The 72,089-nt window shown below is 35.4% G+C and overlaps 1 long non-coding RNA gene across 1 annotated transcript; it reads left to right on the top strand.

The window, feature by feature from the left end:
- Positions 1 to 33,384: 33,384 nt before the first annotated feature.
- Positions 33,385 to 55,158, top strand: LOC131166400 (uncharacterized). Its single transcript, XR_009139829.1, has 2 exons — positions 33,385 to 33,818; positions 54,732 to 55,158. It is a non-coding gene; the product is annotated as an uncharacterized LOC131166400 (long non-coding RNA).
- The last annotated feature ends 16,931 nt before the right edge of the window (positions 55,159 to 72,089 follow it).

Genomic DNA, 72,089 nt, shown 5'->3' on the forward strand with positions numbered 1-72,089 from the left:
TTGCAATATAACTGGTATACATGCATATATATAAATGTATAAAATTTCTGATAACATAAATGAATCTCCTAGCATAGCATATTTCCCTTACCTAGTTTCTGAAAAGCCCTCACTAAACTTTAACCCTACACCCGCAGGGTTCTCCACTCAACACCCTGGAAGCGACATCCCCCAGAACAAAACATTAGTATTTTCTTACATACAACATTTCCTATAACTGTAGAAAAAGCAGATTTTGAATAAAACACCTTACCCTAAGTTCGGGATGAATTCCAAACCAATTCCACCAACGATCAGCTCCAGTAGTCTTGTAGAGAACTTCACCAGGAGGGTCGTGGTGGCCTCAGATCTTTGATCCAGCAAGAAACGGAGCCGAAATCAAAGAGAGAAGGAGGGTGAGGCGTTTTTAGAAAGAGAAAGAGTCTTTTACACCAAAATTCTACTGAAAAATCCAGGTTTTGGCAATTTATAGCCCCAAATTCGTCGACGAGACACGTCATCTCGTCAACGAGTCTTTAAGGAATTTTGTCAACGAACTTTCTCCCTCGTCGATGAATTTCAGACTGCCCCAAAAACCTCTCTCAGTATTTTCTCATCGACGAGGCATGGCTTCGTTGACGAGGCCTACTTATGCACTCATCGACGAACTCCCTGTCTTCATCAATGAGGCTCTGTGCAAAAATCTTCCGAGTTATTATATTCAAAGTGCAATGTCGTCGATGAACGCTTCGCGTTCGTCAATGAAGCTTGCTGCCTCCTTCTGATTTTGTTTCCATTTCCCTCCCTCTTAATTATTTAAATACCATTATTCTTCGGGTTGTTATAATACAGATGTTCAATGTGCTCAAGACAACCTTAGGAATCAAAAATAAAGACAATGATATGCATGAAAGTTAATAGGATTACGTTTTCCAAAATTATAGAAGTTTAGAAAAAATTTTGCAGCATTTCCTCTGTAAATAGGACACTTTCCATAGAGATACGCTTCAGACTTGGTTGTCTACACTAAATAGTTCACAATAATCCAACCAATGATGAATTTTATGAGTGCACAAGACTTTCATATAATCAACATGAAATAATGTAATGTGTTCATACATCCCACAAACAATCTATATGGGAATATAGTAGTATGAAAAAATAGAATACGATGTTCATGGTTTACATGACTTCCTTAGGACTAAAAAATAACTATAATAATCAAATAATGCAAATGAGTCCATGATTGATAGAATTTTCACTTAGCATAATGAAAAGTAAATTTAGAGATGAAGTTTAAAATTTATTTGAACTTCACTCATCCTTTCAAAAATATTTTAACATTCAGCACACTATAATCATTCTCACAAATATGGTATATGACTTTGATTATTTTTAGGAAAAATTTAACAAATTTTCGGCAACATGTCGTCTGTAAATAGACAATTTCCCAAACCTGCAACTCACTAATACTTTCAAATCACAAGACTATTGCATCATACAGATGCTCAATGTGCTCAAGACAACCTTAGGACTCAAAAATAAAGACAATGATATGCATGAAAGTTCATAGGATTACGTTTTCCAAAATTATAGAAGTTTAGAAAAATTTTGGCAACATTTTCTCTGTAAATAGGACACTTTCCATAGAGATATGCTCCAAACTTGGTTGTTTACAATAAATAATTCACAATAATCCAACCAGTAATGAATTTTATAAGTGCACAAGATCTTTATATTAGCAAACAATGAAAAACACACACAATATACAACTAAGGATGCTGCATAGCCTAATTGAGAGGAAGAGTGTCCCTAAACAAATCTCCAACCAAACAGAAAACCAAATTTGAGAAACAACGAAGGAAAGATAAGGGAAAAAAAACATAAAATAGAGTGTCCAATAATCAGCTCAGATGAATCAGATTTAGAGGAGATCAATACTATGATACCATGTTGTAAAATTAGAGATGTAGAAGAGGAAAGAGAAGAAGATAAGAGAAAAAATAGGCAGTAGTTTCTTGGAGCATGCATACAACTCCAAGTTCACTCCTTTATATATTAATAATAATAATAAGACATGAAAAACTTGTCCATCTATTCCTAATGTATAAAGTTGTCAATTAATGCACAAAAGAAGTGTAAACTTGTCACCATAATCCTTGAAAATCAAAATAAAACCTCACTCTGTGTTGCATTTCCACTTTCAGTTTATTAGCATAACATGAATTAAAAGTTCCATCCATTGGACTTTTCTAACTTCGCAAGAAAACAAACAACATAAAACAATGGTTTTCTTCATTATAAGTCCATTTCAATGCATCATATCAAATAAAATAGGGCAAAACATCAGACAGTTCCTATATGTTGGCCTAACATGGCTTTTAAATCTTGTTTTGATGATAACAAATGAAGTGTAATTTAACATGTGTTTGTTAGAGTGATGATGTTTTAGGAATCCTTAAAGTCAAAGTTCAAAAGAAAGAAAAGCAATGGAAGTGCAAGATCACTAAGGACTTCAAAAGCCACATTCATATTTAAAGTGATCCAAAGATAGCTCAAGCAACACCAACATGAGAAAAGTGTGTGGAAATCTAAAGTTGACTCAAGCTCAAGTCAAAAGGGACACAATGCAAAAATATCATGAAACACTTCAAGCTTAGAGTTTTAGGTTTTAAGACCAATGATGTAAGTACTTCATATTGATATATCTCATGAAAATATTTTGAAGCTCTTTAGGGGTTATTGTGACTTAGAGACCTTATTTTAAAAATCCAAGAAAAAGTTTTATAAGTAATGAAAGCAAGAGAGCAAGACGAGTTTTTGAAAACTAAACTGAAAAACCAGAATTTAGTTTACCCATACGACTGAAGTTTAACTTCAGTCTACTGAAGAATTTCCTCAAAAGACTAAAGATTAAGTTCAGTCTATTGAAGAATTTCATGTTGAAATCCTGAAGAGGCAGTACACCCTCAGAAGACTAAACCATGATAGCCCAGTCGACTGACCCTGTTTCTAGTTAAATTTTTCAGTGTTTTAAAGAATTTCAGAAGACTGACCCAATACTTCAGTCTACTAAACACTGTTAACAGCTAAATTTTTTAAGTATTTTAAAATTCAAACTAAGGTTTCTTGTGCCCCAAATTTTATGAAAACTTGGGAAATACTCCAAGTAATCTTAGGCAACACGAAAATACTTTTATTGGCCTATAAATACATGGTTTTAGCAAATCAAACATACCAAGTAATTGAAAATCTGTTTAAAAGTTGAAAGTACTCTTGCTCTCTCAAAGATCTCTCTTGCTCTCACTTTTGCAAAACTAATTTGTCGAGAATTCTGAAGTGCTGAATCTTCCTTGTCTTAGTTCTAATATACTGAATTGCTAATCCTCATCTAAGAGAAGAAACTTGGTGAAATCACTCTTCAGCTTCAATCTATTTCAATTTGATATTTGATATTGAAGTATATAGTGCTTTAAATTGTACTAATCTACTCTTTTGAGAGTGTTATTGTACACAGGAATTATTTCTTGTTTCTTGTAGTTGATTGACGATTCAAGGGTTGTTTGGATTGTTGGACCAAACTTGGTGTATTGCTTGGAGAGGGGGCTCTACCCTTAAGGAGGGATTTGTAAAGGTTTCCTCCACCTGAAAAGGAGTGTTCTAGTGGAATCCTTAGGTGGTATTGGCCTAAGGCGAGGACGTAGGCTAGGGATAAACCGAACATTGTAAAAATCTCAGTGTCATTCTCTACCCTTTCTCTTTATTTTCAGCAAACATATATATTGTGTGGTGTATGCAGAGTGCAGGTTGCTGAAATTACCAACCGGGATTAAGAAGAACTCTTAACTTAAGAAAGTATGTTTTGATTAAACTTTTTTGGAAACCCAAAAGGGAGTACGTTGTTTAATTGTTTGCCGAAATCTTAGTTGAGAGAGTGCAAACAAGTTTCATTCTTCACAGGGCTACAAACGAACTCTACCTTGAGTTCTTGCAAAAAGTTAAGATTTTCCAAAGAATTGAATATTATATTTTGATTGAGTGGTTGATTGCTTTAGTTGCTTGATTGGTTGTTTGATTGCTTGAGTATTACTTGTGTTGTGTTTAAGTATTAGTTTGTGGATTGATTGTTAAATTAAGGTTTGGTTGTGTGATTGTTAAATTAAACAAGAGGTTAAGAATTCATAAAAAGAATTAAAAGAAAATTTTAATAACCCAATTCAACCCCCCCTCTTGGAACTACACCTTAACTTTCACTGTACATCCTCAAAATGACTTAAAGGAAACATGAATATGAAAAATCATCCACATACAATGACAAATATGAATATCATACGAGCATCCAAGTTTTCTAGAACCAAAGACCCCCTGAACTAGTTTCCAACCAACATTTCCATTACTATCGAATAATATAAACCAAGTGTTGGACATGAGTGCATATATCTAGCATGCTAAAGAGTAAAGTCTATCCAAAACAGCCCAACTTGTTAAAACCAGAACATGCAAATGTGCAGCTCAGTCCAAATGAACTTAATGACAGCACAAATTTTCAAGACAATTTCTAGAAGGAAAGAAGTCAACAAAAGAAATGCAATGACATTCTTTTGCTCATGAAAATTGAGGTCCATTTCTACTAGCAAAAAATTCAAAAATTTGTCCCCTAGTAAGATTATAGTCTGTCCTAAGTACAACCAAAATCAATAATCTATCCACATAGGACACATGTATAAGCATATATAATCAACATATTACACCAGTCCATGTTTCATGACATTTTAAACAACTCATGTTTTAACTGTTTATACAGCAAATACAACTTGACTGCGAGAAACATGAATAAACCTGACCAACTTTTTGTAAAACAAAGAAAAATATCAAACCAAACATTTCCATTTGCATCAAGAACCAATCTACTCCAATCCATTTGCGATATGCAATAACTAGCTCACGCATTCAAACACACATGCACATGAAAATTGATAGGAAAAAAAAAAGTCTTGCTATTTTTATTTGTATAATCAGAAGATATTTCAATTAGTTTAAACAAAAACCAACATGGTCATCATTCCCACATCAAATATATAAATTGTACAATTCCAACCCACATCAAGAAGGAGATAAGTGAAACAAATAAATTGTACAATTCTAACACATGCACAAAACCCTAGCCTCTAATTCCACAAACCGCTTATTCTAAGCCTCAACCTCAGCCTCGTCTCTCGCCTCCGCGCACTCCAAATCCTTAATCTTATTTTTCAAATAAGCAACAACCTCCTTCTCACCTTCACAAGAACTCCTTGAAGGCCCCAACAACAGTCCTAATCCCTCCTTCCTCCTCTTTTCCCTATCGCTCGTTACACTGTTATCCTCTCACAAATGAATGATCGTCTCTTTAGTGTCTTTGTACTTTTTCTTCAAGTCTTCCAATTGATCTTCAAGCAAGCATTTACTGAGCCCTAGTGCTTGATCAATGCTCCTATATAAGTGTGATCTTGCCCAGAAGATCACTCACGAATGGAGAGCAAAATGGAGAGCTAACGCTCAGTAAAAGCTTGCTTGAAGATCAATTGGAAGACTTGAAGAAAAAGTACAAAGATGCTAAAGAGACGATCATTCGTTTGTGAGAGGATAACAAAGTAATGAGGGATAGGGAAAAGAGGAGGAAGGAGGTATTAGTGAAGGTTGTTGGGGCCTTCGAGGAGTTCTCGTGAAGGTGAGAAGGAAGTTGTTGCTTATCTGAAGAATAAGATAAAGGATTTGGAGTGCGCGAAGGCGAGAGCCAAGGTTGAAGTTGAGGCATGGAATAAGCGGTTTATGGAATTAGAGGCTAGGGTTTTGTGCATGTAGCGACTGACGAGTTGGTAAGATACACCTTGGAATTGATCTTGAGCAGAACATTTGTAAGATATTGGTCCTTAACTCTAGTAGGAGTAATGCATTGAGTGACAATTACAAAATCAACAAGATTCTTTCGCTTCCAAGGACCTTAAACATTAGATAAATTCATTACAACTAACCAAAAATTAGCTTAATAAATGCAGAACAAACTAGCCACAACCATAAATAACTACATAATGTCATAAAAAAATCCGAGGGTGAAGGCTAGCCCCTCCAATACAGAGTACAAAAGAACTAGCTTGAGATAAATAACCAATTATTATTTCCTGTACAATTCAACTTAATGCTCTTTCATACTTACATAAATTCTTCATTCATATGTAGGACTCAATAGAACATGACATCAAATTTAGCATGCAATGTTTGTAAACTTTTGTATAAGTGGTACAAAAAAAAAGAAAAGAAAAAAGAAGAAGAAAATATAAGTAAGCTTTGAAACACTATGATCTATTTATATATATACACGCACACATACATACATCCATTCATGCATACATACATACATATATACATACATACATACATATATACAAACATACATAAATACATACATATGTACATATATATATATATATATATATATATATATACACACACACACACACATAAACTACCTTTTACATACCTTCTAATGAGAGGAGAAGCCACTTGCATCGTTTGATCGAGATTGGCGCATCATTTGTTCAAGCTGAGCTTGCCTGTTTATCATGGCTTCCAGCCGGGCTTCCATGTTAGACACCTTCTCTTTCAATTGTTGGTTCTCCATTTCCACCGTATGCACCCAGTGAACCATCTCCTCCGCTTGAGACTCATCGTCTCGAAGCGCTCGTTCAATCTCAGCACGAGATGCCGAACCCATAGAAGATGATGTTGTTGGGGCAATGTATCCACTCCTAAGACCTTTCACCCATCCCCTGTTCGTTGCCCAGCACCTGAGTGGAGATCTCGTAATTCGTCATTGTCTGACTCCCCTCTGAAATGGCTACATCCCTCAGCTTGAGCATCTTCACCTATTTTCAGTCATGAAAATGATAAAAATGAATAAATAAGAATACAACTTCGATGTTTTGAATAAAATAATGAACTAAGCAATATATTTGACTCTCATGTTGCCCCTACGCACCTTGGTACCACTCCCTCGATCGCCTTTGGTGTGTTCTCTGATAAAGATAAGGGATCGGCTCCTTTGCGCCAGTCTCAGGATCACGCTACCTTATCATATAAAACAACATTAATATTAATTCTGCGGTGTAAACATAAATAACACTTGTTAAGTAATGGTCAGATAGTTTTATAGCAATTACCATTCGATGATTGATGAATAACCACGACCCATCGCAATGTGTCGTAGGGAGTTTGCTGCGGTTCGCTGCATTTTTTTCACATATAGTCTACAAAAAAAGATGTAATAACTGTTTATTAGCCACATTGCAAAACAAAGGTGTAGTCCCAAGAGAGGGGTGAATTGGGTTATTAAACTTTTCTTTTAATTGTTTTTAAGATTCTTAACCTCTTGTTGATTTAACAATTACATAACCAGTCCTTAGTTATTTATTCAATCCATAACTACAACACAACTCAAGTAAATCAAAAACTTAAACATCAGCCAAACAATCAACCAAAATGTTCAACCCACAAAATTCAATATTCAACATTTTACCGATTCTCAACTTTTGCAGCCATGTGTATATGAAATTGATTTAAGCCCTGTGGTTAATGCAAGCCCTGTGGATAATTGATTTCTTAATATGAAGCACAATACTCTTTGTAAGAATTTAGACTTTAAACAAACTCTCAATTAATAAGTCTTGGGTGTTGAATCAATTAACGTATTCCCTTACGATTTTCGCAACTTATCAATCAACCAACGTACTCCCTTTCAATTTTTGCAATCCCAAAAACAAATTAAGTTTAAGTTTATTTAATATCTAATCCACGTAGTGTATATGATCAGAAATTAAAAAACAACCACATAGTTTATCTATGCTAAAAATAAAGAGAGTAAGGGAGAGAGAGTGACACCGAGTTTTGACAAGGTTCGACTTATCCCCAGCCTACGTCCTCGCCTTCGGAAAACCACCAAAGGATTCACTAAATCAGTTCCTTTTTGAACGAAAAAAAATCATTACACACTCCTTCAGTAGGCTAGAGCCCACCTCTCCAAGTGATACCCCTCACTCGGTCACTCCTTCAATTAGGCTAGAGTTGCACCTTTCCAAGCAATACCCCACGCTTGGTCAACGATCCAAACACCTTGAATCGTCCAAGAACTACAATAATACAAAGTAAACGTTGCATACAAGAACACTCTCGAACAAAGTAGATTAGTACAATATTCAGCACTATGTACTTCAAGAATTTAAAAATCAATATGAAATACAATTGAAGCTCAAGTAAAGAGATCACCAAGGGTTCTTTTAGTGATTGAGAAAACTCAGTATTAGAACTGTAAGCTCGTGATTCAGCAGCAATTCATAAGATGTCTCCCAGATGGAGTGTGAGCAATAGAAAACTTTGAGAGAGATTGAGAGTTTGATTTCAAAAATGCTGTGTGATTACCTTGGTTATTAATTTCTTGAGGTTAAGGGAGTATTTATAAACTTTTTAGAATTAGTTTCCTTGTTTCCCAAGTTACTTGGAGTGTCCACCAAGTTTTTATAGCGTTTATATTTGAAAAACTAATTTTTAGAATTTTCCTGTTGAAGTTTAAAAATTCAAATCCCGTGGAGTCAGTCAGTTGGACAGGCGACTCGGTAGTTCATTTCTCAGAGTCAGTTTGCTGGACAGGCGACTGAGACCTTTCTGTTTGCCAAAAATTAAATTCTATAAAATGTTAGTCGGCTGACTTAGCCACGTTCAAAATAGTCAGTTGGATGAATAAACCAGGTTTGTCAATCGGCTAACTCATTCTAGTTCAAACTGTCAGTTGGTTAAGCAGGTTTATTCATTCTTGATGTTTTGTCAATTGGCTGGCCAATCTCAGTGTGTTCTGGTCAGTTGGCTGACCAGTCCATTCTTTTTTCCAAATATTTTTATTTTTGATTTTTAAACTCTAGTTATTTGAAAGACTCAAATATAACTTTTCAAAATCATTTTCAAGGATTTTTTCAAGAATTAGTCCCTAAGTCTTTTTATCCTAAAGAGCTTCAAAAATATTTCAAAAGATATTTAAAATATGAAGCACTTACATAAAGACTTCTAGGACTTTGAACATTCTTGGCGCTTGAGTCTTCATGCTTTGCTTTCTTTTGGCTCTCTTACTTTTCTTCAAGTTTTGATATACTTTTAAGCTTTCTCTCATATTCTTGAAGCTTTAAAATATCATCTTGAAATCCATGTTTTAAGTTTCATATGATCATCCTTCTTTGAAGTATAAGCTTGTAATGGATCCTTGACCTTACATTTACATGTTTGATCCTTGTGAGTCCTGAAATATCATTACTCAACCAAATATGTTAAGTTTCTCTTGTTTGTTAGAATCAAAACAAGATGTTAAGCCTTGTAAGGCCAACACACATCAATATGAAAGAGTAGTTATTATAATGCAAACGCATCACTTGATAGTGTGGGTCGCGGAAATGATGACACAAGACCTCCCAATTTTTCTTGGGATATCCTATCGTATGGGTTTCTTCTGCCTGATATCCCATCGCCCTAAAATGTTTGTGCATTTTGGTGCGATAGGTCTTAAATTTATTACACAGCTGCACGTCCACCGCCCTTTTTACATGGCCTACATGGAGAATGTCCATATCGAACTCCTCCTGCATATGAAATACAGTTAGAATGTTAGACAATTGTTCAGCTAGTATATTAAAAGTAAAAAAAAAAAGGTTTGGGATTACTTACCAAGATCCGTTTGTACAAAACCATGCGCTAAGCCTCAGTCACCTACAGCCAGCTGAAGGCAGTGCCTGGAGCATATTGTCGGCATATAATGCCAAGCTCCCATGTCCAAGCTGGGCACCAATCGTCATGCGGGGTCATGAAGCCTGGAGGAATGTCTATCCAAATCCACTGCCCCGTCCTCTTTAGGTGCTTCTTTAGGGCCATGTTCTTTGCAACACCACAACCTGACCTCGTCGTCTATGACATAGAGGTCGATGCTGAAAGAAGAGTTAAATAACAACATTTTAATCATACATGTGTACAACCATCAATAGTTTTATTTTAAATCAATTAATCGTTACCTTACTAATGCTGCTCATCATGGTGGACAACTCACCTTGGGTTTGATCCCCATTTCAAGTATCCATGTCTAGCCGAGGTCCCGAGGGCTTAGATGGTAATGGTGCCGCATAAGGACCGACGTGCTTCGCCGGTCTCGAAAACATCATATCAGCCTCATATGACGATGTCATCGAGAGCCTGGACTGAAGTCGGCCACAATGAGCTCCTGGTGCCATGTCTGCAAAATATTACACAAGCAAATATAGGAAGATTGGATATTATATGGATGCATAATAAATATATTTTCAGTTATTTACACATGTCAGGTACATGGTGACAACATAACATGCTTTATATGAGGTAAGAATTGATGACTTCTTAATTAAAAAAAGTGTCAAGTAAAAGAACTGAAATAGCAGCTTTTATTTTCTTTTTTCTGACTGGAAAATAATTGTTTAAATCCAATATACAAAGGGCCCAATTGGAGCTCAGATGTCTCGAGAAACTGAAATCATTTGTTTTTTATAAAGTATGAAATGATTCTAGTTTAGTCTTTGTAACAACTATTTGATATTTGTAAGTCAATGAACGGGGCATATAAATTGTTGGAATTGGTATAATCCCAAGAGGGGGGGTGAATTGGGTATAAAAAAAAATTTCTTCCTAGGGTTAACTAGATGACAACAGTATTACACAACCTAGGGTCTATCTAAGCATTCTTGATTCCCCCAATCAATCAAGTAAGCAAATATGTTGGCTTTGGTGTGATTCAAAGAGGGGGGTGAATTGGAGTTTTAAAAAACCTTTCGCCTAATTTAAATATTTCTCTGATTCACCACATATCATATCCTATTCAATATTAAACGCGTGTATGTAAAAAGATTAAGTTATTTGGTTCATGCATACATGCGTATCTCATTCAAAGTAAATGTGTGCATGCAACTAAATATAATAGTAAATAAATAGGCATACACATACTGAATTTAGAATGCAGTAATTTAAATGAGATAAGGAGAGAGCGACACAAAATATCTGTTATTAAAGTTCAGCCAAACCAGCCTACGTCCCCGTCTTGGGCATACCCCCCAAGGATTACACTGTACCTGCTTACTTAAATGGGCAGAGCAAAAGTTGTTTACATCCTCTCCTTACGGGGCGAGGAAAACCCCAGCTTAATTATCAGGTTGAGCCGAACTAGTCTCACTTACAGGGCTGAGACTCCCTAGTTCAATTTTCGAGTTGAACCGAACCGATCTCATTTACGGGGCTGAGACTTTGCAGTTCAGTTAACGGGCTGAACCCAATCAGTACATTAAAACCATTTTTGTACATGAAAATGCTTCTGAAAAATACAAGCAGAAATGTACACAATAAAGCTCAAATATACACACTCCAATGATATGAAATATGCTTAGGGAGTAAGGGTGTTTTACTAAAAAATAATATTTTCAATCTATGAACAAGATGTATATGATAAGCACATAAAGATTTAAATTCTATAAAACATTTTCTCCAAAAGTATTTATCAACCAAATAAATGGGAGAAACTCAAAGATTTACCCTCAAAATGAATTTTCTAAAAATATGAGTTTAGGTGAGGGCAAATGCACTTTGATAAAATAAAATCTCAATCAAGATGAATACTCTTTCAAATGATTTTCAAAAGGTAACAAAGAGTGTTGGGAGAGTATAAAATTTACCCCATAAAAGATTTTGCAATAAAAACATGTTTTGGGGGAACTTTGATTAGGATAAAAGTTAGAGAAAAAATGGGCTAATCAAAGTTACTAATTTGAATTATGAAAGGGGTATATATAGACTTAGAGAAATTTCTGACTAGGGACACGCTGGGAATTATTAAAAAAGTTTAATTAATTTTTAACCTTAATTACCCTAATTAAAAATGAGCAACCCGAGAGTTTCGGGCGCTTGACCTGAAGTTTGGTCGCCCGAATAGACACAAAAGAAAAGGCTAGTTTTTGAGGTTCGGGTGCCTGAAAATATATTCGAGTAGCTAAACCGAAGGCGATTTCAAAAGACTGTGGTTCGGTTGCCCGGTCTAAAGTTTGGTTTACCGAACTTACATGTTCGGTTGTCCGAGGTGGATTTGAACATGAAGTTTGGATGCTTGGGGAAGGTGAAAAGTGACCGCATAAAGGTTCCTTCATACGGGGATGCTCAGTTCAATTTGGTTCGGTCGCCTGAACCAAGTCAAACTTGTTGACTAATCAACCATTCGGTCGATTGATGCGTTTTCAATGCACACAGTTTGGTTGCCCGAAGCCCTTTCACACTTAAGTTTTTGTCTAGATTTTTAGCAAAATTATGTGCAGGGACCTAGGGTCAATCTAAGGTCTAGACATTTTAATTTACCCTAAAAAACCTGGCGTCGGTCGAGTGAAGGTAGACCAAAGTTAGCCCTAAGGTCTGTCTACGATTTTATCTGATCTTACATTCATATCATGCAGGATGAATGCAGTTATTACAAACCAAATTAAAAAATAAATGCATTACAAATGAAATAAACAAATGTCTTCGTCTTCCTTTTGCTCTTCAAGACTCCCTTGAACGTGCCAGAATGATGATAAACTTGAAGTTCCTCATGTATTCCACTTCCCCTTATGTATGTGTTGAATTATAACCTGTTTAGTCTCTAGATTACACACATAAGTAACACGTGTGTTTGTCAATATCAAAATAGAGATCGAACTCAAAAAGCCAACAAAATATTTAAAGCAAATATGACATTCATTGTAAATTAAATATTTGCATACACGCATCACATCATATTCCATTTTAATTTAAAGCATGTACGAAAAATGATTTTCCAATTAACGCAAACATACATGAGTGCTACATATCTCATTTAATTTAAATGTGAGCATGCAAATAGTTATAACTGTAAATGAACAAGTATACACATATGAAAATTAAAGTGCATAAAATAAATGAGATAAGAGAGAGAGAGAGAGACACGATATCTGTTATCGAGGTTCGGCCAAACCAGCCTACGTCCCCGCCTTGGGCATACCCCCAAGAATTACACTAACCCTGCTCACTTCAACGGGCGGAGCAGAAGCCATTATAACCTCTTCTTAAGGGGTGAAGTAAACCCCAACTCAATTACTAGGCTGAGCCCAACTGGTTCCTTTACGAAGCGGAGACACCCTAGTTCAATTTTTCGGTCTTAACCGAATCGAACTCACTTACGGGATTGAGACTTCCCAGCTCAATTGACGAGCTGAACCCACCTGATACAATAAAAACCATTTTTGTACATAAAAAATTCTTTTGAAATACAAGCAAATATGTACACATTAAAACTCAAATACATACACTCTAATATAATAAGAATTATGCTCAGTAGAGAAAGGGTGTAAAACAAATATTACAATCTTTGATGAAAGATATATATGATAAAATGCATCATAGATTTTGAACCCTAATAAAATAAGCTCCCAAAAATATTTTTCAAAGACGAACCGAAGAACCTAGGGATTTTGGTCTTAATAATATTTTTGCAAAAACGAAGATGTGTGATCTTTGATGTTGAGAACGCTTCAAAGATCAAAGTAAAATAAGGATTTCTCCAATAAAGATTGGCAATAAAAAGTATTTAGAGAAATTATGATTTATGCTCAAAAGTTGTTTTTGCAATAAACACAATCAAAATAAATGTCCAAACAAAATACTCTTTTAAAATATGTTTCAAGGAAAGAATCAAAGAGAGTTTGAAGAGTTTAAACATTTACCCCAAAAATGATTTTGCAATAAAATGTAAGTGGGGGAACTTTGATTAAGAAAATGATTTGAGAGATTTTTAAAAATAATCAAAGTTACTAATTTTGGCTTATGATGGGGTATATATATAGTTTCAGAAATTTATGACCATTGGGGACATATTAGAAATTTTAGAAAAGTTTAATTAAATTTTAATCCCAATTACCACGGTAAGAGCATGGCAACCCGAGAGGTTTGGTCGCTCGACGCTTAGGGTCGGTCGCCGAAACACTCACAATGGCCCTCGAGCAATTTTCCAGTTCGGTCGATCGTGGCCAATGGCCGGTCGGCTGAGCCAGACGATTTCCCAGGGCTTCATGGTTTTGGTCGCCCGGTGAGTGGTTCGGTTTGTCGATCTTTCAAGTTTGATCGACTGAAGCATTTTTGAACTACAAGTCCGGTCGCTCGGGGACAGTAGAAAAGTCAAATTTCATGGTTCGGTTAACCATGGAAGGTACGTTCATTTTACGGTTGATCGCTCGAGGCATGGTCAACATGTTGACTTTTGGCCTACAGTGTGTTCAGTCGACTGAGCATATTTGAACTATAAAGGTTCGGTTGATCGAGACTTTTAATTAAGCCAAAATATCTAACGTCTTTGTAAGACCTAATTTGACCCTAAAGTTATACCAAAAACTTTTTATGATTTGTTTTTTTAGAAAAAGGTTTTTGGTGAAAAGTTAGGTGTCCTATGGTCAACCTATGGTTATTTGAGCATTTTAACATATCATACAGATCCATGCATTTTTATAAACCAAAGATATAAAAAAATAAATACAATACAATTAAAACACTAAACACACACAAAAGATACACATGCTTTGTCGACATCAAAACAGGGATCAGACTCAAAAAGTCAACATAAATTTTAATGTTATTTTTAAAAATTTATTATTTATTATTCTATATTTGCGATGATTCCTTTTTTTTTGTAATGACTGGAATCTATACATGAGAAGTAATAAGAAAAACAGAGGAAAGGCCAAATGCTCTAATAACAATACAACATCAATACGTTCTGGAAATTGTTTCAAAATTGAACCCCCCCCCCCCTTTTTTTTCAAAAAAATCATGTACATTAGCGATTAGAAGGATTTTTTGTCTTGTGTATATTAGGTTTAAGGATAAAAGAAATGAGCAGGACCTCTCCCCGATGAGAAAAAGACACAAAACACATCTAAAATTTTAAAAATTTTACAGACCTTATTGCCAAAACAATTGACCCTTATAGATTTGGTAAGAAGACAAGTTTGGGGAAGGGTGCAAGTATTTCACAAATCAAATGTTAGGACTTTTTCTTATGGCACAAATCAAAGGTAGAAAAGGAATCAGAACCTTGTGGGAATCGTTGGGCATTGAAATCTTTGGTAAGAGGTTGCGACGGCGACGATAAGGAGTTGTGACGGTGACGGCGAGGGACTACAATGGCGATGGTGATGGGCGAGGGGCTTTGCGAATGGCAATGGGCGAGGGGTTGCGACAAATGACAACGGCAAGGGGCTGGGGTTGCGATGAAGAGAGGAGGATCGAAAGGGGAGGAGGGAAAGAGATCAGGGAAAGGAAGGAGGGAAAGAAGGAGGATTGGGAGGGTTGGAGTGGGAAACATATAGGGAAAGGGGGGGAAATGAGGGAGATTGGGGGAAACCCAAGTGGCGCAAGTAAATATATTTATGGGTATTAGTGACGAATCTAAATTGCCACTAATACTAGATTATTAGTAACGAATCCTCTATCCATCACTAATAGTGTTAACTATATTTTTTTTTAATATTTTTTTAATAAAAAACTATTAGTGACGAATCTAAACCATCACCAATACCATATTATTAGTGACGAATCTCCCCAACCGTCACTAATAGTGTTAACTATATTATTTTTATATTTTTTTTTAATAAAAAAAACTATTAGTGACGAATCTAAACTGTCACTAATACCATATTATTAGTGACGAATTTCCATAACTGTCACTAATAGTGTTAACTATATTATTTTTATATTTGTTTAATAAAAAAATTATTACTTACGAATCTAAACCATCACTAATACCATATTATTAGTGACGAATCTCCCCAACCGTCACTAATAGTGTTTGTAGCGACCTGCCTAATTATCTTTTTTTTTTTTTTTAAAACATACTCTGATACCATAGTATTAACCTAAACAGCAGGAAGTAGAAATCATACAAACATAACCATAAACCACTATATACAATACTAGAACCAATACCAGAGTGCAGAAATGTTTCCAAAATATACAAAGATAATTGTATCCCCAAAAATGCCCTCAACTAGCTAGGGCTACACAAAATCATTCCCAAAAATGATACTCACTCTCTGATGGGGCACTACAGACGCCCTCTATTTGCGAGCCTGATCTGCTCGCCTACCCGGATCACCTAAAAAATATTTCAACACTAGGATAAGCCAACGCTCAGTAAGAGAAAATATGCTATTACTAGTGTGTGGCAAATGAGCTACTATATATCATGAAATCTGTTTCATATAAACATGAATAACTGAGTACAAAAGGTACAGTACAAATAATAAAGCACACCACCCCTTTTCCCTATTGCTTAACATATCAGTATTATGGTTATACTTCAAAATACTTCTAGTGTATATAGTAGGATCCCTGTTTCTGTAAATCCGTACGTATGTAATAATGACTGAAACTATTCCCTGTGGCTATCTGTGTCATGACATGCCCCTCATGACGAGGTTGTGCGGCCCGTAGGTTGGATTTACCATAACTGGCCAACCAGGAATAAATCACTGAACTCTGTCAGTCGACCTGCCCACCTCAACCCATATCTGGATGGGGAGCCTAACCTCTTCAAGGGTATAGGTGGTCGACCGTATCACGTATTATCTGAATAGGTGGTTGTACTCATAAAGTAACATAATATCTGTAGCAACAGTACTGTGCTTTGTAGCTGCAAGTCCAATAGGGTCTGATATCATATAATATATTTCTATACGTAACTAACTGATTTACCATGATTCTGAAGTACTGAAATAACCATGATGCTGCATAACATACTGAAATCTGGATAATCATAACATGGAACTGCATATTCGTAATACTGAAATTCGTATAATCATGGTACTAAGATTTGTATAATTATGGTACTAAAATCCGTAAAATCATGGTACTGAAATTCATAAAAATCATGAAGCTAGCATTCGTAAAACATATCCCCATATTACATACATATTCACAAGCCACACCATACTTTAATACATAATTTTCGTAAAGAAATAAACTGTATAATATTTAGAAATATCCTAACATAGCATATTTCCCTTACCTGACTAGTGGAAAGCCCCTAGGGAATACAAGCCTAACACTCGCAGGGCCTCCTACAAAACACCCTGAAACCAATATTTGCCAAAACTAAACATCAGTATTTTTCTGTCTATATCATTTCCTATAACTACCACAAGACCAAAAGGAGACTAAAAGGCCTTACCCTGAATTTAGGATGATTTCCAACTCTGATTTCCCGACGATCCGCTCCGGTAGATGCATAGAGAACTCCGCCAGGAGCGTCGTGGTAGCTTCAGATCGTCGATTTGATGACTGGTGGGGCCGGAAATGAAGAGAGAAGGGAGAGAGAGTCGTAGGAGAGAGAGAGCGGCGAGAGAAATGTGATTAAATCCCGGGTTTCCACTATTTATAGGGCCAGGTTCGTCGACGAGACCCTGTGTTCGTCGACGAGCCCTTCACAAAATTCATCGACGAGGTCTTGTGTTCGTCGACGAAATTCAGAGCAGCCCGAACCGCTTCTCGGTATTTTCTCATTGACGAAGCCCTGTGTTCGTTGACGAAATTCTGAAGACCTTCATCGACGAGACCCTGTGTTCGTCGACGAAGATGAGCAATTTCCTTGAAATTATTATTATTTAATATTATCTCCAAAATGTAATGTCGTCGACGAAGTCTATGGCCTCTTTCTGTTTCTATTTCTTTTTTCTCTCCCTCTAATATTTAAAATGCTATTATTCTTCAGGTCACTACAGTGTTAACTATATTATTATTTTTTTTTTTAATAAAAAAACCATTACTGATGAATATAAACTGTCACTAATACCATATTATTAGTGACGAATCTCCCCAACCGTTACTAATAGTGTTGACTATAATATTTTTATTTATTAATAAACACTAATAGTGATGCTTATTTAATCGTCCCTAATAAGTGACTTTTAGTAACATATTGAATTCGTCAAGAATAGTCTAAAATCGTCACTAATATTTTCTCAGGATAATTTCCCCGCGAAAAATGGTTTCCGGCAATAGTTTAAGCAGGGAAACAGGTTTTTGGTGATGAAAGAATTAGTGATAGTTTTAAAACCGTTACTAATAGTGTTGTATTAGTGACGGTTGCTGAAACCGTCACTAATACCCACTTTTGGTGATGAAATTGAAGTCACTAATACTTTCGTCACTAAAAACTAATTTTTTTTGTAGTGAGTAAAATCCTCATAGTGGGTTACTTATGGCAAGGACGTAGGCACAGTTGCTGAACCTTGCAAAAAATATGGTTTCACTCCTTTCCCTTATCTCTTTATATTTCTAAATATATTTATCTTGAAATATATCTGCTGTGAATATTTTACTTTGATTTGTGAATGTTGTGAATAATTTGAATATTTTTATTGATTAACATCTATAGTAGTTACTAAGATTATATTGATTTAATTTACTGGGAATGTTATTGTGATTGGTATATATCTGCTGGGAATATTATTGTGATTGGTATGCCACTTATTGAAGATGTAACATAAATTATCTCGTGGATTGAGAATATTTTGAGTGATATTGATTTGCTATAAGCATTGTTAATATTGTGTAGTTTGGTTTAATATTTAAATAATATCATAAACCTATTTATATTCAAAGCACATTTTGATATACTTATTTGTTGAAGAACACTGTTGTTAAGAAGTTATATTGTGTGTGAAATAATAGTTTTTAAAATTGATTAAAGCTTTCGCAATTAATTTTAAAAATACCCAATTCTCCCCCCTCTTGGGATCACATCTTGACTTTCAATTGATATCAGAGCCTAGTTGCAATAAATCTTAACTAGTAGTTGCATAAAGATCAAATGACAAACCTAGGTGTGTCTTCATTCGGTGAGGATCAATCCTCCAAAAGGCGTTTGATTTATGCAGTGTTAATTACACCTTTTGGAAACAAAGGGTGAGAATTTTCATTCAAACTATGGATTGGAGGGCCTGAACAGTGATTGTCCAAGGCGATTACATGACTAAAAAATTCACTGATAATAAAGAAGTCCCTAAGGTAGAAAATGAGATGAATGAAGCTGACATGAAGTTAATGCAAATTAACTCAAGTGCCATGAATGCCCTGTATTGTGCGTTAGACGCAAATAAAATTTACTAGGATAATGGACTGTAAGAGTGCCAAAGAAATTTGAGAAAGTTAGAAATAACTTACGAAGAAATCATAGACGTTAGGGATAGTCATATAGACGTGCTCACTTTGAAACATTTAGAATGAACCTTGATGAATCTATATATCCAATATGTATACTAGTTTCACTCACATCATAAATTCCCTCAACACACTAGGAAAAAATTATCCCACTTATGAAATTATTAGGAAAATTCTTAGAGGATTCTCATCCATATGGGAACCTAAGGCTACAACCATAGCTGAATGTAGAAATTGAAGGCAATAACTATAGACGAGCTCATAGGGTCACTTCTCACTTATAAGATGGTTATTAATGAAAGAGCAAGTGAAAAACCTAAAGCTAAGAAATCCATCACACTCAAAGTTTTTAGGGAAAGCTCTAGTGATGAGGATGAAGAGGAGATGGATGTAAATGACATAGCTTTTATAACCAATACAATCAGAAAATTCCTTGAAAGAGTAAGAAATTTACAAGAAAATTCCAAGATTCCAAAAGTAGAAATCGCCTACTTGCTACAATTGCAAGGAGGTTGGACATTATAAACCAGAGTGTCCACTACTTAAAAGGGACTCTAAGAAGAAGAAGAAAAAAGCAATGAAGGCCACTACTTGGGACGATTCAAGTTCCAGTAGTTTAGGAAGTGAATCAAGCAGTCAGGAGGTCGTGAACTTCTGCCTTACAACATCAAACGACTATGAGGAACAAAGTTATTTTTCAAACCCATTTAATTATTCATATAGTGAATCTTATGATGAATCATATGATGAATCAAATGATGAAATTATGCCATCTTGTGAAGAACTACAAAGCGATTACACATTTAATTGATTATTAAGTGTGATTTGTGTTGTTCATAGATAAAAGCTTTTTCTAAGTTCGTTCTTCAAGTTTATAGCTTTTCAAAACCAGAAAACCTAGCCTAATCTCTTCGAGCATCATAGAATATATCTTCTGAGTGTATTAGAGTGCTTATTGTGTACGAATCTACTTTGGTTAGAGAGTTCTTATTGTACAACTCTTGTTCTTGATTATTTCTTTGTAACAAGTGGAAGGGTGATTTTGCTTGAGAGGTAACTCCACCTAAGGAAAGAAGAGAGCTGACTTTGCCTAGTGAAGGAGTGGGGTTCTCCACCCAAGCAAAGGAGAGAGATAAATCCACCTACGTAAAGGAGAGAGGCGACTCCGCCTATTGAAGGAGGGTTTGTAAAAGACATCTCCGCCTACTAAAAAAGAGAGGTTTCTCCACCTATTGAAGGAGGGATAATAAAATCTTCATAGTGGGTTGCTTGAGGCAAGGACGTAGGCACGATTGTCGAACCTTATAAAAAATCTGGTTTCACTCTTTTATCTTATCTCTTTATATTATAAATAACTAAAGACCCTATAATGGTTTTCAATAGTCGAAAATGTTGATTCTCCTAAAAAGTGCATTTGAGCATCTAATCTAGGTCTAGTATATGGTCTATCATTCATTTTTTTGCTTCCCAAGCAATATAAAACATGTGATCATTTAAAGTTAGATCAAACAACAATGACAATGACCATTGAACTCCGAAAAGATACCACACCATAAAATGAAAAAAAAAAATATTTGAAAAAGTCATGAGGAATTATACATAATATGATGGGCTATTTAAAATTTGGACATTCAATCGGAAAACTAATATTAAACAGTGCATACTCCATAAGAAATGGTTTTAAAAAGTGATTTTGATTTTAAAGTATGTACATATGATATGTAGTTTGCACAAGCATGAACTATAACTTTTCTAAAAAAAATTTTGAACCTCATTTTATCTATTGCAAGACTATTTTTATATTGTTACAAAAATGCAGGAAAATAAATAGAGATGAGACAGAAATTTTATATGGTTCAGCTATGCCAACTCCACGGGTGGATGGGATAAAAAACTTCACTATCTCGGGATGAATTAAAAAATAATTTGGAACTGAATTTGTACAAAATATCTCTCTTTTCTCTATCTTTCCTCTTCTCTCATTCTTTCTATATGTCTACTTACTTCAAGCACGCAATGTATATATCAAAATGAGAGGGATAAAGTGTCCTTTTATAGGGCAATATGGATAACAAAAAATTTATTGTGGTGGAAAATGAAGGGGTGATAGTCATTAATCTTTTATGGTTTTCATAACACTCCCCCTTGGATGTCACCCATATATTAACTCATTTTGCTAAGATCTTTAAGATGTCTCATTCTGATGAGATGAATCAATTTTTTGAATGTTGTAGTAGACAAAGTTTTGGTGAACAAATCTTGTAGATTATCACTTGATTGTATATGCTGAACATCTATATCACAATTCTTTTTGAGTTCATGTGAATATAAGAATTTTGGAGAGATATGCTTCATTTTGTCACCCTTTATGTATCCTCGTCTTAGTTGAGCTATATATGTAGCGATGTTTCATATAAAATCGTTGGAATGCACTTGATTGATTGAAGACCATAATTTGCTTGGATATGAGAAATCATTGATTTGAGCCACACGCATTCTCTACTAGCTTCATGGATAGCTACTATTTCAGAATGATTATAGGATGTTGCTGTAATCGTCTACTTTACTAATTTCGAAGATATAACAGTTTTTCTATAAAGAAATACATATTCAATTTGAGATTTAACATTGTGAGGATCAGATAGATATCCCACATCTGCATATCCTACTAGTTGAGATTTGGAATTAATGAGTAGAATAGACCCAAATCAGATGTACCTCTCAAATAGCATAAAATGTGCTTAATTTCATTCTAGTATCATCGAGTAGGAGTAGAGCTATATCTTGATAGTAGATTTATAGAAAAATGCAATGCCGGGTCTTATTCAGTTGGCCAGATACATTAGAGAGCTGATAGCACTTAAATATGGTATTTCAAGAAGAAGTAATTCCTCTCCCTCATCATAAGGTCGAAATGGATCATTCTTAACATCAAGTGATTGCACCATCATTGGAGATCCCAAAGAATGAACTTTGTCCATATAGAATTGCCTTAATATATTTTCAGTATATTTAGATTGATGAACAAGAATTCCTCTATAGAGACCCGAAAAATAATAACAATAAAATAATAAAGGAAAAAGGGAGAAAATAAAGGAAAAGAAAAAGGGAAAGGGGAATCAGTTTCGTTGATGAATCCATTATCTTTGTTGAAGAACGTCCTTCAGTGGATCGTTGATGAACCTATTCCTTGTCGACGAACTCCTTCATGTGACTCATCGACGAAGACACGTGTCTCGTTGACGAAGCCACGTGGATAACTGCCTATATATATAGCAAAAAATCATATTTTTGGCAAGAAACTCATATTCTCTCTCTCTCTCTCTCTCTCTCTCTCTCTCTCTCTCTCTCTCTCTCTCTCTCTCTCTCTCTCTCTCTCTCTACCTTCGGTTTCTCCACCTTCTCTCTTCAAATCCGGCTCCGTTTTATCCCGTTTTGACAATCGAAAGTTACCACGTTGATCCCAGGGTGATTCTCTGCAAGATAGCTGAAGCGGATTGTTGATTTGGGGTGTCTTGGACACCATTCCAAAATCAGGGTAAGTATGTTATTTTAGAGTTTATATGATTATTTGGCATATGTCGACCCATAACATATGTTAGACGATAATATACTGGGGTTTGAGTTGATTGAACTAGGCATAATGCGATTTTAGGGTTTGGAGTTTTGGATGTCGTGGGCGTGGTTTAGGATTTTAGTAGGCTTTACAGGAATTAGGTAAGGGATAAACTAAGTCAGATATTTTTAGAAAATTTATTATTGAATATATAGTGTTTAATTCAAAAATTTATATATGTGATTAGTATAACTTTTGGGAATACTGATGTTGAATTGAGGAAACCTTGATTTTAGATTCAATATTATTTTGTCAATAAAATATGTTTTTCTAGGCTAGAAAATATAATATATCAGTACGCACTTGTGTGGCATGAGTATAGATAATTTTACTGCAGACTTATATCATGTCAGAATATTTTACGTTTCACTGAACAAGCATAATTTGACAATAGTTTTGGAAAAATGATAATCAGTATAGAAATTAAAATATTTTTAGTATATTATGATAATACATCCGGCCCAAATGTCGTGACAATTCAGCCGGCATAGATGTCGTGATAATTTAGCCGGCACAGATGTTGTGATAATTTAGCCGGCACAGATGTCATGATCATTTTTAATATGACGATATATTCAGAAATTATGAAATGACAAGTCTCTACACAGAAATACATATATGTTAGATTTTACGCATAGATTAGAATATGATATTTATTTACAGAAATATTATGTGAAATATATTATATAGTAATTGAACCTGGATGACTTACGTATGTTATGAGCATGGTACCATAGATAGCTAGCTAGATCAGATAATGTAACCCATGGATGCTGACTCGAGAAGTGTTGCGGGGAGTAGGATGGGCGAACTAGGTGGCTAGATCAATTACCCCTGGGTACCAACCCGAGAAGGGTAGCAAGGAGTAGGATGGGCAGACCAAGTTGGTGTATAGCCGACAATGCAACCACACTATTCGAGAAGTGTGGGTCCGAGGCCGATTAGCCCGAAGTATAGCAGAGAGTATTATACCCACTGTGTGCCGATCGAAGAAGTGTTGCGGGGAGTAGGATGGGCGGACTAGGTTGGGTGGGCAATCGTGTGTAGTTATGTCATGTTTGACTTAGTCTAATAGGCTTGCTAGAGTTAAGTCTATCTCACGAGCCACACAACCCGAATCATGCGGGGTTAATCCATGATAGAGAGTTATTCATCCAGGGAATGATTTCAGTAATATACAAATTTAACAGATGATTTATATGTTGTGAAAATTTATTACAGTATAGTATGCTTATGTTTAAAGTATAGATTTCCATGTGTTACCTGTTACAGTTTAATATACATTATAACTATATTACTTGCAGTATATGTTCATAACACGATAATACTCATGATGTTACATACTGATATTAGTCTATCTCCCTTACTGAGAGGTGCCTCACCCCAACTGATTACGCGCTTACACTGTGTAATTAGACATTTTAATCTAAGCATTAGGGCTTATATTGTTAATTAATTTCTTAATTACCCTCAATATTTTAACAAAGTGCCCTATTTATAATTTTTGAATTTTATTGAGCAATTTATAAAATTTTGGCATTTTTTTATCACAGAAAAATTCTCGGGAGCCAAAATCGGCATCAGTTCATAATCATCAGTTCAAGACGATTCAAAATTCTAGAGAAAGAGGAGAAGATTATCTACAACTTCCATGTTTTGATCTTTGAGAGAAACGGGCTCCAGAAGGATCAAAATTGGTTCAATCGCCAAGAAAAAAAAAGAAAGAAGAAAAAGAAAAAAAATAAAAAATAAATGAATGAATTTGATGTGACCCGGCCATGCAGGCCGGGTTAGGTTGAATCCATTTGCAGTGCCAGGTCTAGGTTTTCAGCCCCCCTCTATTTATTTTATCTCTTTCCCTTGTTCTGGGGTGTGCCCCCACGCAGCCCCTTCCTCTTCTCTCCCCCTAGCTCTCTCAACCTAACTCTCGGCTTCTCCCTCAGTCTCTCATTCTCTTTCAATCTTCCTCTTCTCTTCCCTCTACTCTCCCTCTCTTCCCCTGCTTCTCTGCTCTCTCTCTCTCTCTCTCTCTCTCTCTCTCTCTCTCTCTCTCTCTCTCTCTCATTCTCTCTCCCTCTCTCTCTCCCTCTCAGTGTTTCGGCCTCTCCCTCAGTCCCCCTCTCTTTCAGTCTTCCACTACACCAGTACCGCACCAGCAATAGAACTCCACGACCAGCTTCCAATAGTCACCGAAGCACAGCTCCAACTTCAGCCCCAAAGACCTTTGCAGCAGGCATCTTCCTCGGCTCTATAGCAACCACCATCTACCAAAAGACACCACAGCCGCAGTCACCCGTAGCTCCCTGCTACTTCAATTGTTGCCTCACCAAACCCAAACACCACAGTTACTAGCTCCAACTTCAGCTGCTGAACCCTCTACCTCCAGCTGCTCCCGCCTTCCATCCACAGATTTATTCTCTCTCTCTCTCTCTCTCTCTCTTTTCTTTTATTGTTAAGTTGGTCATTATTATTATTTTTATTATTGAAGTTAGTTGAAAATTTGTATTTTGAATATTATTTAAATTGTTTTATTATCATTGCAGTTTAATTATTTATTTGTTTTCTTAAGTAATTTTAGTGGTGAATTTAATTCGCATTATTTAATTATTGTAGTAAGGTCCGACTTGGTTTTAAAATAGAAAAAAAGAATTAAAATACAAAAAGAAAAAAAGTGCTTTTGTTTTTAAGAAATTAGATTAGTTGATCTTTTCAAAATTTTAATTTTTGTCGAAGCTTGATTTAGTTTAGGGTCCCTTTTATTAAAGTTCGTATTTTTATTGTGTCTGTGTTTGTGTGAGTTTCATTATTGTGTGTTTTAAGTACGCGTGTTTCAATTCTTGTTCGGCTGTTAACGTAGGGTTTCAGTTCTTGCTATTTAGTTTAGTGCATGCTAGGATTAGGGTTTTAATTCGCGTGTTCGTTTAATTTGTCGAAGGAAATCTTAACCAATCTTGAAAATCCCGAATCTGAACTGAGTTCACTAACTTTTTAATTTCGATTAGGAAAATGTAAAACTTGAGATTAAAACACATTCCTTGAGAAGACGATCTAGCCCTTGGGCTGAATATTACACGATGTAACTCCTATACTTGGGATAGTTTCCGAGCCACTCATTTTTCGAGTGAGTCACCAGAAATTACAAACATTTCAGGAAACCCCGACAGACGTGTGGAGCGACCTCCGAAATAGAGGAGTTTGTTGGTGCCACCCCAGTTGCAGGGTAAGTAATCGAGTCAGGATCAAGATGAATTTTTGGGTTTGACTCTAGGATTTGTGGTCCTTTTTGGGATCTATATGTGTATATATGGGAATAGTAAAACTCTAGTATTGTGTATAAGTTTGAGTATTTCATGGTTTGCGCTACTTAGTTGACATGTATGTATAAACAGGAGAATTTTCGGTACCTATGGGTCTGGGCTGACTTTGTTTACGTTTCATGGTATCAGAGTATAATTATTATTATTATGTGGAAAAAAAATACCAGAAATTGGGGTCCTTACATCCTCCTTTCACAAGGTACTCACTTAATCGATTGTATCATATGCGTCCTGCAGATTGCTTTAATCCATATAAAGAAATGGAGTTTAATTGAATGTAAATTTTTTAGGTTTTGATTTAGGCAATTTAAATTCTTCAAGAAATTTTATATAAATTTCACTATCCAATGATCCATATATAGGTATGTCATTATTACGTCCATACGACGCATGCTCAGTTGTTCAGCGACTGCTAGCCTAATTAAGAATCTAAAAGTGATTCATCCATTATGGGAGAATATGTCTCCTCATAATCAATTTCGGGTTTCTGTAAGAAACCTTGTGTCACAAGCCTGCTTTATATTGAGTAATTTCATTATTTTCATCACTTGCACACAAATGCCCATTTGTATCCAACGTGTTGGATATCTTCTGGTGTCTGGTTTACAGGTCTAAAAACTTCTCTTTTTAATAGAGGGTTTATTTTTGATGTGATAGTCTCTTTCTACTTTGGCTAATCACTTATATATCGACATTCATTAATAGATTTAAGTCCAGGATCCTCATTACTTCTGGTAATGTTAGTAGCCACTGCATATGCAAATATATTATTGACAAGAACTTTATTTCTATCCCACATTTCTCTTATGTAATGAATTGAGATCTCGTTATTATTTCCAAGTACTTGTCCCTTTTCAAGGGATGTCTCTTCAGGAGGTTCCTTTTCAGGAGATTCCATAATAAGGATTTCATTTTCAGGAGAAACGAGTTTGTGAATGTCGAATGGATTATCTAGCTCTATAACCTCTTCTGGAGTATTTTTAGATTTCAATTTTCTCCTTATATGAGTTTTATCTTTTGCATCAACATGCCTTCAACGCTTAATTTGTGGTTTAGGTTCATTAGCTGACTGTTATCCTTTAAGGACATCAATACGTGCTGAAATATTTGCAATAAGCATAAGAGATTTTAGTATAACCTTAGTATTTACAAAAGAATTTGGTAATTGATTTGCAACCTATTGCAAATGTATAATCTTCTGAACTTCAAGTTCACTTTGATTTGTGCGAGAATCTAAATAAGATAAACTCATAACATTTCATGTGATTTCATGTTGTGCTTCAGACACTACTTTTTCTCCCCTTAATGTAGGGAATACTGCTTCGTCAAAATGACAATCTTGAAATCATGTTTTAAACAAATCACTTGTTAAAGGTTCTAGATATCTAATAGTAGAAGGGGAATCGAAACCAACATAGATATCAAACTTACATTGAAGACTCATTTTAGTTCTTTGAGGAGGGGCAATAAGAATATATACTGCATAATCAAAAGTTCTTAAATAAGAAATATCAAGTTGTTGCCTAAAAACTAATTGCATGGGTGAACTTTTATTGTAAGCGGTTGGCCTTATATGAACTAAACATTCAACATGAAGAATATCTTATCCCCAAACAAATAAAGGCAATTTGGTTCTCATAATCATAGGTCTAGCAATAAATTGAAGTCTATTAATAAAAGATTCAGCTAAACCATTTTGTGTATGGGTATAAGTAATAGGATGTTCAACATCTATTTCAAGTGACAAGCAATAGTTATCAAAAGTTTGGGATGTAAATTCACCAACATAATCCAAGCAAATTGATTTAATTAGATAATCGAGAAAATGAGATCATAATCTAATAAGTTGAGAAAGAAGTCTAGCAAATGCAATATTACGAGTCAAAAGTAGAGAAACATGTGGTCATCTAGTAGATGCATTAATTAAAACCATGAAATATCTAAATGGTCTAGATGGTGGATGTATTGGTCCGCATATATTACCATGAATTCTTTGTAAAAAACTAGGAGATTCAAGACTTACCTTTGAAATGAATGGTTTGACAATTAATTTCCCTTAAGAGCAAGCAGTATACATGAAATCACTTGATAAAAGAATCTTTTGGTTCTTTAGTGGATGACCATGTAAATCCTCAATGATTCTTCACACCATTACATCTTCAGGATGTCCAAGACGATCATGCCAAAGTGTAAATAACTTTGGGTTATTGCACTTCTGGTGCAAGATATTATATGATTCAACTGCTCTAATCTTTGTAATACAATACAGAAGATATAGTTGGCAGTTTTTCTAAAATTTGTTTCTTCCCATAAACAATAGAAGTAATATAAAGGAATTCTTTACTGCCTTCATTTGTAGTTTCAATGTGATATCCATTGAGTTTTAAATCTTTAAAGCTTAAAATATTTATTCTGGATCTGCTGGAATATAAAACTTCATCAATTTGTAATAAATTTGCCAGTGGGTAACTTTATATTTGCAACGAATTGAAAATTCATGCCATTTTTTTCTATATATATTTAAATAAATAAATTTACTTTGATACCCCTGTATTATCTATTATAACATCTCAAGCCCCAGGTGGCACTGAGGAAATTCCTATTCACAAGATAGCATTCCTATGTAGCGAAAAACATAAAGTCATACACCCATATTTACAATACCAGAATTTAGTAATTTCTCAAACATTAATACATACATATCTACCAAAAATCCCCCACCAAATCCCCTATAAACTACTAAAATATACATCTCCCCAAAACTACTTACCCTTTTGATAGGGCAGTATAACTATCCCCTCTACCTCCAAGCCTGATTTGCTCGTCTAGTTAAATCACCTGAATTATGTTAAATTACTGGGATGAGACAACTCTCAGTAAGAAAAAATACGCTATTACCAGTGTGTGACAACTGAGTTTTCATAATATACTGATAAATAACTGAAACTGAGATAGCATGTAAAATAATATTCGGTATAACTCACACCTATGTGGCTTAAAAATACAACTGTAATATTTGAGTTTTCTATTTATTCATACTTCTAATACTATAATAAATCTGCTGTTATTCTGTAAATCTATATACATATAAATAACTACGAAAGTTTTCCTGGAAAATTGTATGTCATGATTTAACCCGTCATGATAAGGTTGTGCGACCTGCAGGCGAGACTTAACATTGGTTTGCCTACCAAGATAAGTCAACTAAAACTTTATCATCATTAGATTGGCCACTCTGCAATCCCTCAAAAGGTACGGTAACTGACATCTCCCTCGTCAAACCGGCCTCCTCAACCCAGACTTCTGGGGAGCCTGTAATCCCTCCAAGTTACGGTTGATGAAAATCCACACACTATCTAAGATATGTGGTTGCACTCTGATCTGAAATAGTTACAGTACCGTGCTCTGCTGACTGAACTAATTCATCAGGGATCTGATACTGTATAATACTATTATATATGTATCTTACAGTTTCATCATGATTCCAAAATAACCATAGCATTGTAAAATTGATATGAATATACTGTATTATCTGAGTTAAAATATCTGTAATATCTAATTTGTATGATCTGTAATATCTGAACTAAATAAAATGTAATTTCTGATCTGTAATATTCGAACTGAATCAACTGTGATATCTGAGTGTTATGGTTTTGTAATTATGGAAATCATAGTATTCTGTGAATACTGTAAAATATCTGTCTGTGTATATACTGTAAATCATGATTCTATAATTCTAGTAAAACATATTTCTATACATAAATACTATAGATTATGATATTCTAAAAACTATATAAATTCCATACTGAACAATATTTACTCAGGCCACACAATTAATGAATAAAACTCATATATTGAAATTTATATAACTGTATGATTTATACTTTGTATCTCATAATCAATTACTATAATTTACTGGTAAAATTCCTGATTTAACTAGCATAACATATTTCCCTTACCTAACTAGCTAGGAGATCTAACTCCAATTATATTCCTACGCCCGTCGCGCCAAACATAGAATCCTGTAATAATATACATTTCCCAATTCAATTAACTCTTCTCAGAATAATAATCATATTTGTCTTTTCCCCAAGCTCACATTTATCTTGTATTCATAAAATTCTTGAACTATTAATAATTTATCAATAATACCCGAGTTCCTGGGAAAACACCTGCTGGGATCCTCAACTCATGCCTGAGGTGTTGGAAACCCAAACCCCGCAATCACAATACCCTAGTTTAATTATCCCAACCACTAGTATATCAATATTTAGTACAAAATCTGGGCTCAGAAAAGCCTACTAACCAAATATATCTTAAATAGCCCAGTTATCCTGATTTTGGGATGGTGCTCAAACTTTTCAAATCAAAATTTTGCTCTAGTTAAGTTGTAGAGAATCTCCCCAAGATCATCGTGGTAGCTTCTAATTGTCGAATTGGGGAGAAATGGGGCCGGAATTTTAAAGAGAAGGCAGAGAACCTAAATTCTAGAAAGAGAAATGAGGGAGAAACTGATTTTCTCACCAAAATCCGTCTTTTTGCGTATTTATAGGTGGTTGGCCACGTGGCTTCGTTGACGAGCCACGTGTACTCGTCGACGAACCAAAGAAGGGAGTTCGTCGACGAAGGTAAATAACTCGTCGACAAACCAATGGATCTGAATTACCCCCTCTTGGTATCTCTTCGTTGACAAGATACTGGAACTCGTCCACGAACACTGCATGGGGGTTCATCGACGAACGTTGCTTTGATTCTTCTGAATTTTTCCTTCCTCTCTATTATTTAATTATTATAATTTTTGAGTCTTTACAATATTAGTTTTTCTAGAGTCTTCAATCAAATTTTTAGAACCAGATATTGTTTTAACATTTGTTGAAGATATATTCAAGTAATGAAAATATTTCCTATCTTGAAGAATTGTGTGTGTTGTAGTATTGTTAGCTAAACAAACTTCTTCCATGGACATCTTAGATCAAGCAAAGCTTTAGGACAATTTTACGCTATAATACATATTTTAAAAACCCATTATTATAATTGATCATAGCGACAATAAATACGATAATTTATTTATTGAAATCCAAATATAATGTTGCTTACTTTATATCTTAAAATATTACATTATTATTTTCGTCTTGATTTACAAGGAAATGAGCAACATCAAGATAAACAGTGTTGGATGGTCTAACATTAAAATCTATTGGAACAACATTATCAGCAAAATTTGTTTCAACTTCTTTACTCTTTTCCTTTTCTTTTATAAAGGTGTGGTATAGATTTGCCAAGTGTCTGGGATACAATGAGTATGCTACTAATGATTTTTTCCTTCGCATTTATAGCTTTTATTTTCTTGATGCCTGGGTTGTTGATCCTGATCATTATCCCGCTTCTAGGGGTTATCCCTCTTTTGGGGGATTGCAGCCTCACATCGATGCTTGTGATTATTTTGACCATGGCCACGACCATGCCTACGACCTCGTCCTCAACCACGAGATATATTCATATTCACTTCAGGGAATGAAGTTGAACTAGTTGGACGAGTTTGATGATTTTTCATTAAAAGCTCATTATTTTACTCAGTAATAAGAATACATTATATAAGTTCAGAAAATTTAGTAAATTTCCTCTCCTTATATTGCTACTGCAGGAGTACATTAGTGGGATGGAAAGTAGTAAATGTCTATTCAAGCATGTCTTCATCAGTAATATTTTCACCACATAATTTTAGCTTCGAGCAAATCTTATGCAGAGTTGAGTTATATTCACTGACTGTTTTGAAATCTTGAAACATTAGGTGCAACCATTCATGTAAGCATTTGGTAAAATCACAGTCTTTTAATTATTAAATTTATCTTTTAAATTTTTCCACAAGAAAAGTGGGTCTTTGATAGTGAGATATTTAATATTTAATTCTTCATCTAAATGATGAAGGAAGAAGATCCTAACTTTTGCGCGATCCTGTAGGGATATAGTATTTTCATCTAAAATAACGTTTCTTAAGTGAATTGCATTTAGATGGATATCAATATTAATAATTCATGATAAATAATTGTTGCCTTTGATATCAAGGGGAACAAATTCAACTTTACTTAGGTTCGACTTGTGGATAAATTAATAATAATAAGGCAATAGAAAAACAAAATGTAAAAACTAAAATAAAATTGAGATAATAATAGATACAATATTACTTTCACCCTTCCGGGGGTACTTAAATATGTTTCTTCAAGAATATTTTTTTTTTCTCAATTTATACTCTTCAGGAGTATGATTTCAATTACAATATGAAAGTAGGTAATAGTTTACCACATTTTTCGAAGGTTAAATGTACTGCCTCATCTGAAGTATAAACATCCCATCTCTTCAGGAGGTTGATTTTAATATCTTTTCGGGAGGTTAAAAATATACCCTTTTTAAGAGGTATATATTTACCATTTTTTATGGAGACTAGATACATAACCTCTTGAGGAGGTTTATCTTTTCATGAGACTAAATATATAGCCCCTTCAGGAGGTTTATCTTATCATCTCTTCTAGAGATTGATGCTTTTTAAACTTTAAAAGACATATTCTCTTTTGGAGAATATTATGCTCTTGTGGAGTAAAACCTACAAGAAGTAAATTAAATAGGATTTAAAGAAATATGTAAGATAGTTAGAGTCTCGTACTGATAATGTATTATAAAAGATGCAGGAAAATAAATAAAGATGAGATAAAAATTTTATATGGTTCGACTATACCTACTCCACGAGTGGATGGGGTAAAAAACTTTACTATCTCGGGAGGAATTACAAAATGATTTGAAACCGACCTTATATAAAATATCTCTTTTCTCTTTATCTTTCTCTCTTCTCTTATTATTGCTATATGTCTACTTACTTCAAACATGCAACGTGTGTATCAAAATGAGAGGGAGAAAATGCCCTTTTGTAGGGCAATATAGATGACAAAGAATTTATGGTGGTGGGAAACGAAGGAGTGACAGTTATTAATCTTTTATGATTTTCATAATATATATTTTATAATGGAACAAATTCTCAATTAGTATAACCTATTGACATTATTTATTTGCAAAAGTGACGAGGAAGTGTAGTGTCCTTGAGAAATATGTTTATTGATTAAAATGTTCATTTTTTATTTAGAAATATGAAAGTAAAAGCTTAAATCTAGGATTATGTTAAATCAAACAAAATTTTGTAAATGCATGCGTTTGAGTTTATTGAGTTCTCCAATTTCATATATGTTATGTAGTGAAAAAAAATCATTATGAGTAGAATTCTTTTGAGCTCACACGTCTAAAATCTTGTGAAGGGAATTCATATTTGAAATATTTTAAACCAAAGGATTAGCGAAATTTAATAAAAAATTGAAATATAAATCCAACCAAACTCCAAAACAAAGAGAGCCCGAAATTAGAGTGAGTACTGCAATTGTTCTTTTAAAATTATAAAACCATCCTCCAAAGATGCCATGGAGGCAGGCGGAGGAGGCACTGGAGATTCGATGGCATTGCCGCCAGTGGAGGAGAGGACGCGGCGGAGAGGGTGGGGAGAGTAGTTGTCGAGCCGGTTGCGAGATGATCTCGGTCTATAGTCTATACTCTTCAAGGTACGCTCATTGACACCTCTCTCTCTCTCTCTCTCTCTCTCTCTCTCTCTCTCTCTCTCTCTCACACACACACACACACACACACACACACACAATTACTTTGGTAGCGGATTGGAGAGTACGGTTTGTGCAGGGAGTTATTGTGGATTCGTTGCAGGTTTTGGATCTTTAAATTTTTAGGCATTGTAGAAACCATCTTCTCGTGGGTTGCTCTTGTTGAGAAATGTTAGCCTACTGAATCTAAATATTCTTTCCTGAGTAATATGCGAATTTCCATTTTGTCTGAATCAGTCTGAATTTTTGTATTTAATTGATGTTTATATCTATTTCAAAATGAAAGTAAAAATGAACAATGAGTTCTTGTTTACATTTCTTAAAAGAACAATGGGTTCTTGTTTATATTTCTTCTCCAAATTTGGGATCTAGGGTTCAGTCTTTTAAGGGTTTTGATATCAACTGGAAAGAAACCAAATGTTGGGTATTTAGTACAAGTAAAATAAATAAATTGCTTTTAGAGTAAAAACACGACCAATTAGGCTGAAGTATGGAAGTTTCTCTTTCTTTGAGATTCAAGCCCTTTGCTGTTTTGGTTTAGCCCTTGAACTAGCGTAGCAAATTGCATCTTGACTTGTCTCCAGCTTGCTCGATTGAATTGTATGACTAAATGGAACAGTTCGAAACTTCACAAAAGAAACACCTTTCTTTCATACTGTAACTCTCTAGACTTAGATTGTGTTGAATGATTCAATTGTAATGGGAATAATTTGAAAGTAATATAATAATTATCATAAAAAGGATCATGGAGGCAATTTAAAAGGTATTGCTGATTGTTATGCTCATTCTTTTCATATCGTTCAATCTTTGCATGGTGGTTGACAAGTTCGTCTTTGTAGAAAGTACGGAGTTTCATAAAAGTCCTAAATTTTTTGATTTCTATACTTGAGTTGTGCGTATACAAGGACTTTAAATAGAACATAACTCTAATTGTTATCCTACTTAGTTGCCTATACATCGTATGAATTCAAAATTTAAAAATTGTCAGCTATACTCGTAAAGAAGTGGAGACTGTTGAGGTTGTTAGCTATACTCCTAAAGAAATGGAGTCTATTAAGATGTTTTGAACTCTTGAAACAGAGGAGTCATCTGTGGATGAACAGGTCTCATTGACCTGTTCTTCTACATGCCCCCTTAGTTGAAAGGGTAAGGAACGAACCCTGAGATTGTCACGCAGAAGATGAAATCGAATAGAGTGCAGCAGTTTTGTAAGTGCATTTGCATATTGGTCCTTGGTAGAAACATATTGAACATGAAGTTGACCACAAAGGACTTGATCACGAACATAGTGAAAGTGGATTTCAATATGTTTCGTTTGAGCATGAAATAGCAGATTACTAGTCAAATAAGTGGCTCCTATGATGTCACACCATAGAATCGGAGAGTGGACAATAGGAACATGAAGATCAGTTAGCACATACTCTATCCATTGAATTTCTGGAGCAGCATTTGCAAGTTGCCTTATATTCGGCTTCTGTGCTGCTGCGAGCAACAATCAATTGTTGGTTGCAGCTCCACAAAACCAGATTTTTGCCCAAATAAACACAGTAAGCACCAATGGACCTTCTATCGTCACGATCGGATGCCCAATCTACATCACTAAACATTGAAGTTGAAGATTAGTAGTGGGTTGTATCAGTAAAGCGTGAGAAATGGTGTTCTTCAAATAATGCAATATGCATTTGACAGTTGCCAAGTGCGGCTCCATTGGATTCTGCATATACTTGCTAACTTTATGGACTGCAAAAGCAAGTTCAGGCCGAGTAAATGAAAGATATTGCAGCCCTCCAACTACACTTCGATACAAATGAGGATCATGAAAAGGAACACCATCAGATTTTGTTAAGGGTTGTGAGGTCGACATTGGAGTAACACAAGGCTTTGCTTTGTCCATTTTACTGTGCCGCTGAGATAAGTAGAGACCATGATCACCCCATATTGCCTCAATGCCCAAAAAGAAATTGAGTTCACCCATACCTTTTACTGCGAAGATGTCCTACAACAAACTTATCACTTAGTTAATGGAATGTATAACAACACCAGTTAAAATTATGTCATCAACATAAATTAAAAAATAAATAAGAATGGAGCCGTGGTGATAAACATAGAGTGAATGATCTGCTTGACTTCCTATAAAACCAATAGCTTGCAGCTTATCAGTAAAGCGAGAAAACCATGCTCGTGTTGCTTGACGAAGACTGTAGAGAGACTTTTGTAGCTTACAAACATGTTGCGGAAATTGAGGATGAAGGAACCCCGGAGGCTGAGCCATATAGACATCTTCACGCAAGAGCCATGCAGGAAAGCATTTTGGACATCAATTTGCCTAAGATGCCAACCACGAGAAACTTCCAATTACAGAAGCAACCTTACTGTGGTAGGTTTCACCACAGGACTGAATGTCTTGCCAAAGTTAATACCCTCCTGTTGATGGAATCCTTTGGCGACCAGTCGTGCTTTAAACCGTTCAATACCACCATCAACTCTTCTTTTAATTCTGTACACCAATTTGCATCCAACAAGATTGGCATTAGAAGGTTAAGACACCAAAGTCCAAGTTCCATTAGACAACGAGGCATTGAACTCTTTATTCATAGCCTCACGCCAATTGTGATGCTTAACTGCTTCTAAATAGCACGTTGGTTCCTTTTCTTGTTGTTGGATTGTGGCCATAAGGGCTTTTGGAATAGGATATCGAATATGTGAGTCAGATGCTAATTTAGGTTTGTAAATGTTGTTCTTGCTTCTTGTAATCGTAGAGTGCATATTCTGATGTTGTTGGCGAGGTGGAGAACGTAAGGGGGGAGGTGCTGGACTATCTTCAGGCTGAGGTAGAGTAGTATCCCTGGCAGGAGAACCCAAAGCAACACCAAGATCAGTTTGATGACTTGACATTGAGACCATATTGAGAGGGCTCGGTGCTGCAGATTGAAAATTGGTACCTACAGAAAAAGAGGAGCTAGAGGGTGACAGATTTAGACTAGGTGGGAGAACAACATAAGCAATTTTGTGATTAGGTTCGACAGACTCAAGGACTTTATATGGATAAAGAGATTCGCCAAAGACTACATGATGTGACACGAAGATTTTTCCCGTATAGACATCTAAACACTCATAACCGATGACCAACACTTATCCAATAAATATGCAGTTTTTGGATCGAAAATCCATTTATGTTGATTATATGGACGTAAATAGGGCTAGCAAGGGCATCCAAAGGCACGTAAAAAATTATAATCTGGTTTTTTTGATGATGTACCATTTCATATGGTGATTGATGCTTTAAATTGGAGTTGGCAATCTGTTGATGACAAAAATAACGGTAAAAAAAAGGCATCTTCCCAAAACATTTTAGGTAAATGAGAGTGAGCAAGTAAAGCCAATCCAACTTCAACAATTTGCCCGTGACGCCTTTTAGTGGCACTAGCTTGCTGATGCGTATATGGATAGGTTATTCGATGATTAATGCCCTGATTTTGTAGATATTGAGTTATGTTGCGATATTCACCACCCCAATCGGATTGGAGAGCCTTAATTTTTGTATCAAATTGGCGTTCTACAGCAACTTGAAAACATATAAAAGTGTGATATGCATCAGATTTGAGTTTTAAGGGAAAAAGCCAGAAGAATTTAGTAGCATCATCCAAAATACTAATGTAATAATGTGTACCAGAGGTGGATAAAACAAGAGCTGGACCCCAGACATCTGAATATATTAACTCCAATGGTTTTGAAACAGAAACATGCATATTTTTAAAGGGCATAGCGTGGCTCTTGGCCCAGTGACATTCAAAACAAACAGAAGTTCTTTTATTTTGGACAGATAATGAAACAACCTTGTTGATAACTGGAAATGAAGCATGGCCGAGACGACGATGCCAGATATTGGCAGACACACGAACACTAGATAAAGCTTGTGGCTGAAGACGGGCAAGCAAAGGTGAGAAGTTGTAAAGACCATTACTGAGTGGTCCGCGATGCAGGGTGGTCCCCAAGTAATCCTTCACAAGGAAGAAAGAAGCATGAAATTCAAAGAAAACATTATTGTCTAGAAAACGCTGAACAGATAGAAGATTTTTGGGAATATCTGGGACAAGCAAAATTTGATTAAGCACAAAAGACTTGGAATGAGATGAGAGAGTGGAAGTGCCACTTTGCACTATTTTTAGACTTGCACTGTTGGCCACTAGGATATGATCTTGACCGTTAGTCTTCATTTTGAAGATGAATATTGCTCACATCATTGGTGAGATGATGAGTGGCTCCTGTGTCAGGATGCCACTCATTATCAGTATGTTGATAGTTGGCAGCAACCATGGCTTGCGACTGATTTTTAGGAGTTTGTTGATCCTGATAACAAAGATTAAAGCAGTGATAGAATTTTCTGGCAATATGTCCTAGTTTGAAGCATACTCGGCATATAATTGAGTTTGATTCATTTGGATCACGAGAGTTGGAATGACTACCACGTCCTCAGCCATGGTAGCCACCACGGCCATGGTTAGAAGGCTGAAAATTTGCAGCCGGCCGAAAGGTGGACTGATATTGCTGTTGAGGTTGCTTGGTGGCCTTGTTTACTGAGGCAGTAGATTGAAGGGACTGATTATTGTGATTTATTCGTGATTCACAGATGAGAAGCAGTGAGTAAAGTTCCTCCAAGGTGACATGATTAGATCGAGAAGTAATTGTTGAAGCCGAGTGTCGGATTTCTAGGGAATAAATTAGGAAATTATATTTTTTAAATTCTTAAATTACTATTTCAGTTTCTAGTAGTTTCAGTTTCCTGTTTTCTAGCCTAGAGATTTCCTGATTTGAATTGCTGATTTTGTGGCCTTCCTAATTTGGTGGCCTTCCTCTACTATTTATTTGGTAATCGTGTCTTTTGAAATTCAATAAGAATGGTTATTCTTCTTCTAAAAAATCCTTCATGGTATTAGAGCCTCATGCTCTTTTCTTCTGATGATGTCGTATAAGTCGGCGATGACCGGCGCCCAAAAAAATCCTACCGACTTTGTTGATTACTATTCCCAAAATTCAGCCCTTTATCTCATGGTTACAAAACTCAATGGGCGTAAGAAACCATGGTGCGAGGATTGCAAAAAACTGTGGCATGCAAAGGAGACGTGTTGGAAGCTTCATGGTAAACCAGCAAATTGGAAGCCAAAATCCAAACATGACAGTCACGCCTGCCAAGCCACTCCTGAAGAGACTCAAGAGCCTACTACCATCTCGGGTGCAGTCCCTTTTACCAAGGAGCAATTAGAGCACTTGTACAAATTGTTTCAATCTCCAAAACTGTCCTTAGCTCCGTCTTATTCTTCGGTACAAAACTCTCTTGCTACTGCGTTTTTAGGTGTTATTGCTAATTCTATTCATTCTTGGATAATTGATTCTAGTTCAATTGATGATATGATTGGTTGCTCCAAATTGTTCTCATCCTATAGTCCATGTGCAGGCAATAAAAAGGTCAAAATTGCATATGGTTCACTCTCGGTAATTGCCGGGATAAGAACTATCAAACTCACTTCGTTGTTAACTCTCCATGATGTGCTCCACGTTCCAAATTTGTTTTGCAATTTGTTGTCCATCAGTAAAATTACCTCTGATCATCAACGTCAAGCTAATTTCTATTCTTCTTATTGTGAGTTTCAGGAATTGACCACGGGGAGGATGATTCGCAGTGCTAAGGAAAAAGGTGGACTCTATTATTTTGACGATGGACCTAACTCGAGTAGACAATGTCAAAGTACTTGATTAAATTCCGTTTCTTGTTTTCAAAGATAATGATATCTTGTTATGGCATTATAGGTTAGGCCATCCTAGCTTTCAATATTTAAAATACTTGTTTCCCAACTTATTTAGGAATAAAAGTCCATCTTCTTTTGAATGGGAAGTTTGTCAGTTTGCTAAACATCATCGTGCATCCTTTTCCACCCAGCCCTACAAACCAACTATACCATTACTGTGATTCATAGTGATATCTGGGGCCCATGTAGAACATCTATGTATTTTTGCAAAAAATGGTTTGTGACCTTTATTGATGATCACACGAGATTAAGTTGGGTTTATTTGATAAAGGAAAAATCAGAAGTGGAAACAATTTTCAACAAATTTTTACACCATGGTACAAACATAATTTCAAAAAAATATTCAAATATTATGGAGCGATAATGGTCGAGAATATTTCAAAAACATTTTGGGCCAATTTTTTCTTGAAAAAGGAATTGTTCATCAAAGCTCTTGTGTTGACACTCCGCAACAAAATGGTTTGGCTGAAAGAAAAAACAAACATTTATTGGAAGTAGCTCGGGCATTGCTTTTTACCAATCAGGTACCTAAATATCTTTGGGGTGAAGTCATTCTTACTGCTACATATTTCATAAATAGAACGCCTAATAAGGTTTTAAGTTTTGAAACACCTTGTGATGTTTTTCATAAGTTTTATCCAACAAATCTGTTGTCTTCTTCTTTACCACTAAAGATATTTGGTTGTACAACTTTTGTTCATATTCATAGTCATAATCGAGGAAAACTTAAACCTCAAGCCACAAATTGTGTGTTTGTTGGTTATGCTCCGACTCAAAAGGGGTATAAATGTTTTGAATCCATTTCCAAAAAAATGTTTGTTACCATGGATGTTACATTCTTTGAATTACATCCCTATTTTACGCCTCATCTTCAGAGAGAGGGGGGGGGGGGGACTAAAACAAAATTCGACTGTGTTTCATGATTTTTTCCAAACTGAAGAGTTGCAAAACGATCCTTCTCCAACCTTGATTATTCAACCTGAAAACCCAAGCTTTATTATACCAGGAGAAAGTGAGTCGAGTTTTTTAGATATTGAAAAGGCAGGTCTTCCTAAAGTGCCATCTCATGGTGTTCATCATCTTATAATGACTAAAAAAGGAGAAATAGAAAAAAAACACCACAGCGTTGGTACCATTTGACATTGTTTACTTGCGACAGAGGACAACTCAAAAGAAAGGGTCTTCCAATCCTTTACACTGTCCATAATTCGTAAACCCCGAGCCTTTACCTCATGTTCAGTCCATTTCATCTTCGAGTTCTGTGTCCTTTAGTTCTGAACCCAAGTCTGGTTCCAATCCTGAGTACGATGATTCTAAACTTCCCATTGCTGTCTGGAAGGGTGTGAGGTCTTGCACCCAACATCCATTGTCCAATTATGTGTCATATGAAAATCTCTCACCTGTTTTTCGTGCTTTTACCTCACAATTGTCTTGTATAAAAATTTTTAATACTGTGCAGGATGCTCTGAAAGTTCCTGAGTGGAAGAAGGCTGTCTTCGAGGAGATGAAAACTCTTGAAAAAAATGGCACGTGGGAGTTAGTTTATCTACCAAGAGGAAAGACAATTGTAGGGTGCAAATGGGTGTTTACAATCAAGTATAAATATGATGGTTCTCTAGAACGGTATAAAGTTCGATTGGTCGCCAAGGGATTCACTCAAACCTATGGCATTGATTACTTTGAAACATTTGCCCTAGTTGCAAAGCTAAACTTTGTAAGAGTTCTTTTGTCACTTGCAGCTAATCGTGACTGGCCCCTGCAATAGTTGGACATAAAAAATGCATTTCTTAATGGAGACCTGGAGGAAGAAGTGTACATGGATACACCTCGAGGATTTGCTAAAAAGTTTGGCACAAAGGTGTGTAAACTAAAGAAGTCCTTATATGGGTTAAAACAGTCACCAAGAGTCTGGTTTGAGAAATTCACTCAGTTTGTTAAAAGTCAGGGTTATACTCAAGGGCAAGGTGATCATAAGATGTTTATAAGACATTCACAAGATGGGAAGATAGTGATACTGATTGTGTATGTAGACGATATAATTCTCACCGGAGATGACGTACTTGAGATGAACCGATTGAAGACTTCCCTCTCATCAACATTTGAGATCAAGGACTTAGGATCTCTGAGGTATTTCCTTGGAATGGAGGTTGCTTGGTCGAAGAAAGGGATTGTTGTCTCCTGACGGAAGTATGTCCTTGACCTTCTTAAGGAGACTGGGATGAGCGGTTGTGGGCCAGCAGACACTCCAATAGATCCCAATCTGAAACTTGGTGATGACAAGGAAGGTGATCCAGTGAATACAACTTAGTATCAAAAGTTGGTTGGAAAGTTAATTTACTTATCACATACACGGCCCGATATTGCGTTTGCTGTGAGTTTGGTAAGCCAGTTTATGCATTCACCCTACGAGAAACATCTTGAAGCAGTTTATCGGATTCTCAGATACTTTAAAAGTACACCAGGCAATGGTTTACTCTTCCAGAAGAACACACAGCAGAACATAGAAGCATACACTGATGCAGATTGGCAGGCTCAGTTATTGACAACAGATCCACGTCAGGATACTGTACTTATGTTTGGGGAAATATGGTCACATGGCGAAGCAAGAAACATAATATGGTTGCAAGGAGCAGTGCTGAGGCAGAATATAGGGCTATGGCTAAGGGAGTTTGTGAGATGCTATGGCTGAAGAAAATTCTTGAAGAGCTGTGGATGCCGGTGAACATGCCAATGAAGTTGTATTTTGACAACAAAGCTGCGATAAGTATTGCTCAAAATCCAGTACAACATGACTGCATGAAGCATGTAGAGATTGACAGACACTTCATAAAAGAGAAGATTGATAGTGGATCTGTTTGCATGCCTTTTGTTCCTACTACTCAACAAGTAGCCGATATCTTCACCAAAGGACTTTTCAGACCTAGTTTTGAGCTCTTTGTAAGCAAGTTGGGCATGATAGGTATCTACGCTCCAACTTGAGTTGGGGGGGGGGGGGTATCTGATTTCTAGGGAATAAATTAGGAAATTATATTTTTTAAATTCTGAAATTACTATTTCAGTTTCTAGTAGTTTCAGTTTCCTGTTTTCTAGCCTTGAGATATGCTGATTTGAATTGCTGATTTTGTGGCCTTCCTCTACTATTTTCTTGTAATCGTTTCTCTTGAAATTCAATAAGAATGGTTATTCTTCTTCTAAAAATTCCTTCACCAAGGAATCATAATCCTGGCCAAGTTCCGCCAGCACATAGGTGATTATGTCATCACATTTGAGTGGCTGTCCAGCAAGAGCTATTTCATTAGCCATTCGCTTGATGGGGAGAGAAAATGCATTGGCAGACATAACACCTTTTCTAGCATTTGCCAGCTGAGTGTGAATCTGAATTGCTTTAGCACGGGAAAGCGAAGAAAAATTTCGTTCAAGTGCAAGCCAAACCTCACGAGAGGTTGTATAAGACATGATTTGAGTGAGAACATCTTCAGTGAGCGAAGTATTGATGGTGGCTAGGCTTAAAGAATCCTGATGAAGCCATTGATCATACTGAGGATTGGGAATTTTAATAATAGCACCTGTGCTGGGATGAGGAGCATCAATTTCTTTAGGTGGGGGTGTTATTGTGCCATCAAGGGAGCCAAAAACACCTTGACCTCGGAAGTAGGGTAGGGCTTGAGCTTTTCATATAGGATAGTTGGAGGAATTGAGTTTGACACTGATAGTAATCAGAAGATTGGAGAGTGATGGGGCAGTAGCAGGGTCAATGGAATTATTGGAAGTAGAGGAGGATGAGGAGGCCATTTAGGATCGGAAAAGAGTAGATGCTGGTCTTCTAGTGGCTGGCTGATACCATGTAGAAAGTACTGAGTTTCATAAAAGTCTTAAATGTTTTGATTTCTATACTTGAGTTGTGCGTATACAAGGACTTTAAATAGAACATAACTCTAATTGTTATCTTACTTAGTTGCCTATACATCGTAAAAATTGTCAGCTATACTCCTATAGAAGTGGAGTCTGTTGAGGTTGTCAGTTATACTCCTAAAGAAGTGGAGTCTATTGAGGTGTTTTGAACTCCTGAAATAGAGGTGTCTTCTGCGGATGAAGAGGTCTCGTTTTCCTGTTCTTCTACAGTCTTCATTCGTCATGTTGGTGTTTTGTTAGGATGTTTTTCAATAAGAACATAGCGATTTTGAGGAGATTTAAAGTAAAATAAGTATCTTGTTTTTCCATATCGTGAAGTAGGCTCCGTTGAACGGAAGGGCTTGTTGAGATCTTCGATATTTTTATTGGGTTTTTCTAAGTATGGTCTCTATGCTTGAATCTCCTTATAATTGGTTGGTATATAGTACAAATATAAAAAAATAAATAAAAAACAAACAAGTTGAGGTATGAAAATCTCTCTCTCTCTCTCTCTCTCTCCCTCTCTCTCTCTCAAGTGGATTCAAGCTTTCTATGGTTTGTGCTTAGCCCATGAACTGGTGCAGCAGATAATCTCTTTACTCCTCTCCCAAAAATAGAACAACTTGATTGAATCGTACGATTCTCACTAATTCTGTATGAAGATTCCAAAGTTCCACTCTCTATGGTTTATGCTTAGCCCATGAACTGGCGCAGCAGATAATCTGTTGACTCCTCTCCCAAAATAGAACAAATTGATTGAATCATATGATTCTCTCTAACTCTGCATGAAGATTCCAAATTTCCACAAAATAAAAACAAAATAAACACCTTTGTTTGATCGATAGTCAGACTCTTTGGGACTTGGGTTGTGTGAAGGATTGGGCTGGAATGAGAATGATATGAAGTGCAAATATCAAAGGGTTTATTTACAGGCACACTTGATCCTCTATGATAGTTGAAAACAACTTAACAAATATAAAATGTATTTGAAATAAATATACTCGTGTAAGATTGAAGTACATTCAAGTAGTTAATATTTAAAATTCATGAATTTATGGAATTCATGTATCATGACTAATTAAGTAGAGACACATTCCTTTTCAAGATAAATGTACTTTTCCAAGACACATTCTCTGTTAGTCATTAATTCTTTAACATTAAAATACACTAAACATCTTGGAGCAAAATAGGGAAATAAAATTTGTCGGAGTTAAGGCTTTAGCTGAGTGAAGTTGAGTTGGTCTTTGTGTCTACATGAATGTCTCACTAAGGATATTGTAACCCCCCCGTTTAGTTTGCAAAATAAAAAAGACATAGGAATGGAATGAGAGTGGGATGGAATCGGGACTGGAATGGAATCAACATAAGAATTCCATGGGTTTGGATAGTCACGCAGAATAGAAATAGGAATGGAATAAAGAATAAAATATTTTTTAGAAATACCCTTTCAAGTTTTAAAATCAACATTTTGGCTTTGGTTTTTTTGCTTCAATTTTCTTCACAGTGATCAAATTGAGAGACCTGTTGTTCCCAACCATAGTTTTCGGTTGTAGATCATGACTGCCAGTTCTGACCATGGCTGGGGATTGAAGGTTTGGAATGTGCAGGGGGATGGGATTCCAGATGGGTAAGGGTATTTGGGAATCAACCTCACCGGAGATGTTGCAGTCGTTTTGGTTACTCGCCGGAAAAAATAGAGGTAATTGGAGAAGAAGTTGGCTGTAGAGCCGGCCATGATCTGTGAGAGATGGAATGCAGGCAATGCCATGTTCATCTTGCTGCTGCAGAGCCGTTGTTTTCGACAATGATGGGTATTATGGGAAATGATTCCAGAGGGAGCGGAGGGTATTATGGGAAATGATTCCAGTCCATTTGTACAAGAATCTCATTTCCCCCAAATGATAGTATTATTTTAGGCAGAATACGATTCTATCCCTAATTCTGCAACCAAATGCAGGAATGTGATTCCATTCCTAAAATTTGATTACATTCCTGCTCTGAAACCACAAACCAAACAGGGGGCAAGTGTTAGCTCAACATTAAGCTTTTACATTGGGAATCATCTCCTTCACCATATCAATCCCTTCTTCTCCAAATATCACATTCACTTAATTATTAGCTCTATTTTCCCCTACTCATGATTAAAAGGTTATTTTGTTAACTGTACTATTTTTAGGGCTTCATAGACTTAATATATATTAGAAGTATCTCTCTCTCTTTGTCCCTTCTCTCTCTCTCTCAATACATATTGGCAACTGGATCTCTTAAATGCACAAGGCCACCAACTATTGCATAGCTGTTTGGAAATCAATAGATACCTTGATTCTGGGACCATAACACTAGCATAGCCTTTAATTAAGGATTACCATTATGGATCCATACTTGTAGGCTTGTTGACATAGTGTTTGATTTTCTTAGTTTTGGTTGGTCATTTAGTTTGAACATTTCAACTTCCAAGGCCAATGTTAATTTGATTGAAGTATTATGCAAGGTGATATTGGTCAAACTAACATAAATCATTGGCATGAAGAGCTTGTCAGTTGTCACATCATAAGTATATTGTAAACAGATTTAAGTTTTTTAAAAAGTAGAATGGAATTAAAAATCTGTACTGTCTAGCGTATATGATTTTTTTTTTTTTTCAAATTGTATTCATGTGAATTGCAATAAAGTTGATGTGTTGCAATTGAAATGTGGGTTTCAAAAATATCTAATACACAACAAGAAATTCATAGAACTTAGTGAAAGAAAATGTTGTTTCGTACTTGTGTACTCTAAAATTCACTAGGTGGGGTTCAAATATGGATTTCAAGAATATCTGAAGTAGCAACAAAATCATAAGACCAAAGCTATATCCCTATGTTTGGAGGAGACCTTGGATTTAAATTTGTATTGATTTAGATGAAATATAATACAAAATTGTATGGAGTTTTATTAAAAAATCCACCCAAACCCAAATCAAAGGCCCGAAATCCATGCTCCCAAACGCAGTGTATATGTTTTTCATTTGTTATCTAAATATCATTACACAGGCATAAAACATGCTTTAAATTTTAAATTTTCTAAAGAGGATGAATGAAGTAGGGATATTTGAATTCATACTTGTCATGATGCAAATAGGGCAACACTGACTAGCCTAACGGGCTGTTTCTTATCTTGGAATTAACCTATCAGTTGCCAAACTTAAATAGTTAGGAGAAGGGAATGTGGACTGAGTTTGCGCATCATATACAAACAGAATTATGTGCCTTTGATTTTAATCTCACAATTTGAAGCTATACCAGTTCGAGTTTTTATGGCCCATCCATTCTTTTGCACTCTATCCCAAGTTAATTTATTTTATTACCTCATATAGAATCAGACACTTTGATGAATTTTTATTTTTTAGAAATTAAGTTAAATATTTCTTAAAAAATGCACTGTGTGAAAAAGATGTAGAGCAAGATTGGAAATCAGATCTTTGCAGACATTATTATTCTTTTTTCAGCAATATATTTACTAGTAGCTGGGCATTGTTGGAGTTGGAGCTATCCAAAATTCCTTTGTTCCAGCATCATTTGTTTATTGTCTATCAACATCATTCATGGGAGTAATTTTGAGTTGCATATGCATGTTTGGATTATAGAGGTTGAAGACCTTTTGTATTAAATGACGCCACTTTTTAAGCGTGTATGGACTATGTTCCATATCAATCTATTAAATCCTACTTTTTAATTGATGCTCACCTTTAATTTCATATTTATTTTTATATTTTGAATTATTTATTAAAAAATAGATATATTTTCTGCACAAACTTTGTATGACAGAATAATGGGCTTGATGAACATCGCAACAAATGCATGAAGTAGCTATAAAATGTGAGTAATAATGTTTTGCAGCCAATACTATAATTTCCTAATGAATAACTTTGCATGAATAATTATTTAATTTTGTGGCTAGAATGAAAATTCCTTGCAAAAGGTTGAACCTTTAAGATTATTGAAATTTACCTCACAAAGTGATGGTCGTGACTTAACCATCATTGGCGACTTTTCGTAGTTGGTTTGCCCAATAATTCCTTGCAAAATTTCTTAATTTGTGGCAAAAGTAAAAATTCCTTGCAAAAAGGTTAGCCTTTTGTGGTGATTCAATATTTGCTTGGCAAGATATGGGCTCAATGCATGTTTTTAAATAAAGGCCGCGACTGTTATGTAACGCTGTTACGTATCGGTTTTTTGGGTTATCGATACCGTTACACACTATAATATCGGTGAGAAGAAAAATCATGGCCGTAGCGCCCGTTACGGACTGTGACCGTTACGTAAAGGCCGCTACGGCCATTACGTAACCGCTACAGGACTGTTACTTTAAAAAATTTATTTTATTTTTTACTTTTTCTTCTCACTTTTTCTCTCTTTCATTAATCATTCTCAATATACCATGCGGCGAGAGGGGGAAAAGATTATAATGACAAATGATACAAAATTTACTATTTCTTTTAATACTCACAATAGATGCATTAATTAACAATTTGAAAATACTAGTTAGGAAAATATTTTATTTTGATAATATTAGTAATGTGATATTTATGTTCTATATTTTTCAACTTCAATTATCTTTCTTTCCTACCTATTTTATATTTGTATTATTTGTATGTCTTGTGTGTCTAATAAATTAATGGAGTGTATAATGTATTTTGTTCTATTAATTAATTTAGCACACCTAAGAATTTATAACAAATAAGAACAATGAGAAGTATAAATACACACACACGCACACACATGATTTTTCTATCAATGGTGGTTTAAAACAAATGTAAACTTGTTGCCCTTACCAAATAACTTAGTTACTTGAACTAAAGGATCCAAAATACACTAGAACTCTTTATAAGAAGGGCTAAAAGCTTTTAAAACATGCAAGTACACTAATATGCACAAGGTTGTGCGTGCTTCAAAAAAACTGTTACACCCGCTTCCTGTTATGTAACATCCGCTACTCCCGCTTCCCGTTATGTAACATCCGCTACTCCCGCTTCCCGTTATGTAACATCTGCTACTCCCGCTTCCCGTTACATCCGTTACCGTTACGTTATGCTACTCGCAACCGCGATTTAAAACCATGGCTCAATGTGACCCCTTTTGCAGCTATTATTTTCCTACCAAATGGCTTTGTAGATGATGAAATGCAAAATTCTTTGCAAACAGTTCAATCCTTCTCTGCTGATGTTATTGTTATATTTCTTTTTGCTACACACTAGTGTTGATCTGCCTATATAGTGGGAATTTTCATCCTTTTCTGGAATTTTCAATATTTCTGTGGCTGGTATATTTCTTTTAAGAATGATTATCCTTTTGTTATGGAAGGTATTTTGCCTGCAAAAATCTTAATCATTTGTAGCAATTCAGTTATCCTTGTAAAACTTTTTGTCTCAATCCTCTTGTGGTGACTTTGCAGCAATGCAAAGGTTGCTCAACCAGCTCTTTTGGGTGCACTCTCTTGGTCATTTCTGGGAATTATCGCTGTACAATCTTAGAAGATATTGGTAGGTAGCATTTTTGTAATTAAATACTATGGATTTTGGACCTTGGATTTGGATTTGGGAAAATTTGGACAAATTTCAATATAATTTTATACTACATCCTATCCAAATACAGTACAACTCCAAATTTAAGACATCTCCAAACATAGGGTTATTGCTATTAGTTTTGTGTGCATTTTTTGTTTTTCTGTTCTCTTGATCTCTTGGGAGAACTCCTCGTCTGTCAAGTCATGTGTCTGCTTTTTGGATACTAATTAAAATGTCTTCTTTTATCCAAAAAAAGAAAAGCTTTGCAACAATGCAATCTTTCCTACAAAATGTCTCACCTGCGAAATGCAAAGTTCCTAGCAAAAAATTTGATGCTTTTCTGCTGATGTTATAATTTCTTGTAAAGCCCTAGTGTTGATCTACCTGTATAGCTAGAGTTTTCATCCTTTTGTGGCATTTTCCTTACTTATGTGGCCAGTATATTCCTTGCAAGATGGCCATCTTTTTGTGGTGAAGTAATTTCGCCACAAGATCATTTATAGCAAGTCAGTTTTCCTTGCAAAAACTTTTTCCTTCTGTGGTGATTTTGCAGCAATGCAGTCTTTCCCACAAAATGTCTTTAGTGGTGAAAAGAGTATGTTTTAACAGTGGAAAAAATGCCCCACAAAATTCTGTGAAATGCCATAGCCACAAAGGAGGAGATGGTAGCTTCTAGTAGAAAAAGTTCTTGGGTCATCTTTAGGGGCTGGAATTTGTTTATTGATTGATAGAGATACTTTTAGCGGGCTAGCTTACAATATGCCGAGATGAAATGGCTGGTTTTGGGCTATGGGGTGTGACACCCAGTACTCAGTTGGATAAAAACTTCCAACTACAATTTATGGAATATAAATTATAGTTATTATTTGAGAAGCAAACACGAACAATTTGGTTGTGTCTGGGAAAATGGAATTGAGGTTTTGAGTCTGGAATTGTTTGTACATAGACAAAATTCAAGTCATTTCAGAACAATCTTGTATTGAATTCTGTCCAATTTTATATTCGAGGCCTTGATTTCATGATCAGAATGTTGCAGTAAAGAGGTTGATTTCCTTGAAGAAATTCAACCCCTAAAGCTAGCAAAGCTTAAAAACTGGTGTAGCAAACCTCCTCTTCATCTTGTTTTTTACAGAAAAAACAGTGTCAATCACATGACTAAAACCTATCAAATACAAATGGGTGAGGTTCAGTTAATCCCAATGGGCATTTATTTTATTTTATTTTATTTTATTTTATTTACTAGCATAATCTTTAAGCCTAGATATTGTGGGTTTGTAAGTTTGGTGTATAATATTGAATGATAACTATTAGAACTAATGCAAATGGGTCTGCTTAAAGGCAGCTAATTTTTATTCCTTGATTTTGATATATTTTTAAAATTGTTTCACTTTCCTTGATAGTGAAATTCTTTTTGTTCTCATCTTTTCTTTAATGTTGCATTTGGAAGCATGTATTTGGGATCTTGAATTTAGATTGGGTGAATTTGGACAAATTTTAATATAATTGTATATTACATTTTATCCAAATCTAATGCAAAATCAGATTCAAGGCTTCTCCAAACATTAAGGGTAATGTTTTTCAATTTCCAAACGAAATCTTATTGTGAAAGTTATATTTTATATTTTTTAATTAAACCCCGAAATGACTATTATGATAAGAAAAAAAAGAAAAGTACACTTTTCTTTATTTTCCTTTCTCATATTTGCAGGTGTTTATTATCTTCCCTCTTTCTTCCTTACCAAACAGGACATAAATGATTCTTTCTTCCTTACCAAACGTGACGTAAGTGCTGAGAAAGATAACTAGGGTGAGCACACCATATGCTCATTTCGTCATTTTGGCCCATTTGAGACTCAAATGTCAGTCCATAATTTGCTCATGCAACACACAGATTTGCTAATATTGGTCACTGTTTTTGAGCTTTCGTTCAAAACAGGCATCTGTATAAACTGATGAGATAGGAATGTCTCTTTCTTTCCTGTCAAGCCCTTTAGTCCATCTCTAAAATCAACTTATTAACTGTTGCCATGCTTACTTTTCTGGCTCTGTGCCCTTCTATTCTATTGTCTGTTTTTTTTTTTAAAGGGTAGAAGATGCCAAGGGCGTGTTTTGTTGTGAAAAGTATTTTCTGTTTATTAATTTTTAGTCATGGTAGCCAATGCTATTGAATAAGGTCTTAGAGAATTCCCTGTTCTCAACTCAGCTGCACATTCATTGACTCTATATATTAGGGTAAGACCGCTAATGCTCCTTAGAAAATTATAAAATTTAAGTCTATTTTTAATTTTCCAATATTTGTATTAAAAAGGTAAAAAATAAAGAGTATAGTTAAATGTGTGTAGTAATTTTTTTTTAATTTTTAGATTTCAAAATAATCACATAAAGATAATTTTTTTTTTTTAATTCTCAAAAGCTTATATGAAGTAATATTTAAAATAATGGATTTTGAAACTTAAATTTAGATAATTGGGATTTAGATGAATTATATACATAATCCACACAAATTAAAAAGTTGAAGATACGAATTCTATGCTCTGTAAGTGTTAAAAATCTAAATAATAATAATAATAAAAAGATATTTTTCATTATATGAATGGCCCTATGTACTTCCACCATATATATACCATCATTTTATATGTAAACAGTGCCAGATACATATTTAAAAACTAACTTATGCATACATGCGCCCATATGCATACGCGTCTTTCGTGATCAATGCATGCACTTACACATGAATAGTTGCTCACTCATCTATACACATGCTCACCTATACTCACATATCCCACACACATCACCATGCAAATTCATCCATCTGAGTTTTATGCAAGCACACACTCTCAAAACATGCATTTCTCCTACAGATACAAACTATAAAGATATGATGAACTAGAGAGAGAAACTAACATATAGCGAGGTTGGGTTATGGGGACTTGGCCTGAATTTTTGGAGATGTTGCGAGTGGGCAGGAGGCCAAGAAGAGAAGGAGAAAGAGGGGAGAGATAAAGAGTGCAGAGGTTAGAGAGAGAGAGAGAGAGAGAGAGAGAGAGAGAGAGAATCCCCTTGAGTCACTATCGAGAGACCCCTTTTTTTAGAGCCCAAACTCACCAAATACAAATAAATTAATGAGGGGTAAGGAAGTCAATAGGTTAGTAGGGGATGAGAGATAGGGGTGGTATGCTCATTGATGATCGAAAATTTCGTGGCAGGAAATGGTTGGGGCTCGAGCAGGTGGGTTAGGATGATCTTGACATAAATTTGGATGTTTGGGGATGTGGAATGACGAGAGAAAACAACTAAACACTGAAGATGGGAGGTGGCAAAGGGTAAAGGGGTTGCGTGGGGAGCTTTTGTCACGGCGAAAATCGTAGAGAGCTTGGCAGAACGATATGGGAAGGAAGGAAGAAAGGGAGAAAATGCCCAAAACGACATTGTTTTGGACGTTTTTAAAAGAATCACTAATAAGCCCTTATAAAAACAACTTTATTTTGTCGTACTCTAAAAAATTGCAGTTTAGTCCTTGATGAAACAAAATCGTCTCACGTATTGGCCATTTATTCTATATTTTTTTCTTAATTAATTATTTATTTATTCTTTTGAAAATAATTTTAATTTACCAAAATGAAGGAAGAGACTAGTAAGACTTAGGAAAAATACTAAAATATTCCCAAAAAAATCAAGAAAAGCTAAAAATAATAGGAAAATGAGAAAATTCCTAAAAAGTAATTTGGCATAGTTTAACACTTGCAAGCTTTCACCCATTCATTCAAATGATGCAAGTTAAGCATTGCATGGATGAATGGAACAATGTTGCGAAACATTTATCAATTTAGTGCTAGCACCCCTCTCCTAGTGATTGTTTCATCATATCAATATATTTGTTTTTGATTGAGGTTTATATCCCATTTATAAACTCCCATTCATTTGTTTCATACACTCGCATGGTTATGATCGATGGATGTTACAACCATTTATAAATATATTGACTACTTAACCTAGTAAACCTAGGAAATGGAAACATGAGAACAAATTTCTAATAATTTGAAGAAAAAACTTGTTAGAAATTATAATTAAATAGATGTTTTAGATCACAACAAAAATAAAAGAAAAATCAAATACCATGAGCATCACCAAACAATAATTAAGAGATACATCGGGGAAACATTAAGATAAGTATATTGTTGGTTATTTTTGTAAGGGTTCCATTCGGAGGCTGGGAAAAAGGAGTTAGATTAGAGAATCCAAATTTTTAGAAACCTATCATTTTAATGATTAAATTCATTTAATAAGAAGAAGAATCCAAGAAGAAGAAAGGAGTAGAGCAAAAGAAGAGAGAGAGAGAGATAAATGATTAAAAAATAAAAGGGGGGGGGGGGTGAATCGATGTCGTTTTGGTCGCTCTTTGCCAACCGCACTGCACCCCACTATTTTATTTTTTTATTTTTTATTTTAAATAATTTAATCACTTCATCTTCATCTTCTTCTTCTTCTTCTTTTTCGTAGGACGACCCAAGATCCCCCTCTCCTAGCTCCAGGTGTGTGTGTGTGTGTGTGTGTGTGTGTGTGTGTGTGTGTCTCTCTCTCTCTCTCTCTCTCCATTTTCTTCTTATTTATTTTTGAGGGGGAATGATGTATTCCCAAGAGAGGAGGGGAGGGTGAATTGGATTTTAAAAGCTTTTGCGGATTAATTAACCGATTCACCAAATCATATCCCAATTAAAACTTAAAGTGTGTATGTAAAGTAAAACCATTATAACAATAAATGAACAAACATACACGTGCGGTAAATTAAAGTGTGGAAATGAAAAGTAGATAAGAGAGAGAGAGAGAGAGAGAGAGAGAGAGAGAGAGAGAGAGAGAGAGAGAGAGAGAGAGAGACATGCACACACACACACACACACACACACACACACAAAAACACACACACAAGATTTAAATGAGGTTTGGCCAATCCTGCTTACGTCCCAAGGATTTCACTAACCAGCTCCCTTAACTGGATGGAGCCAAACCATTTACATTCGTTACAAGTGTAACGATCTGCTTAATTTACTACATAATTAATCACATTAAATACCCTGATACCATTAACTAAAGATATAATGAAGTCAACTTGAACTCGTGGGTAACGGGGACACACCTGTCATACACAGTGGACGCTAGAGCTATTCGCAATCCACAATATTTCTATAAATATATATACAATCCCCAAAACACCAAAAGTTAAAATTAGGATCTTATAACAAAAACTTATTGACCCCAGTTCAAAATTCACCCGTCTAGTAGGGTAGAACAATTGCCTCAACGGCGCGAAGCTTGGTCCGCCTGTCTTTTTGGGTTCCTTGAAATGGTTTTGGCTGGGGTGAGACACCTCTTAGTAACGGAAATAAACTAAATACAATTGTGTGGTAACATGAATATTTGCGTGCTATAATAAATGAACAATACATATTATTTGCCTAAATACACTGATAATATCATAATTGAATAACATACAATTTCATAGTTATACTAAATCATACTGTATCTTACTGTTTATAAAATCATCTGATATAAGTAGTAATACTGAAATTTACTTAGGATGAATAGTTAGTTGATATCATGTATTAACCCCTATGATAGGTTGTGCAGCCCAAAGGCGGGACCCGACAATGGCTGACTGACCACTGCCGAGTCAAAAATGTCTGTAAGTACGATGGGTCCGCCACACCCTGGTTCGGATTGCCAGGTGGACGTCTACAACTCTACACTGAAAGCCATATCAACTTTCCATCTTCCACCTCCTCTACTGGAAGGGTTGTTAGCACAAGTCTGAATTGAACTGAACTATATAGTTACGGTACCGTGCTCTTGAAAATTGATCTGAACTATCATCTGGGTTCTGATAACATATAGTACATAATCTTATATTGTTTTCAGATAAATAGATTGATAGCATTTTCTGAATTTTGTCATAACATAAATAATCACGGTCTTGCGCCGAATACATACATAACTGCGGCCTTGTGCCGAATAACATACATAACTGCGGCCTTGTGCCTGCTATCAATCACGATCTTGCACCGAACATATCATAAATACTGAACTAAACATATGTATTGTTCATCATATATTCTGAAATCATAATTTCTTGTTTTATCATGTTATTCCTGAAAATAACTGTAAATATGTTTTTTCTGTAAAACTGACTTAACATAATACAATATACGTGAAATAATATTTATGCCACACAAACTGAATAAAATATATATTTCCATATAATGGCAGTATTTTCCTAAATATACATTTTTTCAAATATACTCATACATAATACATGCTTTTTGAAAATTAATCTGCTATTAATTAATAATAATTTTCATGAAAAATTACTATTTTAGTTTTCTCTCTTATCTGACTACTGGAAAGCCCCTAAAACGATTAGTCCTACACTCGCAGGGTTTTCCGTTCAATATCCTGAAAATAACATTGTCTTGAACAAAACTTTAGTATTTTTTCGAGTGTTACATTTTGTACAATTATAAGAAAGCCAAATACTCAATATAAAACCTTACCCTAAACTTGGGATAAAGTTTAAGTTAGCCCCACCAACAATCTACTCTAGCAGATTTGAAGAGAACTTCCCCAGGAGTAGCGTGGCGGCTTCAGATCATTGATCCTGCGAATAACGAACTCAAAATCTTAGAGAGAAGGCAGAGTGGAAGAATAGGAGAGAGAAAGTCTGATTTGCTTGAGATATTTGAGCTGAAATCCGAGTTTAGTGCTATTTATACACCTGACCTTATCGACGAGACACGTCACTTCGTCGACGAGGATATGAAGGGAGTTTGTCAACGAACGCTTATTCCTTGTTGACAAAATTCAGAGCTGAAAATAACTCATCAGTAACTTCTCGTCAACGAGACGCGTGTCCACGTCAATGATCCCATCAAGCAGTGCGTTCGTCGATGAGACCCCTGTTTGATTCCAATTACAATTTCCTTTTCTTCTTCCTCCTATTATTTAATTAATATAATTTACCAATCTCTACAGTGGAGTCATCCTTTACATACTCCTTACAGGATGGAGCCCTCATCTTCTAGCGATATCCCACGCTTGACTCGCTACTTCTAGGTGCAGGTGCCTCTTTGAGTAATATCCCCTCACTTGGTCCGCTTCTTTTAGGCGAAGCTGCCTCTCCAAGTGATGTACCCTCACTTGGCCAACGGTTCACAACTCGAACTGAGAATGGCTGCTTCGAAAATCAATTTGTGTACAATTTGAAATGCTTCTACAAAAGTTGATTTGTACAATATGAAAAACTAAATGCACTCTTATATGATTTGTAAAATGAAGCTTAGTAGAGTATGATTTTCCTCTAAAAAAAATTCTTTCAAGTAATGAGTGAGAGTATGGAAAATGATTTTTTTCTTTGAAAATGACCTCTTAAAACTCAAATACACAAGAGGCTTCCAAGAAAAATATTATAAGTGAATATGTGCTCTAACCTTTTTCAAGAAGCTTTTCAAGCAATGATATATCATTGAATATATGCTCAAAGCTATCTTGTATAACCCAAAAGATTTTCTCCTAAAAAGATATTTTCAAAATGAAAAGTATAGGAGAATGCTAGGGTTTTCTCTTAAAACGATTGACCTTTGAAATATAAAATTGCAAGAAGGCTCTCAAACAATATATATGAGCAAGGATATAAGCTCAAGCCTTCAAGACAAAAACACAAAATTTTTTTTTCCAAAAATATTTTCCAAATAAAAGAGTATGGGAGAAATTTAATCTTTAAAACCAAATATCATAAATATGAAAAGTGGTTTCAAGCTATATATATGGAAGTTGATATAAGCTCAAGCCATTTCAAATAAAATCCCCAAAAATATTTTCTCTAAAAAGATTTTCAAAATGAATGTATAGGAGAAATTTGATCATTGAAAAACATGAGAATAAAAAGTAAAGGTTTTCAAGTAATATATATAAACTAGAATAAATTCTCAAGCCTTTTTAAAAATTATCTCAAGAAAAAGAAGCCTTTGAAATAAAAATATAAGAGTGGATATATGCTCCAAGCTTCCTTCAATAACCCACAAGATTTTCTCTTAAAAAGAATTTTCAAATGAAAGAGTAGGAGATTTATGAAATTTAATGCACAAAGGGGTATAAAACATGAGGGAGAAACAAAGAATGCTAATATGCTCTCAAGATGTTTTTCCAACATTTTTCAAGTGTTTAAAGCTTGTATTTATAGGCCAAACTCAAAACTAGCTGTTATATGACCGTTGTGGGAAGAAAAACTAGCTGTTTTCGCCCGTTGGAGTTCTGTTCCCGATACGACTAGTCGACTAGTTACCTGCACTAGTCGACTAGTCACCTGGGCTAAAAAGATATTTGGCTATTGGATTGTCTAGTCGATGAGTGCCCTACACTAGTCGACGAGTGCTCTATTTTTCCATGCCAATGAACCTTAAAAGAGCTAACCCCATGCTAGGATAGGTGTTTATGATTTATATAAAGTCTAATGAAGATTAAAACATGTCCTAATGACTTTTGGCTTGAGTTTTGATTTTAAAACCATTTCAAAACCTTTTGTGTAATTTTAGACACTTTAAATAAAAAAGTTTTTCATGTAAATTTGGTCCTAAGGTCAATCTATGGTTAGTGTTTGAGCTTCAAATTAAATCAAATGGTCATGGATGCACATTTAACCTAATGTCATTACAACTGAAAAAGAATAAAGTCTTCAAGCCTTTGCTCATCTGAATTCCCATGGAATATGTCGAGGTATGTTCATTTGGATACTTTAGCTTCCATTTTACATTTGTCATTCGTGCTTCCAAAACTATAAACATGTCCAAACACTCAATGCACAAATGAGATGTTGTGGTTTGTTATTATCAAAAAAGAGATCGGATTCAAAAAGTCCACAATTTCCCCCTTTTTTATGATGACAAACATATGAGCAAAATTAAGTTTGCCTAACAAGGTTTCTCCCTTACAATATGCATAATTGCAAATGATATTCAATATAATTCATATTCAACCATGAAGACTTCAGAATTTGACATTTAAGTCCAATTCGGTTTAATGTGCATTCTATATGTGAAGCTATCTTAACAAGATATTTAATGAAGCACATTTATCATTTTTCATTTTGTGGATAACAAAAGGGCAGAGAGATATTAAATATGAAGGAAAAGAATTTTGAATTTTCCTCATTAACTTTCTCCTCCTTTTTTCATTAGCAAAAAGGCTAAAAAAATTTTTTGATAAGAAAACTATTTAATTTAAATTCCAAAGCCCTTAAATTAAAAAAAAAAACTTCATGATACAAATGAATTTTAAATACCAAATTGTGCATGCCATGAATATAGTTAAAATTACAAGCAAGAGACAAGATATATCTTATGTAAGTTCATGTCTTGCCATAACATAATTTTTATTTTAAAAAAATTTCCCGCTTTGATATTATCTATAAGTACTTGGGACCATGCTTGTTGAAAAAGAAACTTTAACACAAAGATTCAACCAAGCTGAATATTTTTCTGGTAAGCATTTAAGAACATTCCATATTATAACCAGAAAAATCAACCATATGGATCCTAATATTAGAACATTTAAAAACTAGATCATATGGCAAATTTTGAAAAAGGAAAATTGTGGCCAAGCAATATGTCTCAATTTAAGATTTTCAAGAGAAACATCATTTTTAAGTACATGCCACATTTAGCTCAATACAAGTCTAAGCCAAAGATGTGGGTGAGCATAAAAATATAATTTTAAGTTTGAAAGCTCCCCCTTTCGATTTGAATTCTAGCTTAGATGCAATAATTCACTTATATTGATACTAATTGTGAAAAATTCATTGCAACAGTATAAGCAATCATTTTGAGTCAAAAAAAAAAAAAATTAATGGATATTAATTAAACATTTTATTCAACCAGTAAAGTCATTTCTGCAGAACACATGTGCAATAGAGGTCTAACATTTAAGTCAAGCAAAGTGTTCATACCCACTACGAACAATCCATATCAATTTATAGTTCTAAGGAAAATAGGATATGTTGTTCAAGGTTCCTAGAAAAGTCTTCAGACTGAAAAATTAAAAAAAAAAATGAAAATAAGATGCACATGAGTCCATAGGGTAGGTGATTTTCATTCATTTTCCCTAAGAATGGGGCTTAAGCTCTACTGTATATTTGCATGCACACACGAATGCATTTTCATATAAGGATGAAGTTCATTTATCAGCCCATGCATACATCATACATTCATCTAAAAAAAAATTTCAGCATGCAGCAAATATTAGACATTTAGTACATAGGTATTTACATGTTGCATTTCATTCAGCACTTAACATGCTCCAAATTTTTTTTTTTAATTATTCAGTATGTATTATAAAGATATTCACAAAATTCAACCAGCATGCAATAAACTTCAAAGCATTTTCATTTAGCATGCATAATGATATTCATTAAGTCCAATCAGCGTGCAACAATCTAAGTGATCATTTAAGATCAAAACATTAAGTTTAACATGGTCACTATTTTGATACTACATAAGACTTGCGAAAGTATTAAGAATTTAAATCAACTTTTATGAAGTCATGAGTTCAGTCAACTAGATAGCATGAATGTCTGAAAAAAAAAAAAAAAAAATAATCATTTGATTCATCATGCAAGACCTAGTCAACTACCAGCATGCAATTTACAAATCCGCATCAGCTATGTAGATGACGTTCCAGTTCAAGCATGCAGTTCAATATAGCTCAAATAATAGATTATGCTATAAATTATCCATCCATCAAGTAATATAACATTAAACAAGAATTGACATTTAGAATTCAAAGCAATGATCATATTTAATTATCCATCAAATGAATTAATTAATATATAAGGATATGGATAGTAACATGTAGTTCTTACAAAGCATCTAATAAACAAAAAGGATAATATATTTCCAAAATAAGCACAATGCCATAAAGTGTATATTGGATGAATTATTATTATTATTATTATTATTATTATTATTATTATTATTATTATTATTTTCAAATATGCTGCTCCCCCTCAGTTATGCAGCCAAAGCATTATTATCTTATACTTTCAATTTTCATCTTTTTATGCTTTAAAAACTTAGCCAAGGCTCTAAATTTTCAATAAATTAACTTTGAACTTGAAATTTGGGCTTATTGGACCATTTTACACTGGCCAGTTAACTGGGACATAAGGTCTGGTTGACTGGGGGTAAACCGAATAGGCTTAATAGGACAAAACAAGGAGCACCAGTTCACTGGGGCTTATGTGTGATAACCCAAGAAATTCTTCCAAGACTCGTCGACGAACACAGGGGATTCGTCGACGAGGGTTCTTCAAGATCTTGTCGACGAAGACCCGTCTCGTCGACGAGAAAATACCGAGAGAGGGTTTAAAGTAGACTGAAATTCGTCGACGAGGGTGCAGGTTCGTCGACGAACTTTTTACAGGACTCGCCGACGAGGTGACATGTCTCATCGACGAATCCCGCCCTATAAATAGCTGAAACTCGGATTTTTGGCAGATTATTGGCGCAAGAAACCCCTCTCTCTCTCTCTAAAATGCACCCCTCCCCTTGTCTCTTCGATCCTGATCCCATTTCTTGCCAGATTGAAGATCTGAGGCCACCACGACGCTTCTGGCGAAGTTTTCTGCAAGTTTACCGGAGCAGATCGTGGGGAAAATTGGTTTGAAATTCATCCCATATCCAAGGTAATATGTTTTATTTAGAATATGTTTTCCCTACAGCTATAAGAAGTGTTGAATATAGGAAAATACTAATGTTTGGGTCTGGGGGATGTTGATTTTAGGGAGTTGATCTGGGAACCCTGCGGACACTCAGACAGTTTATTCAGACATATTATACAGTTATAACATCAAGATGCTACAACAAATTATTCAGAGATTACAGATATTATTATATACAGAGTATACAAATATTATATACAGATATTACAGATAGTACAGACAGAAAACACAGATGTTACAGACAGATAATATATATATTTCAGTCTGATATCTTAGATAATACAGCTCAGAATTATAATGTTATGGTTGTTTTTGAAATCATGTTAAAAGTAGCAAGATGATTATATATTTATATATGTATACAGTATTATACGATATCAGATTTTCTGTGGAAATTATAGATAGATATATTTACAGTAGAGCACGGTACCATTGCTAGTTTCAAACACGTGCAATCACATGTCTCAGATAGTATATGGATTCCGTCTAACCTTGTTAGGAGAGATTTGCAGTCTCCCCAGCATGCTGGGTTGAGGTAGCTGGTTAGACGATGACAGAGGTTTGAGACGACCCAGAGTGATTGCAGTGGGCTAGGATCTACATAGATCGACACATATTGGCGGATGATAGAGATTGACTTACCTGGAGGGCCGACTAGAGTAAGTCCAGCCTATGGGCCATACAACCCTATCATGAGGGGATATATCATGATATACAGATCTTAGGGTATAGAAGAAGTTCCTATGTACAGATATATCACACAACAGTAGTTTATACTATTATATTAGCAGTACCTTCAGATAGCAAACTCAGATACACAGTTATATTTTAAAGATTACATGATAGATATATATTATGTACAATTTATCAGTTTTCTCATATTACAGTATTATTTTAGTATTTTAAATGATTAACTCACCCGCCCCACACTAGTAATAACATATTTCCACTTACTGAGCATTGTCTCATCCTAGTGACTTACTGTTTTTTAGAAGATCCAGTTAGGCGAGCAGATCAGGCTCGTGGATAAAGGTTAGCTTATGCTGCCCATACAAAAAAGGGTAGGTATTTTGAGATACCCTAGTTTTGGGATAGTTTTCAGATTATAGTGACGTCACTGGGTATTTTTGTATTGTAAGTATATTTAAGAATATGGTAGTTATCTGGTATGGTATATAGCAGTTCCCAATTTTGTGTACCGCTGCTTAGTTGTGTATGATTTACAGAGATTTCTTATTGCTTTTTTGAGCCCGAGTTATTTTCAGTACTATTTCTGACGGTTGATATTTACGAAAAAAAAATGTTGAATAAATAGCAGGCCGTTACATTATAAGTCAGTCGACTGGGCTATACATAAAGTTGTGCCCTAAGGGGGTCCGGTCGACTGGGGCTTACTAATTTTGAAAATTTAAGCCTCTTTTCACCCCATTCTGCATCTTATTCGTTTGCCAAACGAGTTATAATTCAATAAGCAATATTTGGAATTTTATGCTTAGATTATAGTGACAAAAAATTTAAACTATATTTATTCAATTATGTGCAATAGATAAAGTGTGCTATACTTTAGCCATCCACATTTAAACATATATATAGCATTAAGAAATAAAAACACATGTCCATTTGAAGAGGGTTTCACTCAAGCACGCTTCTAAGATTTAATTTAAGAATTGACGATTTATTTAAGCTTGCTATAGCCAATATATTCATATAATAACCAATCATAATAATATATATACATTAAGCAATTAGATTGGATATTCTTCACTAAAAATTTTCGTATTGGCTCGCTTCACCATAGTTCTTAGTATAACAACAGATTATACTAAGATTTGGATTTTTAAGCACTATCTAAGCATTTAAACATTATTACCTCTTTTATAATAAATCCTAACATCATAAGAGTATAAAAAAAATTCCTTTTTAAACTCCTCATAAGATAGCATGCTATTATTATCAGATTCATCATATGATTCACAAATAGATTTAACGCAAGATATACTGCATATGAATCATTACATGTAATATTTAATAAAGTAGAAGGAAGAAGATATACCTATTTATTTTACTCCTTAATCTTTTAAACTCGAAATCCTTGAAGTGGTGTTCTCCTCTCTCTTGGTTTTTTATACCTCTTATTGTTCCCAAATATCCTTAGTACTAGTACAAGACATAATCTTTGTAAAAGCATTAGTACTTAAGGCACAATATAACATATTCATGACACTAAAATTTACGTGCATTAAATCTATGTCATGCTCATTCAAATCATTTTCATGTTTGGGAAATTCAACATTTTAAATCATTTTTATTGGGATCAATTTTTTTTTGAGAAATGCTTTTCAAAACCTTCAATCAATTGATTTTACAAAAATAGTCATTTTCAATTTTCAAATGGTAAAATCTACACAATAAAAGCAGTGGAAAATTTGCAAAGAATTGACCCTCGTAAAACAAGGATACACCGATCTAAGTCATTGCAATCTTTATGCAAATGTGGTTAAACTTGTTGCAACCGAGCTCTGATACTAATTAAGGGGAATGAGGTATTCCCAAGAGGGGGGGGGGGGTGAATTGAGTTTTAAAAAATTTTGCGGATTAAATAATCGATTCACCAAATCATAGCCCAATTAAAACTTAAAGCGTGTATGTAAAACAATTATAACAATAAATGAATAGACATATATGTTTGGTAAATTAAAGTGCGGAAATGAAAAGCAAATAAGAGAGAGAGAGAGAGAGAGAGAGAGAGAGAGAGAGAGAGAGTGAGAAGTTTTAATGAGGTTCGGCCAATCTTGTCTACGTCCTCGCCTTGGGCAAACCCCCAAGGATTTCACTAACTAGCTTCCTTAACTGGGCGGAGCCGAACCATTTACACTCATTACAAGGTGGAGACCCCCTTTACATACTCCTTACAGGATGAAGCCCTCATCTTCAAGCAATACCCCACGCTTGGTCCGCTACTTTTAGGCACAGTGCCTTTTCGAGTGATATCCCCTCACTCGGTTCACTTCTTCTAGGCGAAGTTGCCTTTCCAAGTGATGTACCCTCACTTGGCCCACGGTTCACAACCCGAACTGAGAAGGGCTATTTCGAAAAACAATTTGTGTACAATTTGAAATGCTTCTACAAAAGCTAATTTGTACAATATGAAAAACTAAATGCACTCTCATATGATTTGTAAAATGAAGCTCAGTAGAGTCTAATTTTCCTATAAAAAATATTCTTTCAAGTAATGAGTGAGAGTATGGAAAATGATTTTTCTCTTTGAAAATGACCTTTTAAAATTCAAATACACAAAAGGCTTCCAAGAAAAATATTACAAGTGAATATGTGCTTTAACATTTTTCAAGAAACTTTTCAAGCAAGGATATATCTTTGAATATGTCCATCAGGGTCTGATACTATATAATACGTTTCTATATACAATCTATCTGTTTTACCATGATTCTATATTAACTATATTAACTATGACGTTGTAATAAACTATATTTGTATCAACTGTATTTTTTGAAATAAACTTTAAATCTGTATGTCATGGTTCTGTAAAACTGTATAATCATGGTACTATGAAAAACTGTAAAAACATTTCCCTGTCTATATATATTGTAAACATGATCCTGAAAAATACTATAAAACACCTTTATGCATAAATACTATAAAACATGATTCTATAAGAAGCTGTATATAATTCTGTACTATATCAATATTCTCATGCCACACAATTAAAATTCATTAAACATAAAATATAAACTGCATAAATTCCTGCTCTGAAAACCCAAGAACATATACTATATTATACTAGTAAAAAGTCTCTATTTTAACTAGCATAGCATATTTTCCTTACTTGATTTCTGCAAAAGCCTCCTACTGTGACTGGTCTTACACCCGCAGGGTTCCCCACTCAACTCCATGAAAATAACATTTTTTAAAACAAAATATCATTATTTCTTCGTATACTACGCTTCTTATAACTATGGAAAAATCATATACTAAATAAAATGTCTTACTTTGAGATTGGGATGAAATTCAACCCAACCCCACCAACGATCAGCTCCGAAAAACTTGGATAGAACTTTCCCAGGAGCATCATGGTGGCCTCAGATCGTTGATCCGACGAGAAATGGAGCCGGGATCAAAGAGAGAAGGGGAGGGAAACGTTTTAGAGAGAGAAAGAGGATTTCCTGTGCCAAAATTCTGCCAAAAATTTGGGTTTTGGCTATTTATAGCCATGTATTTGTCGACGAGACACGTCATCTTGTCGACGAGTCCATGAAGAAGTTCATCGACGAACCTGCACCCCTCATCGACGAATTTCAGACTAGCACAAATCCCCATCTTGGTATCTTCTCATCGACGAGACGTGACCTCGTCAACGAGATCCTTATGTACCCTCGTAGACGAATCCCTTGTGTTTGTCGATGAGACCTTGATTAATTTCTTGGGTTATTACATTCTCCCCTAAAAAAATTTGTCCTCGAAATTTGCTATTCATATGATTTATCATCCTTTATGATAAACGGTCTACTTATTTTATTACTTGCCCTCACTTATGGCGGAGGAATATTGTGGTTACATAGATAGTTCTTGGAGATTACAATTATAAAAGAAAATTTCCCCCCAAAACCAAAATACTACCTATCCTATACTCTATATTACAATTACACTATACTAAACAAAATAAAATTATCATTAGTTTAACTTATACATCACTGTTGTAACCCACTAAACAAGTGGGGGTATTTCTGTCTGATTTCATCTTCAGGCTCCCAAGAAGCTTCTTCTATTGTGTGATTCCTCCACATGACTTTTACTAGTGGTATCTTTTTACTGCACAATTTTTGTTCTTTTCTATCTAAGATCTGCGCTGGAGCTTCTTCATATGTTAGAACATCACTGAGTTCTAATTCTGCATAACTGATAATATGGGAAAGATCTAGGACGTACTTCCTTAGCATAGAAACATGAAATACGTCATGTATTCTGAATAGAGAAGGTGGTAAAGCTAACCGAAAGGCTACTGACTCAATCTTCTTGAGTATCTTAAATGGGCTAATAAACTTAGGGCTCAACTTACCCTTTTCCCCAAACTGTATGATTCCTTTAAGTGGTGCTATTTTCAAAAATACATGATCCCCCACTTCAAATTTCAGTTCCTGGCGGTGAGTATCAGCGTAGCTTTTCTGCCAACTCTGTGTTGCATTGATTCTATCTTGAATAAATCGGACTTTATCGTACACCTGCTGTACTATTTTTGGCCCCAAAACTCGCCTCTTGCCTACTTCATTCCAGAAAAGAGGAGAACGACATCTCTTACCATATAATTCCTCGTATGGTGCCATGCCGATACTAGCCTGATAGCTGTTATTGAGAGAAAATTCAACTAACGACATAAACTATGTCCAGCTACCCCCAAAATCTAACACACACGCTCGTAGCATATCCTCAAGTACCTGGATCGTTCCCTCCATCTGACCGTATGTCTGAGGAAAGCGGTGCTAAATGCTAATTGAGACCCCAAAACCTCCTGCAAGCTCTTTCAAAATCGTGATGTAAAGTGTGGATCACGGTCTGAGACTATAGATACCGACACTCCACGGGGTCGAACAATCTCCTGAATGTAAATTTCTACTAATTTTTTTATAGGGTAGCTAACTTTAATAGGTAGAAAATGAGTTGTTTTCGTTAGCCTATCAACAACTGCCCAAATGACATTTTGACCATGCGGCACCGAAAGTAGCCCAGTAACAAAATCCATGGATATATGGTCCCACTTCCACTCAGGAATGAAAAGTAGTTGCAACTGTCTTGCCGGCCTCTGGTGCTCAGCCTTAACCTGTTGGCACGTCAAGCACTGCTGCACAAATTCTGCAATCTCCCTCTTCATTCCACTCCACTAGAAATAGTCTCGCAGATCCCTATACATTTTCGTACTGCCGGGATGAACTGTGTATAGAGACCCATGAGCCTTCTCTAGAATCATTCTCCTAATGCTATCATCTGCAGGCACGCAAAATCTGGTGCGAAATCTTAGAGCACCGTCGTCAAAAATGTTGAATTCCTCCCCCTGACCATCTTGTATTCTGGCTATTACTTTTGCTAATTTTGGATCATCCCCTTGAGCAACTTTAATCCTTTTATATAGTGTAGGTTGTACAACAAGGCTAATTATAAACACCCGAGGATCATCGTCCACCAGCTCCACCCCAAGCCTTTCCAAGTCCATCTAAATTGGATGCTGAATTACTACTGTTAACTGTGTTGTATCCTCTGATTTACGACTCAGTGCATCAGCCACCACATTCGCCTTTCCTGGGTGGTAACTGATGGTGTAATCGTAATCCTTGATGAGTTCTAACCATCTCCTTTGCCGCATATTCAACGTTTTTGCGTAAAAAAAAAATACTTTAGACTCTTATGATCAGAAAATATTTCACATCTCTCACCATATAAATAATGCCTCCAAATCTTCAGTGCGTGTACCATTGCAGCCAATTCCAGATCGTGGGTAGGGTAGTTCTTTTCATATTCTTTCAACTGCCTGAAAGCATACGCTATTAGTCTACCATGCTGCATCAATACACAATCGAGCCCTTTCAAAAACGCGTCACTGTAAATTACATAACCATCATCTCTTAACGTGATCGTCAGTACTAGTGTAGTGACGAACCATTGCTTTAATTCTTGAAAACTTTGCTCGCATTCTTCATCCCACACAAATCTGACATTTTTCCTGGTCAAACGTGTGAGAGGTCTTGATAAGGCTGAAAACCCCTCAACAAATCGACGATAATAACCTGCCAGTCCCAAGGAACTTCTAACTTCCTGCATGTTCTTCGGCTTGACCCAAATCACCACCGCATCAATCTTGCTGGGATCCATTGAAATACTATCTCCTGAGATCACATAGCCCAAAAATGCAACATTCTCAAGCCAGAACTCACACTTGCTAAACTTGGCATAGAGCTTTTTCTCCTTGAGCGTCTGCAGTGCCTGTTTCAAATGCACCTCATGATCATTAAAACTCCTCGAGTAAACTAGTATATTATCAATAAAAACCACTACAAATTGATCTAGATACTGGTGAAAGACTTTATTCATCAAGTCCATGAACACAGTTGGGGCATTCATCAGATCAAATGACATAACGAGGAATTTATAGTGTTCATATCTGGTCCTGAAGGCTGTCTTCGAAACATCCTCTGCTTTTACCCTAACTTGATGATAACCTGATCTGAGATTGATCTTGGAATACACTCGTGTACCCTGGAGCTGATCAAATAGATCGTCTATATGGGGCAGAGGATATTTATTCTTGATAGTAACCTTATTTATCTCCCTGTAATCAATACACATCCTCATAGACACGTATTTCTTCTTTACGAACAACACTAGAGCTCCCCATGGCGATACATTGGGTCGTATAAATCCCTTATCCAGCAAATTTTGTAACTGATCCTTTAATTCTCCCAATTCAAATGGAGACATGCGGTAAGGAACCTTAGAAATCGGCGTAGTATCTTGAGGTAAATCTATAGCAAAATCTACCTCTCGTTCAGGAGGCAACCCAAGTAGCTCCTCGGGAAAAACATCTAGAAATTCTCGTACTACTGGTGTGCTATCAAGCTTCGATTTCTGACACTTCCTTTACAAAAGCCACAAACCCTTGACTTCCGTTTAGGAGCAATCTGCTTGCCTGCATGGCTGACACTATCTGCGACGAAGCACGAACCCATGAACCAACAAATTTGAATTCCTAATTACCAGGGAGTCTAAAAATCACTTCTTTCTTATGACAATCAATACTAGCGTGATTAACTGCCAACCAATCCATACTAGTATTACATCAAACCCACATATATCTAATACAATCAGGTTAGCAGATAACACTCTCCCCTGAATTTCTATTGGATAGCCCCTGAGTACCCTTTGACACCTCATTACTGACCCTGTTGGTGTAACTACTCACAATTCCACATCTAATAACTAGGTCTCATTTCTAGAAAATTTGACATAGGTCGAAGAAACAAAGGAATGAGTAGCACGTGAATCAAATAAAACAATAATTGGATATGATAGAATAGTAAAAGTACCTATCACCATATCCACGGCAGCCTCAACATCACCCAGTGTCAAAGCATAAACTCCTGCTGGGGCTACATTCCTCTGTTGGCCTCCACGAGCCGCCTGATAACCTCCCCAATAGGGTCTGGGAGCTGGGACCTGGATTGGCGGTCCTGGGCATGCATGTGCCATGTGGCCGGGTCACGCACAACGATAACACACATTGCTCCCTACCCGAAACTCCCCCAAATGTCATCTCCTACATGTATGACATACCGATAGGTCTGCACACCCTAATTCTCATGATCTTGTCGTTTGTCTCTGATTTCCCCTATCACGACCTCTTCTCCATGGGCCCCGACCAGAACCTGCCGAAAAACCCTGAGATGCTGGTTTTTTTCTCTGACTCTGAGCTGCGATACCTCTCTATATGCCACTCTCAATAATTGCAGCCCTATCTACGACCTCTGCAAATTTCTAGGCCCTAAAACCAATCACCTGCTCAAATAAATTCTACCTCAGACCTTCTTCAAACTTTTTTACCTTTTTTTCTTCATTTGGTGCTAAATATGGGTCAAATCGTGACAACTCAATAAATCGAGTTGCGTACTAAGATACTGTCACCTACCCCTATACTAGGTATAAACTCTACTGTCTTCGTGCTCCGAATGGTAGCAAGGAAATATCACTTGAAGAACAGCTCCTTAAATCGGTCCCATATCATCGACACTATAACTGACCTCTATTCCTCAATCTGTCGCGCTGATCTCCACCAGCGTTTCGTCTCTCTTGTCAGTTTAAATGCCGCAAATACCACCTTTTGTTCATCCATACATGGAAGCACTACCAATGTCTCCTAAATTTCTTGCACCCAATTTTCAGCCATAATTGGGTCATCTCCTCCAACAAAAGAAGGGGGTCTCGTCCGTATAAACTGTTCGATCGTGCAGCTACGCTCCCCTGAGCTCTTGGCCCTCTCAGCCATCACCTGCTAGGTGACGCTACGCAATACTGCATCAATATCTCTACCTCCCATACTGGAAGGTCTTGGTCTATCTTCCCCAGTGTTCGTGCCACTGCTTCCTGGGTCCATCTTGAAAAAACAAAGAACACCCTTTAAAGACCTTATCTCCCGTGCAAACCTATACTATTCCATTTAACTGAAATTCCATATTCACACCTAAATATCTTCCCTTGTACTAAACTTCAAAATCTAATCCTGTAACCCAGATATATGACCCGACAATAGTTTACTACGACTTTCCTGAAATAGTCACCCTAGAAAAAACACAGAAACCACCACAAAAATCTTGTATCTCGACTATAGAACAAAACCTCAACCCTTTCCTATACTCTGGTATTGCTTCCGCTACACTCTAAATTCTAAAAAACTTAGCAACCTAGGCTCTGATACCAAACTGTAACAACCTGCTAATTTTTTAAAATATATATATATATATACTAAAATTTTCACTACTCTGATACCTTTTAATTTAAATCAAACTGTCAACCTAAGTAACGGGAAGCTGAATATATGAAAACATATCCATATATATATATATATATATATATTTACAATGCCAGAGAGTCGAAATATTCTCCAAACTATACATACACAGCTATTCCCAAAATACCCTCAATTGAGACTAGGGCTATACAAAAATACCCTCCCAAAATACTCACTTTATTGATGGGGCAATACAGTAGCCCCCTCTATCTACGAGCCTAATCTGCGAGCCTAACTGGATCACCTGAAAAATATTAAATTACTAAGATGAGACAACGTTCAGTGAGACGAAAATATGCTATCACTAGTGTGTGGCAAATGAGTTATATTTTTGTAAATATCTGATTTAAATATATCATGAATAACTGAAGCTGAGAATACAGGTAAAAATACATACAATATAGCTTCTATCTACATTATTTAACATATTTGTCTTTATAAATTTTCTATTCATAATACTTCTAATATATGTAGATACATTCACTGTTTCTGTAAATCTGTATATATATATAATAATTGAGAAAACTTCCTAGGATGGCTGTATGTCATGATTAACCCCTCATGACAGGATTGTGCGACCCGTAGGCGGGGCTTATCACTGACTGTCCTACCAGGACAAATCACTATACTCCGAAAGTCAGATCGGTCTCCTCAACCCTAACTGATGGGGAGCCTATCCACTTCATAGGCATTATCAACTGCTATAAATCCACATACTATTTGAGTTATGTGGTTGCACTCTAAACTGTAAATAGCTACAGTACCATGCTTTGTAAACTGATCTGTAATGGTCCATCAGGGTCTGATACTATATAATACATTTCTATATACAATCTATTTGTTTTATTATGATTTTATATTAACTGTATTAACCATGACGCTATAATAAACTGTATCTGTATCAACTGTATTTCTAAAATAAACTTTAAATATGTATGTCATGGTTTTGTAAAACTATATAATCAAGGTACTATGAAAATTGTAAAAACATTTCCCTGTCTATATATACTGTAAACATGATCCTGAAAATACTGTAAAACATCTGTCTGCATAAATACTGTAAAACATGATTCTGTAAGAAGCTGTATATAATTATGTACTATATCAATATTCTTATGCCACACAATTAAAATTCATTAAACATAATTTATAAGCTGTATAAATTCCTGCTCTGAAAACCCATGAACATAGACTATATTACACTGGTAAAAAATCTCTATTTTAACTAGCATAACATATTTCCCTTACTTGATTTCTATAAAAGCCCTCTACTGTGACTGGTCTTACACTCATAGGGTTCCCCACTCAAATCCCTGAAAATAACATTTTTCATAACAAAATATCATTATTTCTTTATATACTACGTTTCTTATAACTGTGGAAAAGACATATACTGAATAAAATGTCTCACCCTGAGATTGGGATGAAATTCAACCCAGCCCTACCAACGATCCGCACCGGCAAACTTGGAGAGAACTTTCCCAGAAGCGTCATGGTAGCCTCAGATCGTCGATCTGGCGAGAAATGGAGCCAGGATCGAAGAGAGAAGGGGAGGGAAATGTTTTAGAGAGAAAAAAAGGATTTCCTGTGCCAAAATTCTGCCAAAAATCTGGGTTTTGGCTATTTATAGCCCTGAATTCGTCAA

This window comes from Malania oleifera, chromosome 10 (genome assembly GCF_029873635.1).
Source record: "Malania oleifera isolate guangnan ecotype guangnan chromosome 10, ASM2987363v1, whole genome shotgun sequence".
NCBI classification, from domain to species: domain Eukaryota; kingdom Viridiplantae; phylum Streptophyta; class Magnoliopsida; order Santalales; family Ximeniaceae; genus Malania; species Malania oleifera.